The sequence below is a fragment of the Cornus florida genome, unplaced genomic scaffold (assembly GCF_030987335.1).
Source record: "Cornus florida cultivar Cherokee Brave unplaced genomic scaffold, ASM3098733v1 CherokeeBrave_3.0.0_Hap2_Chr01, whole genome shotgun sequence".
NCBI lineage: Eukaryota > Viridiplantae > Streptophyta > Magnoliopsida > Cornales > Cornaceae > Cornus > Cornus florida.
The window spans coordinates 56,172,019-56,241,069 of NW_026775571.1; the positions used below are offsets into that span (position 1 = coordinate 56,172,019).

The 69,051-nt window shown below is 35.1% G+C and overlaps 3 protein-coding genes, 1 long non-coding RNA gene and 1 pseudogene across 5 annotated transcripts in view; 3 read left to right on the forward strand and 2 right to left on the reverse strand.

The window, feature by feature from the left end:
* LOC132272676 (F-box protein CPR1-like) overlaps positions 1-1,198 on the forward strand; it is a 1,230-nt gene extending 32 nt beyond the window's left edge. The window contains exon 1 of the mRNA XM_059773778.1: positions 1-1,198. This exon is cut by the window's left edge and continues 32 nt beyond it. Coding sequence (XP_059629761.1) covers positions 1-1,198 — 1,198 coding nt within the window.
* A 6,406-nt stretch (positions 1,199-7,604) lies between these two features.
* LOC132272682 (F-box protein At3g07870-like) lies at positions 7,605-9,683 on the forward strand. Its single transcript, XM_059773785.1, has 3 exons — positions 7,605-8,066; positions 8,104-8,911; positions 9,577-9,683. The coding sequence occupies exons 1-3, from the start codon at positions 7,827-7,829 to the stop codon at positions 9,681-9,683; spliced, it is 1,155 nt and encodes a 384-aa protein (XP_059629768.1). The 5' UTR covers positions 7,605-7,826.
* Positions 9,684-18,775: 9,092 nt separating this feature from the next.
* Positions 18,776-40,918, reverse strand: LOC132297688 (uncharacterized). Of its 2 annotated transcripts, none has more exons than XR_009479364.1 (4): positions 40,419-40,916; positions 40,234-40,305; positions 39,079-39,144; positions 18,776-19,115 (listed from the first exon to the last, which is right to left on the reverse strand). It is a non-coding gene; the product is annotated as an uncharacterized LOC132297688 (long non-coding RNA). The 2 variants fall into 2 exon arrangements; XR_009479368.1 differs by lacking the exon at positions 18,776-19,115 and adding an exon at positions 30,617-36,982 and having other exon boundaries at positions 40,419-40,918.
* Positions 40,919-59,051: 18,133 nt separating this feature from the next.
* Positions 59,052-60,392, reverse strand: LOC132272690 (uncharacterized). The gene has a single exon (XM_059773791.1). It carries the CDS (start codon positions 60,390-60,392, stop codon positions 59,052-59,054), a length of 1,341 nt encoding a protein of 446 aa, XP_059629774.1.
* An 8,494-nt stretch (positions 60,393-68,886) lies between these two features.
* The window catches only part of LOC132272697 (mitochondrial inner membrane protease ATP23-like), a 1,518-nt pseudogene continuing 1,353 nt past the window's right edge, over positions 68,887-69,051 (forward strand).

Consider the following 69,051-nt stretch of genomic DNA (forward strand, 5'->3'; position numbering starts at 1 on the left):
CGACGTCCTCACTAGACTACCTATCAAAACCCTCATCCGGTGCGCTTGTGTCTGCAAGTCATGGTACTCTTTGGTCACAAACCCTAGTTTCATCACCACACACCTCAATGTGAGCAGCAACAACAGCAACGACCTTGTTTTAATTCGAAGCGTCTATGGTGATGATGCCAATCAAGTGAATTACTCACTACTTCGTTGCGAAAACGAAGTGTTGTGTGATTATGCAAAGCTTGAGCTTCCACTGAAGACAGACAACAACCACTATTTGAGGATAATGGGTAGCTGCAATGGGCTCGTGTGCCTTTCCCATGATTATGTGCTTTATCTATGGAATCCATCGATTAGGAAGACAATTGCCCTTCCACCATTACGGGTCAATTTTCAATCACACGGAGCTTTTGTGCATACCATTGGGATCGGCTACAATGCCCAGACTGATGACTACAAGGTTATCAGGATTGTGTATCTCCACAAAACCAATAATTTTCAACCTCCGGCAGAGATTGATATTTTCAGTCTGAGCACAGGCACATGGCGGAACATCAGCCATTTGGGTCCTCCACATATTATCAACCAGTGGGCTCTACCGGTTTATCTGAACGGAGCCGCACATTGGATCTCTTATGGTAAGAGAGGAGAAAATTTCTTCCGTTTGATCGTGTCATTCCACATGGTTGATGAGATATTTGGCGAGATCATGTTGCCTGGTAGCATTTCTGGTAGTAACCACTCAGGGTTGAGTGTTCTTGTTGCTAAGTTTCAAGAATCACTCTCTCTGATTGATTGTCATTGGCGCAATGATACTTGGTGCATATGGGTGATGAAGGAGTATGGCATATCAGATTCTTGGACACAACTTTTCAATATTCATGCTAGCGTTGGACTCCGTAGTGTAGTCGGCTTCACAAAGAAAGGCGAAGTTGTGTTGAGGTTCTATTCCAGTACTGAACGAAAAGGCGAAGTTCTGTTGAGTTTATATTCCAATACCGAACGAAAAATGTATCTTAGTATTAGTGGAACTACATTTTATGCAGATGCTTATACTGAGAGCCTGGTTTTATTTGGAACAAAATTTGGTAATACCGGGACCTGTACAGATTCACCTATTTTGGACGGAGAAGGGAATGGAGCTAGGAAATCCCTGAAAAGAAGAGCAAACTCAGCTCACTCTTTTATGCCAAAACATTTGGAATCTTAATTTTGCTTATACTCTTCAAAAAGAAGAAGAGAAAAACCAAAGAAGAAAAGAAAGAAGAGGCAAGATGCATGATTTTATTTAACAAAAAAAAAAGATGCATGATTTTACTTACTTTTACATCTTATATTTGTTATTGCTACATGCGAATATAAATACTTAACCTAACATTTAAGTAACCTCCATCTCTTCACTCCCCTTGTAGATTACATAAACTTAAATGTTTTTGGTCAATTAAAGTTTCATATTCATATCATTGAGGAGTTACAATTATTATAAATAATCATTCTGTTTGTGTGGAACTTTTTTTCAGGGCTGTAGAAAATTAAAATGAAGAAGCCAGAGAAGGTCGAACTGCTGAACGACTAGGAGTGGCATAGTGAACTCTTTCCCTGTTTTATGTTGCTTATACTTTGCCTTGATGTAGTTGAAAACTTTCTTTCGGAAACATTTAACTCACCGATGATGTTTTTGAACTCTTGGAGCATTTAGGCTAATATGGCTTTAGATGTTATGCTGAAGTGTGTATACATATATGTGTGTGTGTGTATGCATTCGCGCGCATTTTGGTAAGGTTTATTCTGAAAGTATTTGTTATCTTTGATTCCATTTTATCTTCTAAATTATGTTTTGGGGTATGAGCCACATTTTATTATATGAATTAAGTTTTCAAGAGATCTTCTTTATTTTCAGTTGTTGGATATCGTGACAAGCGTTTGAAAGTCACTAGTTGGTGATATTTTATAGGAAATAAAAGCTAGTTTTTCTTTCGGATCAGATAATGCTAGCCAAGGTTAGGGTTGGCTTGTTTTGCTTGCTAGCCAATGTGAAGTTCAAACTTATTCACCGGTTTTAACAGTCTACCCTTTATTATCTACATGAGTCAAGCAAGGTTTCTTCATGTTTGGCTTGCTTACTTAATGAGGTCGAAAATGTTGATTAAATTATGCAGGTGTACCTGATAACATGGATAGATCATTTATATAGTTCAACCTGAGCTGTTGGTCACTGGGTTGACCCCTACTTATGAGCCATGTGCCACTGCATAGTAGGATTAGAACCTCTAATTGATGAAAAAAGTATCCTCATAGTAAATTATTGGGTGAACTGCATTAAATCCCTTTTTTCTATTTGCATTTTGCACTAAACCACCATTTTCACACTTTTTTTTTTTTTTTTTTTTTTTTTTTTTTATGTGTCAAAAAAAAACCCCTCAACATTTGAGAGGGTGACTTAACTGACTAATGTTAGATGAAAATGCCCCTATACCGTACTGCATTACAACTCTTAGATGCATATCCTGATATCCTCCACCATTGCAGCAAACGTATTCTTCTTCTTGCTCAGCTTATTTTGTTCACTCATGACACACACACACACACACACACACACACACACACACATATTATATCATTATAATATATATCATTAAATATTAGTTACAGTCTATTTGTATTTCCAACCAACCTTCAGAGTTCTAACCCATGTGAATCTGGGTCTTTTCTAGAAATTTATGTGATTTATTTATTTATTTGAGAATTATATTGTGTATTCATTTATTTGGTTTTATTGATTTTCATTTTATCTTCTACCACTACGGGAAATAATGCCAAAAAGTTTTTCCATTTTCTTATGCCTACATGTTTTTTTAATCAAAATAGTTCTTTCCTATAAGAAATTTATTCCTTTGTTGTGACCGATGTAAAATTGATGAGCATCATGACATTATTCTCGAACTATTTAGCCCATGCTTTTAAAGAACTGTTTAGTCTATGCTTTTAAAGACAAATTTTATTTATTTATATATATTAAATAAAAGACTGCATTTTATTATTATTTTTAATCTCCTCAACAGTCTAGTAAACTCTTAAAATATTAAGAAAAAATAATAGAATTGTTAATTTCTATGAACAACCTTGTTTAGGATATTTAACAATAAATGGGTATTTTAGTCAATTTCAATTCCTTTTAGTTAACATCAGTTTGTTAAGTCACTCCTTAACTTATATTGTTGAGGGATGTTTTTTGGTAAATAAAAAAACTAAAAAGGAGGGTTTAATGTAATTCACCCTAAATTATTTAACTTGAACGATATTTGAAGAGCAGTGATGTTCACCCCTCAGTGTTTTGCTCTTCCTTAGACTTGATGGGATGAGACTGCAACACAAACAATGCATGACCTTCATGCCACTTATAACCGTATTTTAAGTTTCAACCATTTCTCTTCGATGTGCAAGACAAACATGAAAATTCTAGTCAACCAGAAAGGAATCTTGCTGTTATAAATTTACCATGAATTTTATTTATTTTATTTTTTTAAGTACACCATGAATTTGTTCTATTCTCTTTGGAGTGGTTCTCTTCTATTTGGAGAAATAGAGACAGAATTTTATTTTAAATTCATGAAAAAACATATATATTCTCAGAGCAGCAAGATATGCTTGGTTGGTATTTGCCAACTTATCCAGGAAGTAACATTTAATTATTTGCCATGACAGGTTCTTTTTTGTTGTGACGATTTGTTAATATCCTTTATTGTCTTCATAAAACTTTGTTTGATAATATCATTGAACCATCTCATTTTCGCAAATAAAAATAAACTAGTTAATGATCCATGGTTTATAATGTAAAAAATCATGGGAACTATTGAAACTCATGAATTGTGGCTCAGGTTGGATAACATGGATTTGAAAAATTGAGAGCCTTTGTTTTTTCCGTTTATTTATTTTATTTTATTTTTGTGTTGGTGTTGTTTTCCTAATCACCCCAACTCTGCTTAAAACATATTTTTTTTGGAGCAAATTAACCGTTAAGTTTCTATTTGTTGGGGATTTTGTGTGTTCTTAAATATAAATTTAATCTGACAATCATATCATAATAGTTTAACAAAAACACTTGTACATTCATATCACAATGTAATCAAAGCATAATATATATAGTATAAATAAAACAATATAAAAGTCTTTACAGCCTTTACATAGCCTCCCTATGTGCAGGTTATGGCGACTATAAAAGTCTTCAAGATACAACTCCAATGTCTTCCATAAGCACGTTCTCAGAGAGACATTTGAATATATATATAATATAGTATTTGGTTGAAGAATGAAGGAATGTGTTTTAAAAAAGAAACTGAAGAAGAGAAGTAAGAACTCGTTTATTTGTTGAAATACTCTTACTATTTATAGGCTACTACATGTCTGTTCACGAAAGAACATGTCTTTTCTCAAAAGACTTTTCACTATTAACTTTTCATACCCATTCAAACATTTTACGATTAAAGAAGTTTTAAAAATTTTATTGTAAAAAACCTAACAATCCCCACAAGTTTTAAAACTTTTTACAAAATCATATAGAGATTTAAATTTAAATATAAGTATATAAGAAATAAAATAATTAGGGTAACTGAATACTATGCAATAGGTGCAAGACTTGCACTTAGTGTTATTATCTCCATATGAGGAACCCGAGAGACTAGATCTTGAGCTCGGCTCCTTTAATTAGACTTCAACATGTAGCACATATAGTATTGACTTAAGACTTGGTTAGTGGTATAGCGCTATTAATAGCCATGCGCTGGTATCTTGATTCTCATGAGAGTTACTAGAGAACAACCCAATTCTCATAATCATAGCCTCACGACATCTCTCACTTAGGTGAGTCCTCCAAAGATACATGTGACCTATACCTCGAAAGAGTTTGCTGCCTTGGGCTCATTCAGGGCAAAGCCCTTCCTAACATCACATTAAACAACACTGGTGCCATAGGGATGGGTAGGAGTGGATCTCCATGAGAAACCTCCTAATGATAAAGTACTCTAAATAAGTCACGCAATATGGATTGTTTATACCCGTTGAATCTAATTCATGGGATCTCCAATCACAAAGGACAGATTACTTCTGGAGGTGAATTCTATGTATCATCTTATCTTTTCATTTCGGGCTAAAAAACATGAAAACGCATGCAATACCAATCAATGGCATGAATAAATAGACATTTCTGTTTAAAGAGAAAATATAAAGGTTTTAGACTATTGGGGATTTTGTGTTCTTATATATAAATTTAATCTGACAATCATATATCATAATAGTTTAACAAATAACACTTGTATATTTATACCACAATGTAGTCAAAGCATAATATATATAGTATAAAGAAAATAATATAATAAAGTAATAGATCGGTAAAATTATATAAAATCAATAAGAGAAGAGTAAATAAATTTCTGGCCTGTATAATGGAGAGACATGCAATTTGCGCTGTCCTAAAGCCTTTACAGCCTCCTTACGTGCAGGTTATGATGACTATAAAAGGCTCCAAGAAACAAGATGCAACTCCAATATCCTCCATAAGCACTTTCACAGAGAGACGAATCACCAAGTCTTTGTGTCATGTTGCTCATAAACTCAGATATATAATATAGTATTTGGTTGAAGAACGAAGGAATGAGTTTTAAAAAAGAAACTGAAGAAGAGCAGTAAGAACTCGTTTATTTGTTGGAATACTCTTACTATTTATACACAACTACATGCCTATTCACAAAAGGACATGTCTTTTCTCAAAAGACTTTTCACTATTAACTTTTCATATCCATTCAAACATTTTACTATTAAAGGAGTTTTAAAAATTTTATTGTAAAAAACCTAACCCTATTTGGGTACTCTGTTTTTATGGAACAGAATGGTGGTGATATCAATTAAGCAAAAAATGAACTCTAATTAACATTAAATTTGCCTTAAAAGACTCTTGGATCTACGTGTGCTATATGAAATTGTTTCTCCAAAGAAATTTGATATCTTACCCTGAAATGCATGTGGAATAGTTATTGTGATTGAGTACTTACAATTGTGTGATTTTATTATTATTTTAAAAAAAAAAAAAAAAATTCTTAGTGTTTTAAAATAAAGAAATCAAGAATTTTTTGTTCGGTCCCGGATTAGGATTCTACAGGACAGACTTAGACCGAATCATTATAATATGTATATATATATATATGTGTGTTATTATATATATATATATATATATATATATATATATATATATATATATATATAGCTATACCTATATACTACTCTTAACATTCCAAGGAATTTTGGCACAACAATCAAATGTAAGCCAATATTCATCACTATTTAATATTTTTTATTTACTTTTTCTCCTCCCATATATTGTTTAGATTTTTGGGTCTGTAGAAACATTCCTTCACTATCTGTTGTTTTTTTTTCTTTGCTCACGCCGCCTCATTCAGTTCTTAGTTCTCTCGCTGCAGTATCCAATTGTTAATAAATCTCTCTCTCGCAACCTTGGAAGTTCGATCAGTCATCGCCGTTGATATTTTATAGCTGCGTCGGTGACATCTTTTATCACACTCTCTCCCTTTCTCTCTCACTTTCAGTTCATAGATCTCTAAGTCCCACGATGTGTTTGCGCCTCAAGCATAACCAATATCGACAATGAAACAAGTTTCTTAGTTTTCAACCACGAATTTGTCATCCTTTTCAGTTTCAGCAAGATTTAACTTTATTTTAATTTCTAGTATTTAGCTTTTGGGTCTATTTCATCCACTTTCCCCTTTCTTAATTTTCTGTCTCTATTTTAGTCTTGGATTCTGGAATGTGAATGTTTTTATTGTTAGTTTTGTTGCATATACAATTCAAGGGAAAAAATTAGGGAAATAAAATTCAATTAGAACGGTGGAACCGAACCAAACCGAACCAAACCCTTTTTTCACGGTTTGGGTTGGTTTGGTTCCAAGGCTTAAATGGCCTGGTTCGGTTTCAGATTTTTTGGAACCGTAGGGAGCGATTTGGTTCCAAAAATCCTCAAAACTGAATCAAATCATACCATGTGCACTCCTATAATTAATTGGTTTAGCAATCCACGGTATGTTATAGTCTAGGAAGTATATATGGATACTTCTGGGAGGGCAACGTACTCGTATCGGATTCTGATACTCCACGAATACGTGTTCAATACTTCTTAAATGTATATACAATTTAAAAATATAATTTTTAATTTCTAACGTACTTTTTATGATACTTAGGTATTTCGATTGTATATCCGATATTTCATACTTCATAACACATTTTTAACAAGTTTGAACAATAATAACATAATATAATTGTTATAAAAAAAAAAACAAAATATTATTACCTGGTGACTTAGAGTTGCTTATTTTATGCCTTATTAATGATTGCATTTAGATTTATAAAATTTTAAAAAAATTGATCAAAAATTATTTTATATATATATATATATATATATATAATATTAATTAACTTTATTTTATTGTTGTATCCTGCCATTTCTGTTTTTATTTTTTTTATTTTTTTAAAGATTGGCGGCTCCAATCCGTATCTGTGTTTCATAAGTTATAGTAGAGGTGGACCGTGTATGACACTAAATCCCTAGCAGGGTTGCCAAGCGATTGACCGATGCACCTCTCGTCTATACATACAGATTCCATTTTCTAGGCAACTGGGAAAGGAAGAAGATTATAGCGATCGATTGCTTGCTCTGCTCTCTGAAGAAGTTATTAGGGTTTTGTTTGTTCAAATTCATCTCTGTTTTATTAGGGTTTTGTTTGTTCAAATCAATCTATCTCTGTTTCTTTCAAGCAAAGAATTGGAAAAAGATGTCAGGTTCCCCACCTCACGATGTGTTGATCGACGTCCTCACTAGACTACCTAACAAAACCCTCATCCGGTGCGCTTGTGTCTGCAAGTCATGGTACTCTTTGGTCACAAACCCTAGTTTCATCAACACACACCTCAATGCGAACAGCAACAACAACAACCACCACCTTCTTCTAACTCGAAGCCTCTCTGCTGATGATGCCAATCGAGTGAATTACTCACTACATTGGAAAAACGATGTTCTTTGATTATGCAGAGCTTGAGCTTCCACTGAAGAGACACAACTACCCTTATTTGAGGATAATCGGTAGCTGCAATGGGCTCGTGTGCCTTTCCGATGATTTACACGGTTACCGGGAGGTACTTTATCTATGGAATCCATCCATTCGGAAGACAATTGCCCTTCCGCCATTACGGGTCAAGTTTCAATCACACGGTCTTTTTAAGCATAGCATTGGGATCGGCTTCGATGCCCTGAATGATGACTACAAAGTTATCAGGATTGTGTATCTCTACAAACCCAATAATTTTCGACCTCTGGCAGAGATTGACATTTTCAGTCTGAACACAGGCACATGGCGGAACATCAGCCATTTGAGTCTTCCTTATACCACTGTCGAGTGGGCTCCACAGGCTTATCTGAATGGGGCTGCACATTGGCTTGCTTATGATGGGAGAAGGAAAGATTTCTACTGCTTGATCGTGTCATTCCACATGGGTGATGAGAGATTTGGCGAGATCATGGTCCCTGGTAGCTTTTCTCGGGAAAATGTTGGTGTTGCTAAGTTTCAAGAATCACTCTCTGTGATTCAAGATCTTTGGAGCAAATATACTAGTTGCATATGGGTGATGAAGGAGTATGGAGTATCAGATTCTTGGACCAAAGTATTCAATATTGATATGAGTGTAGGATTCGGTAGTGTTGTTGGCTTCACAAGGAAAGGCGAAGTTCTGTTACGGTTATATACTGGGTATCTGGTAGCTTATGATCCCTATACGGAACAAAAAATGCATCTTATTCGTGGATCTACATTTTATGCAAATGATTATACTGAGAGCCTGGTTTTATTTAGAGCAAAATTTGGTAATACCATCACCTGTTTTGCACGGAGAAGGAATTGGAGCTTAGGAATTCCGGAAAAGAAGAGCAAACTCAGCTCACTCTTTTATCCTAAAACATTTGGAATCTGTTATACTTGTCAAAAAAATAAAAATAAAAAAAAAGAGATTCCAAATCATATCAAAGAAGAAAAGAAAGAAAAGGCAAGATGCTAGATTTTATTATTAATCTATATATCTTTTTGTGTGGAATGTTTTATCAGAGAGGAAAATCAAAATGAAGAAGGCAGAGAAGGTGGAGACCTGTTGAAAGAGTAGGAGTGGCATAGTGAACTCAGTAAACCAGCCATATTCACCGGTCTTAACGAGTCTAGTCATTATCATCTGTATGAGTCAAGCAAGGTTTCTTCATGTTTGGCTTGCTTACTTAATGAGATCGAAAACGGTGATTAAATTATGCAAGTGTACTTGCTACCTAACATGGATAGATCTTTTAAGTAGTTCAGCCTGAGCTGTTCATGATTTGATCACTTGTTTGACCCCTACTTATGAACAATGTGCCACTACATAGTAGGATTAACACCTCTAATTGACGAAAAGACTATTCTTTGGTTCTCTTACATGATAGTAATTTAAAGAGTTTTATGTCGTGTTATTTGAGTTGATAATATCTTTAATATGAACTAACAGCTATATTCACCGGTCTTAATGAGTCTACTCATGATCATCTATATGAGTCAAGTAAGGTTTCTTCAAGTTTGGCTTGCTTACTTAATGAGGTTGAAAACGTTGATTAAATTATGCAGGTGTACTTGCTTCCTAACATGGATAGATCTTTTTAGTATCTCAGCTGTTCATGAATTGGTCACTTGTTTGACCCCTACTTATGAACCATGTGCCACTGCATAATAGGATTAGCAAATCTCATTGGCGAAAAGACTGTCTTCTAGATCTCTGACATGATAGCAATTTAAAGAGTTTTATGTGAGTCAATAATATCTTTGATATGATTTGTTTCTTGATGGTATTCTCAAGTGCTAGCCCTTATTTGCTTTCGGTACAATTATTTAAATGGTTTACAATGTAAAAATTCATGGCAACTATTTAGCAGAAAATGAAGTCTAATTAGCATTAATTTTCTCTAAAAGACTCTTGGATCTACGTGTGCTATATGAAATTGTTTCTCCTAAGAAATTTGATATTTTCCAGAAATACTTTTGGAATAGTTATTGTGATTGAGTACTTACAATTATGTGGTTTTTTTTTTTTTTTTTAAAAAAAAAAAAAAAATTATATGAAAATTTAATTAAGACACACTGGTCAGTATGCCTCTTTCCCAAACTCGATTTATCTTGGTGTGTATAATTGTGTGTATTTAAAAATGTGGTTGATCTATGTTGATGCTGCTTTGTTTTGTAAATAATTGTGTATATTTAAATATATATATATATTAATCCAAGATTGTGGCTATTGTTTCCGTGTCATTGAACAAATGGGATAAGATGAGATCTTTTGTCAGCAGGTTCTCATGGTTTGCATAGAAGTGGGGGTGGGTAAGGAAAGAGGGTAGCAACTAACGAGGTTTTCCCATTTGTTGGAGTAAAATAATAATAATAATAATAATAATAATAATAAAATAGTTACCAAACAAACCCTATATATTTTTTTTTTTTGTTTTTTTGTTTTTTTGTTTTGTTTTATTTTTTATTTTTCGTTTTCTATATTATATGATAATTTTTTTAAAAAATTTCTTTATAAAGATTGGACAACCAATGAAACCTTATCCTATTAAAACTAGCACAAACACAAATTGCAGGTAGATTTTTCCAACCCAAACATGACCCAAGTTCAAAATTTTGAGTGTAAGTTAAGCTCGAGTTGAAAAGCTCAAGATGAAGGTTGTTTGAGTTGTGTTTGGGTTTTTACGTTGGCTCAAGATGAAGCTTTTTGAGTTGTGTTCGGGTTAAAAAGTTTACATATTTTATGTTGGCTTGAATTGAAAAGTTCAACATGAAGACTGAGTTGTGTTCTGGTTAAAGGTCTAAATAGATTTTAGGGTTAATTACAATAACACCCTCTGAGGTTTGCCATAATGACAACCAATTACAAGTTGGACCTTTTTTGGACAATGACACCCGTGACAAAATTTTGATCTAAACAAACCCTTAAAAGGTTTGAAAAGACAAAATTGCCCATCAATATTTAACTAATTTTAATAGTAAAATATCATAATTTTAAAAGGACATTTTTGCCCTTCTACCAATTTCACCTAACCCATTCAACTATTGAACTAGTGTTTAATTTCTCTCTCCGTCTTCTGCATCAAGTCCGGCTCGCCGTTGATAGTGCAACGCTTAAATTCAAAGCTCCAATCACAATCGCCACCACCATCACCCACAAGCAAGACAACCTTCCCCAAAAGAAAACAGATAACCTCCCCCACCATCGCCCAGAATAGTCACCATCACCCACCTTCATCACTGTCCACACCTCATTTCCCCCTCTCTCCACTCACCACCACAACCACCACCCACCAATTATTAGGGTTTTTTTTTTCTCTTCTAACCTGGCGATCCCACTCATTCTCTCTCTCCACCCACCGCCACCATCTCCTCAACCATAACCACCACCTCTTCTCCCCAACCACACCAACCACCACCATCTCCTCAACCACACCAGCCGCCATCTCTCCTCAACCACAACGTACCTGCTCCATCATCTCCATCCTTATACTGCCACCACTTCTCCTCAACTATAGCCGTCGCCACCACTTTTCCACAACCACAGCCACCACCACCACTTTTCCTCAACCACAACCACCGCCACCGTCTCTCTCCACACATCGGTGATTGCACAATATATCACATCTCTCTTATCAACACCACTATGTTTGATCTGTGCAGTATAACAAAGAAGTAACTGTAATACCCCTAATTTTCAAAAGGATAGAATTGGAAATTTTATTTTATTTTTCCTTGATTAATTGATTTAGTTATGTGACTTAGTTGTTTTGTTTTCTTAAGTGATTAATTGTGGTTGCTTAATTGATTTAATTAATATTTGTGTGTATTTAATTTACATGCTAATTGAGATTGTTTTAATGATATATTACTTGATTAATTTTTAATACTGATTTAATTATTTTATTTAATTAATGTACTGTATTTTCTTTATGGTAACTTAGGGTTTTATTTTACACGGATGTCGCCGACATATTAGGGAATGAATGTTAGGGTTTTGTTTTCCTGTTTGTAAATGAATTAAAATTAGTTTAAGATTTTGGTTCTATAAATATATAGTTATGTGGGTTTAGGGTTTTAGAGAATACACAAGGTTCTTCTCACGTACCTAAGAAACAAAGAGAAAATACAGAGTGCAATAGAGAGGAATTTTAGGAAAAACAGAGAGTAAACATTGAGAGTTTAATAGAGAGGTCCAAGGGGAAAGGAACGGGGTTGCTTCTGGGTTTAACCAAGAGTAGCAGAGGCATGGAACGACAGTTTAGAAGGTGGTCAGAAAACCTCAGAGACGGTGGTTTACAGTTTCAAACTCTAAAATTGCAGGCAAGTTCTGTTCTATTCTTTCCCATTAATTCGTGTTTGTGCATGCTTAGGAAGACTCCAGGTCTATTATGCATGTTTAAACTGATAATTAACTTCGTTGCATGGAACTATTACACCAAAATTCTTTAGGTTTCTGTTAGTTGGTTTCTCTTGTAACATGTTTATTTTCTTGTTTAATTGAGATCAACAATTCATATGGTTGCCTAGTAATTAATCTAAGACTGAGTTTGAACTCTAGAATAGGTGCTTAGAACAGTATTTAATTGCATCAAATTAATCTGAATTAAATCTGTCGCAGCTTGCTTAAAATTGGTTAACAGAGGTGTTGTAATTGTTGCTTTAATACTTGTGTTCCTACACATGTTAGGATTGGATCTTAGTGGTTTGAACTTATTTAGGACTAAGATTGAACCTAGAATAAGAATTAGAACATACCACAGAGGCTCTGTAATCACCGGAGTTGGAGAAGACGAAGCTTGAACGGGCAACGGCTGCAAAGGAGAAGGAGCAGGCTCTAAAATTACCTTAGAGCCGGCTCAAAGATGATGGAGCCGGCTCTATTAGGGACTTGGAGCTGGCTCAATGTTGAAGGAGCCGGCTCTAAGTCAAAAGTGGAGCAGGCTCAATGTTTTTGTTGAGCTTGCTCTTTCTTGCATCGCACAGTAATGAGCTTTAGGGGCTGTTTGGGCTGTGCAGTGTTTTCTAAAACTGTTTAAATGCTATGGTAAGGTGTAATTAAATTTTAGGGACTTAATTAAATATTGAAAACCTTTAGTACAATAATGGATTAAGGAAAGGAGTAATTAATAGCTCAAAGAAACGTCCATATGTTGCATTGTTTGGCTAAGGAATTTAATTACCGGAACTTAGCAAATTGTTGGTATATGAGTTAATTATATTTAATCATATTTTCCACCATGTAATGAACGTAGTGAATTATCTGTAAGTTCAACTATGAGTGGTTTGGAATGAATTTGGTACTTAAAGGCTGTTAAAAGGTATCAGTTTATGCACTGTATGTAGAATTTAAATACTATGAAATATTTTAGCTATTTAAATTATTGGAGTATAATAATTAGGTTCTGAAGTGAATACCTAATGTTGATATATATGTATGAATTCATATTGGTGCATAGTTTTGAGGATGACAATTAATTATATAGTGTTGTTTTAATAGCTATGTTATGTTGGAGGATTTGCTAGTTTTAGATATTGGAGCATAACAAGGTTGTTAATTATGATTTGAATATATATAATAAATCATATGTCCATAGTATTGTAAGTATAGTGAATTAACTAAATTTATCTATGCTTGGCTTGGGTGAAATTGATACTTAAAATATTTATTCACTATATCAATTCGTGGACTATGGTGGAGTATGTGAATGCTTGAATTTATTGTAGCACTTTACATTATTGGAATTAGATTTTAGACCCGTAATGAATGCCTAATATTTATGTATATGCATTAAATTTATCTTATGGATATTCTGGAGTGTGGTTGATGACTACTTAATATTGTATGGTCAACTATGTTAACTGGAGGATTGTATGTACCGGTATGGGACGGTGACATACTAGGTATGAATTATTTCAAACATTAAATTCTACCTAATTTGGAATGAGTTAGATAAACCAAAAAAAAAAAAAGGTTAAGTCCTACTTATATGGACGTATATATATGAACCGGTATGGGACGGTGTCATATTGGGGATGGCTTAACTCAAAATACTAAGACCTACCTAAATTGGATTAAGGTATGGATTAACCATAAAGGTTAAGTCCATCATCTGCATGTGTCATATCAATTGTGAATTGAAAGACTTACTACGGTTTCAAGATGGAGTGTTTACATACATCAGACCACTACAAAGATGGCTGATATTTTGTATTGGGAGTACGGACTTTATATATATATTTTATGTGCCATGGTATGAGCTTGAGTCTCAGGACCATGGTTAGGGCGCGTATATCACCTAGGATGGATAACTGGACATAGGTGTTGTTCCCTGGTAGGTCTAGGTACTCATGCCCACCTTAGGGTGCGTATTTGCATGTTGCCTTCTATTCAGGCTGAGACAGACCTACTGGACTAGCGAGCGTCCTATAGTGTGTACTATACATACATATATGGACTACTCTAGATATTAATGAGTCTTTCTAGGATGTATCTGCGTATCGGATTACTGTTTGGATCGTAGTAGATCATGACTTGCATGTGGGCCTAACCTACTCTATTAATTTTCAGGTGTTCGATAGTACCAGGCGTAGAGCTTGATCATGTTGGTGCAGATACAGACACTCACTCTTCTGGTTATATAGGATTTCTTTTATATTATAATTTTTGGGTTTTAATTCTGTAAATTTATTCATGGATTTGGGATTAGGGGTCCACTAGGTGGATTCCCGAGTTGTACGGTTTTAAATTATACTAATTTATTATTTCAAGTTTGAGGATTCTTATTTTAGATTTCTTTCAGCATATTATTAATTTGTTCTTAGTTCAGTTTTTATTTCTGCTTGTTTACATATTGATTGTTTGGTATCCCTCGGATCTGTGCTCGGACTTGATCACCCGTGGCTCTAGAATCGAGGGGTATCACAGTAACCCACATATTCAATCCAGTCCATTTGCAACATCAGACCGTGGTCGGAGGTTACAACGGAGGTGGTGGTGGCATCACCTGAATTAACTGAATCGGATTCGTAGATTGATTTGATTCCTTTGCGCGATCTGAAATCTCGCTTGAATCTACTCTGGGAAGCAAAAGGACAAGATTATTGGACGGTGATGATGTCGTTTCGAACAGTGGCGGCCAAACACAATCCACATATCATTATATATGAGTCGATATATATATATATATATATATATATATATTGCTGATTCTAGGGCTTCGGTGATTCTAGCGTAGAGCTCCGGCGACCACCCACCGGCACGTTGGAGAACCATGGAACGTGCATTTGTGTATATATACAAGCAATTTCAACCCAGGGCATCAGCAATCCCACTGATACATTAGATCTATGGAATGCATATGTGATATGTGTGTGTGTGTATATATATATATATACAATATTTGTATATAAAAAGATGTGTGAGAGGTTATTTTGGACATTTTAAATTTATTATAATGGGTAACTTAGTAATATTGCTATTTAAAAGTCATTTCATAAGTCAGTGGGCACTTAAGTCATTTTACCACATGTCAACCCCTCAATGGGTGTCTTTGTTAAAAGCAGCAAAGGTGAGGGGGTATCGTTGTTCAAAAGTGAGTTAACTTGTATATGACTGTCAATAGGGCAAACCTCAGGGGGCGTCATTGTAATTAACCCTAGATTTTATGTTAGCTTGAGTATAAAAGTTTAGGGTTAATTGCACTGACACCCCATGAGTTATTGGTCAATGCGGCAATGCTTCTCAAGGGCTGGTTAACATTTTTTTTGGGTATATTGACACCCCCTTCTCATTTGAAATGCCATAAATACCCTCTAAATTTTTAATTCAATTTTATTCACATAACACCAGCAATGTGAACAAAATTGACAACCAGAAAATAATTTTTTCCCCCTCATACACTAGAGAAGATGATGAGAAAGAAAGAGAGTTCAACTCTTTAGAAAGGGGTGTCGCCGCCACCAACCACCATCGCCCCTACCAACCACCATTGCCACCTCCACCACCGGCGGCCCCTTTCTCTCTCCACTTACAAAAGTAACATCCATCTAATAAACATCACCCACCATCGCCGACCTGTTCTCACCACCACCAACCGCCATTACTTACCCCACCACCGTCAGCCCCTTTCTTTCTCTCTCCACACACCACCGTCACATCCACCCCACAACCACCACCCACTATTGCCACCTCAACCACTGCATAAAAAGCCCTAGCAATTGAGAACCAAAAACAAGTTATGGCAGCACGACCACCAGCATCGCCACCACTACAAGAAAAAAGGCATTCTACGAGGAGCCAAAAGCGCCGTGAACACTTATTCACGGTGCATTATAGGCCATCGTGTATAAGGGTTCCGTAAATACTTAAATTTTTTTACGGGAACAAATCTATCTCGTAAAAAAATAATAAACTCGCCGTAGAAAACAATTTTGTTTATATATTTAATTTATTTACAGCATGGATATTTTCCTGTTAATAATTAATTTACGAGGCACCGACGCATGCCGTAGAAAAGTTTTCTACGGCGAATTGTAACTACCCGTAAATAATTTCGCGAGGCACCAACGTATAGTGTAGAAAAGTTTTCTACGGCGAATTGTAACTACCCGTAAATAATTTCGCGAGGCACCAACGTATAGTGTAGAAAAGTTTTCTACGGCGAATTGTAACTACCTGTAAATAATCTCACGAGGCACCAACGTATGTCGTAGAAACGTTTTCTACGACAAATATTAATTACCCGTAAATAATCTCACGAGACACTTACATATGCCGTAGAAAAGTTTTCTACGGCGAATATTAACTACGCGTAAAAAATAGGGTAAAGTCCATTAAACCCCCCTCAACTATACCTCAAGTGCAACTAACCCCCCTCAACTACAAACAACCCCCTCCAACTATGAAATTGGTTAAGTTTTAGGACAGAGAAGGTTTTCCGGCGGACTGGCGTTGACGAAAAGTTAGAAAGACTCTTTTACCCCTCACCAAAATGAGGTCGTTTTAGAACCAACTCACTCAAGTAATGAGGTGGCAGATAGCAATCTCAAAGACCAATCAAAACCCACATCACAGCCACCTCATCCACATGCTCAGCAGACATTTATCAAAGGGTTCAACTGAGCAACCTTTATCACATGCATCAACTTTATTTTATTTATTTTTTCTTTTCAAAACCAACATTACAAATGTATATATTCTTTTTTCTTCTTTTTCTGCCCTAATGTCCACCATGGACGACCAACACCACCATCTCTCTACACCACAATCTCAACCGCCATCTAAGCATTTATCATAACCATGTGTATATATACAAGTGCCATAGTTACAAATTCCAATGGCGACGGTAAAAATCAGTTGGGTAGCGACAACTACAAAAGGCTCAACCATTGACGATAAAGGCCTAATTATAGACGATGGTTATCAGAATGTCGTATTGGTGTTTCGACTGCGAGACCCACAGCAATGGTGGTGAAAAATCCTTGGACGCTTTCTCTGATCTTTTCAATCTTGATTTTGTCATTGAACTCTGCTAAATTCCAATTTCTTGTTTTGGTATTATATTGGGTTCTTGAAATTTAATTCTTAGGTGTCATATGATTAAAATTATCATCTTGATTTTTTGTAAAATTTCTCAAAAACCAACTGGAGCATTACCCTACGCTCAACAGTTCTCCTTCCTAGGTTTGGCCATGGAGAATTTTGTGATGGATTTGCTTGCTGATTATGAAAAAATATTCACGAGGTTTTGCGATTGGGTACGCTTTTTATTGGATTTTGCAAATCAATTCTTGTGATTGGGTTTGGTGAGGGGTTGAGAATTTTGTGATTTGGTTTGCTTGTGATTGGGGTTGAGAATTCCGCCACCTGTATCACTGATTCCCGAAATTGGAGCTGCCGCAGTAGAGCCATGGCGGTCGATGGTGCTTGTGGATTCGCAGGAGACCGAATTCTGACTTGTCCACAGCTTGATGGCCTGGGCTAGGGCGGTCCAAGAAGATAAGCTCAAGCTCACCGACGCGTTGGTGAAGCACATAGGGTTGTTAGTAATGTCGCAAACCGCTGCGATAAGAAAGCTCGCGAACTACTTTGCTCAAGCCTAGCTCAGAGAATCTACAAAATTTACCCTCATCATAGCATCAACGCCTTCGCCGGAATCGCGTCATCATTCTGGATCGTCAGTTTCTCGTCACAAAGCATAACGATACATGTTTTATGAGTGTATATATATAGACAAAAGGGTGTTATAGTCTTTTAACTCTCATAAGGGCTTTCTTGTCATTTAATGAAAAGTAATCCATCACGTGACATGCAGGGGTTTAAAATTCAATCTCCGATTGTCGGATTGGGTAAACTTTAACTAAATAACATAGTTTGAGGAGGTTTTCTGCTAGTTAAAAATTCAAGGGGGTTTTGTGCTCATTTGGGTATAGTTGAAGGGGGTTTATTGCACTTTACCCTAACAAATATAAACCATTCTCACGAGGTGCCATGTATGTCGTAGAAAAGTTATTTACGGGGATTTTCACTAATATACGACCTTTTATTTACGGGGTTTCAAGCTCCCTGTAAATAAAATATATATATATATTTATAAATAAAGTACCCTTAATTAATGCCGGTTAATCAATCATCCACAACCTGTAATTCACATCACTTTCAGCTATAATTCAATTCAAAAAACATATCCTATTAAACATATCAAAAGAGTTAAAACATTTTTATAATTCATCATTTATCAATGTGCCAAATCAATTCAACATTTATCAATGTTCCAAAATAGGAAGTAAATCCATTTGTCAAGAAAATCATCAATTTCCTAACACTTCTGTTGAAAAATTGATAAACCTTCTAGCACTTGAGTTTCAGTTTGCACTTGTTAAAAAACCACTTCACTGTACAAAATCCAAGGAAGTAGTTGCAAAATTCACTGTACAAAATTCACGGAAGTAGTTACAAAATTCATGGTACAAAATCCAAGGAAGTAGCTGCATCACACAAGTCTCAAATTCAGAATGCTTATAAAAAAGGGAAAGAACAAGATTATCATTTATGAATCAAACACAAACATATTGCTAAGAATTTCTTCCTTATATCAGCCAAAAATATTTCAAGTAGATAATATTCCTTAATTGAATACTAGATTTTTGCAAGGATGTATGAGAACATACAATATCATAATCTCTTTATATTCATGAGATAAAGAGAATACATATTCTAGCTGACTCGAACCATAAATTTAGGATTGTATTACACTCAGTGATCAGGGGTCCATAGCATTTTTGAATCACTTGACTAATTACACTCAGTGTACAAGTTTTATGTATTAATAATATATTCTTTGTTTTCTTTTACTATAAATTACCCACAGTACAAATAATGAAGCTCCACCTAACTAGGTTGATAATGGTCTATATAGTCTAAAAACACTAACCACATGCAAAAAAAACCCTCAAGAAATCAAGTGCAGTAGATTGTGTTGATTTGCTCTCAGCTGCAAATCCTGCCATGATTGGATTGTGTTTTCAACAGAGAATCACATAGCAGAACAATCCAAAAATAAGCATATGATCCATTGATTTTGACAAAAACCAAGAAGCTAAACCCACAGGATATGTGCACAAAAGGCTATCAGGAGTTATATCACTGGCCTATAACAACCTCTCTTCCTTGAAGTTGCTTCTAAACTCATCATAATTCTCATTTATAAAATATACATGGAGCTTTTGGATTTATCAGCAAAAAGAAAATCTTCCCATTGTTTATGTAATATAAATGATTTCGTAGCTGTTACATGTATGAACTATGAACTAATTTTGTTTCCACGGAAATCAAATGCCCTAGCATAGAAATTCTTGCTAATTTCCTGAATTATTGATGGTTAGATTCAATCAACTACACAAATAAATTATCATCAAGTCATCTAATTTGTTAACTAAAGCACATAGCAGAAATTTTAATAGCAGAAAGTGAGATTTTGAACAATTCACTCCAATACCAAAATTACATCTAAGATGTAAAATCCACCACCTGCATAAAAATAGTACTAGGGTTCCTTAGTTGATTTGAAATTAAATTATGTGATGGAATTTAATGTATCATGATTATGTGCAATTGTAATTTTACAAACCAAGTAGACCCTCAATTACTTCCAAATATAGTATTATATTAATTCAATAAAGAAAAAAAGTTAAAAATTCACTAATATTCCCCCATGTTTAACAAAGTGCAAGAACTTTTTTTGTCAAACAGATTTGTAAAATGATGTTTACAAGAAAAAAATCTAGAATTATATACCAATCTCCATTGGTAAGCTTTAAGAGCACTAAGATTGATGATAAATTAAACATAGACAGAGATTGATGATAAATTAAACACTACTGTGATTACTTACCAAAATTACTTATAACCATAGAGATTCTTCCTTCCGTTTAAGGATTCCCTTCACTGAAAATTGAAGAATTACTCCCAGATCAACTTACTCTTCCTCATCGATCTTCAAGTTTTACTTTCTTTATATTAGGTTCATAATATAATCCTAGTAAGTTTTACTTTTAATATAATGAAAGAGGAAGTGACAAGCTTATAGAAATCCAGGTTCTGATCCCAACTCAAATTCTAATATTCATTTACAGTAGAAGAACTAAATGCTCTGCAATGACCTCGACATTTACAATTCAGCCTATTACTACTTTAGTCCAATATATTTCAGAAGGATTTTCAAGAACTTGTCATTTTGGATTGTAAATACAATGTATGTGTGTGTTAAAAATACAATGTGTGTGTGTATATATATATATTGTTTGTACTCTATATATTTAATTATATATGCCAGATTACAAGATGAGGAAATTGTGAAATGGTGGAATGACTACAAAGTAAGGGTAGGAGGCTAATTGTAGGTGCAAAATTTCTCTTTATTTAAAAGAAATAAAAAGAAAAATACAACACACTCAGAACAAGCAATTATAATACTCAGAGACAAGTGTAAATTGCTTAATGGCTTTATTGGAGGTCTAGGCCTCTATTTATATGAAAAAAGGTGGTAGAATTATGATAGGACTCGCCTTACTTGTCCTTTAATTCATTCCATACACAACATTCTTTACAATTAGAGTTCTTTTCTTATTACAATTCTTTCCATGCAAAACTTTCCTTTCATAGAACTTGCCTTCTTTATTAAATCCTTTACCTAACAGGAGTGGTCCATCCTTAATAAAGCTGGGCTGAATGCAGCTTGGTCCAGACGACTCGGCCAATGGGCCAAAAATTCAACAACCGTGACCATAGGCTCTTGACGTCTTTACTGGGCTTGAACAGAGCGGGATTCTTGTGGCCCATTAATGAAAATAAAAACAGAGCTTCTATTGTGGCCACGTGGGTGACTTTCATCGGAGGGGGATTTTTCCCTCCACACTTTGCCCTCAATTCCCTCTTTAATTGGACTACGGCTTCTAATTAAAAAGGAATTGAATTTACACGGTTGCCACTTTTGCAAAAGACGGTTTCCAGGAGTGTCTATTGGTATTCTGACTTACGAGCTTCCTCAAGACTTGTCTTTACCTTCGCTGCGCTTATTTCGTTCACTGCATTCTTCATCTCGTCATATCACCAGGTTAGTTCCTCATCTTTTTTCTAATCTTGCAACATGAGCACTTCAATTACTCACGACCTCATAGAAGTTGTAGATTCTAAATCCACACCTTCATCCTCCCCTACTCTCACTAGGGTTCCTCCCCCTAGGGTTTCTAATCCTCTAGAACCTGTGAATGATTTAGCCAATCAGTTAGATGATTCCTTGATTCAAGCCGAGACCTCTACCTCTGGGTCGAATGACATCTTTTCTAAGGAAGAGAAAGAGACAATTTTGTCTGTACATCATATTAAGTTCACCATTATTTCAGTAATGGAGGAATTTGAAATCCCTGAGGGAGTGGAGATTGTTAAGTACCCGTGGACGGCTGACTTCAGTTCAGGTGAGGGTGTCGGAGAGAATAAGTTACTTCTCTCAGTTGGGCATCTTAACGCCCTTCGATTTCCTTTTCACCCCTTCTATCATTTGGTTTTCAACAAGTTAGGTCTAGGCCCCTTCAAGTAAACCATAACTTTTTTCGGATACTCTCGGCACACTTGGTTCGCCAAAGGCTTGAGAGTCGTGATTTGACTCTTACCGATCTATTAATTACTTACACCATATCCAGGCATGGGACCGAGCTTGGTCGTTTTTATTTTACATCTAACCTTTAGTAAAGGATATGCACGAACCTCCCTTCCTCCGAGAAGAAATGGAAAGAGAGGATGATTGTAGTTAAAGGGAAATGGTTTATGCCTTAATCGAATGCACTCCCAATCCCTCGCAAGTTCGGGAAATTAGGTATAGAATGCTTACCCTCCCTTCATAACAAGTGCTCTAGCTGTTTCCCTTGTAAAGTCTTAATGTTTCGTCATACTTATGAGTTTCTTGGTGTTTTTTCAGCAACATTCCCCTCTTTTGTAGCTAAGAATAGGCTCTCCTTTCTTTAGGAACAAGTGTGGAACGAACCCTATCTGTTAAGGAGTTGCTCACTTCGTCCAATCTCCAAGAAATTGCTTTTAGTGCCTCAGCTGCAGACCTGATGGATTTGGCGCTTCCATCCTTTGACAACTTCCCATTAACTGAGGAAGAGAAATAGAGAGCTGAAGCTATGAATAAGAAAGCTGCTGAAATGCAGCCTTTGGCAGTCATCAGATCCACTGAGCATGAACAGGAGGTTGACGAACCTCCTCTAAAAAAGACAAGGTCAAATCCTTCTTCTACCAACAAGGGTAAAAGTTTCCCCAAAAGCAGGGGGAAAAAGATTGGGGAGATTGACCCAGAAGAAGAGGTTCGAGCTTATGTCCAAGCTGAATCTGGAGAACCTTGGAGACCTGTCTTCTCAAGGGCTGACAAGTCAATTCTCCATTCTGGGGATTCAATAGTCTCTGATCCTTCTGTTGCTTTGGCAGTTGTTAGGGGGATGTAGCTTCCCAAGGATGAAGATATCATTGGGAACATGGGGTTGGACCAGTTACTACTGTCTACCCCAGTTGATGTTGTGAAGGTCTATTCTTTTTCCTTTTACAGTTAATTCTTCAGATTTCTTTTCATTCAATATTCACTGATAGTGTCATTGTTGACTATGTAGAGTTTGTACCAAACAATGGCGCTATACGCCACTACTGAGGCTTAGTCTCTTTTTATCAAGAAACTAGAAAGAGACCTTAGCAATGCTGAAAAGAAGGCCTCGGGTTTTGCTTTGAATGCCAAGATTACTTCTGAAGCGAGGGATATCTATAAGAATCGTCTGGCCGCTTCTGAAGCTAAAGTGGAGACGTTGGAGGCTGAGGTCTAGCGTTTGACAGACGCGATCGGCACCTATGTCATCGCTGGAAAACAGATACAAGGACGTTACACCATTTTGGTGCACTTATCTAGTGCGAAAGCCTTCAGGTACGGCTTCAACCAAGGCTCTGGAGACAAAGCAAATGATGTAATACCCCTAGTTTTAAAAGGGATATAATTGGAATTTTACTATTTATTTTATTGTTTTCATTATTTATTTTAGTATTATTAGGTGGTTACGTGGCTAGGTGTTTTGGTGGTTTCCTCTTTTATGTGAAATTAAATTACATGTTGTGTGAACTGGAGGTTTATTAATTAAATTTATTTGTTAATTGATTTTTGAGTGATTTATGTGTTTAATTGTATTGATATTTTTTTGTAATTGAATTAAATTCATTTTTTTATGAGTTAATTAGGTATAAATTATTAGTGTATTAAATTGTAATGTGATTAGGGTTCTAGGCAGTTTTATCTCACGCCGACTAAGACTAAGACTCATTTAGGTTTCCATGATGGATTAGGATTGGGCTTAGGGTTTTATTGGGTGCCTATATATATATTGTTATAGGTTTTCCAAAGGGTTTAGAACCCTATACACGTACAGTATAATATAGAGAGAACAAAAAGGGAAAACAGAGGAGGAAGAATTAGAGTTTCAGCCAAGAACCAAGGCTGAACGAAGGAGGGAAAAAAGAGGTGTGATCAGGGGGGGAACCTAGGGCAACAAAGGAGTGGACGATAATCGAGAGGTCGCTAGAAAGTCTGGATAGAGGCTGGTTAAAGGTTTCAAACGAAAACTACAGAGGCAAGTTCTATTCTATCTCTCTCCCTTTGGCTTGTGATCTGTGCATTCTTAGATGTTCTCTAGGATTTTAAACAGATATTAAACAGATCATGCATGCTTTGTATAGGTTAAATTAACTATCTGTATGTTCTGAAATTTAAACTGAAATTGTTTGTACAAGTTTGGTTTCACCTGTAGATGTTTGAGCATGTTGAATCGGTAATGGTTTTAATTATTTTGTTAATGCAAATTGTGGTAAACAAAGGACTTACATGATAACTGGATGTAAGTTAAGACGCTTAGGGTAAATTTTAATAAGGAACAGAGGAGGTGGAAGTGGCCAAAGAAGAAGAAGAAGGCCGTGGAAGTTGCAGAAGGGCAGCAGGCTCTCAAAGGAGTAAGAGTCGGCTCTCCAAAGGAGAGAGCCGGCTTCCCTTGTGGGAGAGCCGGCTCTGGACTAGGGAAAGCCGGCTCCCTCTTGTGGGGGAGCTTACTCTATGAAAAAATTACACAGTATGTGTAGTTCTGTGATTTTTTTTGAGGTTCAGGGGCTGTGGTGTGATTCTGAAAGTGTAATGGGCTTCTAAGCAATTTTAATTAATATATTATAGTCCCAGGATGGTTAGTCTCTGCAGTTAAACTTAACTAACTTTGGAAAATTTAATGGTTAAATTGTATGTTGTCCATGGGAGGGAATGATTTGACGGTGTGTTGCTGTTCTAGCAAGTAGTAGGGGTCGGTATAATTATACTTTAAAGGTAATTTGATATGATATACTCTGTTGGTTATCTGACTTGTAATATATCAGTAACTAGATTTTTGGTTATTTAATCATAGACCGTAAACGGATAGGGAATGTTTAACTACATGTTGTAATGCTAGCAAGTTAAAAGAATTTGTATGGTTATTCTTAAATATAATTGAATGTGATATGCTCTGTGGGTTTCCGGAATGATATTAAATCATTCTTTGACATAATTGACACTTTACTAATTGCTAATGTTGTCAACTGCTGGACTGTGTTTTAAGTCACTTGAAATTTAAGTTAAATAAATTAAGTTATCAACTTCATAGATGGATTCTGGATTTTAACTAGATGAAGTATTAAACTTTGTCTCGTTAATTACATGGATAGATTCTGGATTTTAACTTGATGAAACATTAAACTTTGTCTCGTTAATTACATGGATGGATTCTGGATTTTAACTTGATGAAACATTAAACTTTATCTCGTTAATTACATGGACGGATTCTGGATTTTAACTTGACGAATTAGTAAACTTTGTCTTGTTTAATTACGTGGATGGATTCTGGATTTTTAGTTGATGACTTGTTTAAATTTTGTGTTTATCAACTATATGGATACTGTGGACTTATTTGATGTACTGCTTATAATGTTGCATCATTAACGGATCATTTGCATGTATGCACCGGTATGGGACGGTGTCACACAGAGGGATGGATTAGGTCACAACGCTAATCCCTACCCATTTATACATATGGAACGGATTAACTAAAACAGTTAAATCCTACATGGTTTCATGTCCTGTCAACTAAAACAATTGAATGACATACTGGATGATTGTTTATATTTCTGTATTAGGAAGGATAGGGTTTTAACTAAAACGTTTAAATCCTGATTACATGTTATGTCTTGAGCAATGAACTGTTGACCGGCACAACATTGTATTTGGAAGGAACTCATATATAGAAATGGGATAGGGATTTAATTAAAACATTTAAATCCTAATTTTATGTCATGTCATGGAAACGACAGTTGAGCGCACTACATTGGTTTGGATGGGAATTTATATATATAAATTATGGTACCGCGATCTGAGCTTGAGTCTCATAGTCGACGGTTAGGGTGCGTATATGCAGTAGGATGCGTAGTTAGCTATGTTGGTTGAGGTATACCTTGTTAAGCTTAGGTAGTCATGCCCACTCAGGTGCGTATTGCATGTTGCCTTCTATTCAGGTTGAGACCCTCAGCATAGTTTAGTGAGAGTCCTGTAGTGTGGATATATATTTATCTATTTTGGACTATATAGATATGGTTGAGACATCTAGGATGTATTTGCGTATCGGGTCTCTGTTTGGATTCTAGTTAGGGTAGAACTTGTTTGTGGGCCTGACCCACTATTATTTTTTCAGGTAAAGGACGGTTCCAGGTCTTAGATCTTATTTGTCCTAAGCAGAGACGGCTTCTCATTCTTCCGACGACGTAGGAGCTTCTTCATGATTTAGCAGTGGAGTTCTTCAGTTGATGATTTCAGTGTTAGAGTTTTTAAGGGTCCACCAGATGGACTCCCGAGTTCTATTAGAAATGGAGAATTTGGATGTATCAGAATAATTCTTTATTAATTTAATTTTATTCTGAGGTTTCAGTATTTAGATTATTATTCTAGTTTCTTTTCTAGCAAATTTTTATTTATTCCTGTTTTCTTAATTGTATTCTGTGTTCGTTTATTGCTAATTGGTTTGATATCCTCTGGTAATAGGGCGTGGGCCTGGCCAACCCGCATCCGAAAATCCGGGGGGTATCACAAAGGATCCTGACGCCTTTGATACTGATATGGAATTGTCTTTTCCTTATGCTGAGGGTCCACCAACCCAAGAAGCTGAGGTGCTATTTGTCGAGATAGTGAAATCTTATCAGAAGGACCTTCCAGCTCCAAGTTCTTCTCGTCTGCCAGCTTCAAAGCCTCTACTCCCTTCAGAAACCACTTCGAACCCGAATGTGGTTAATGTCTTCGACTTTACTCCTTTTGATCCGAAAAGGAAGTAGGGTCGTGTAATTCATAATTTTGAACTGATGACTGTTTAAAACAACATATTTTTGTTCCTGGTACTGTAATGATAAAATTTATTTTTAAGGTGATTTTTATGTCTGTGAATGCTTCTGAGTTTCACATTATCACCGAGTAGTAAATTTTCCTATCTTTGAGGAAGTTTTGTTACTTGAAGGCTTCGTACCCCTTGTGGTCTGAAGCAAAAACAGGGAAAATGATAAGAAGGGACCCTTTGACAGTTTAATTAATATCCGAGGATGGTTTTCTCCATCTAATGATCTAACCGTCAAGGGAACCCTTCTTTCCATTAATTTGCATAGGATAGATATATCAATACTCGTTTTCCTTGTATTATTTCAATGTGGGACAAGTTAATCACTTGCCTTAATAATTGTCTTAGCCAGACTTGTTGATCCTAGGGATAAAATGTCAACGGATACAGCAACATCTGCTTAGATTTTTACTGATTCATTTGGGTTTTTTCCCAATTCCTTGTACTCAGATTCTTTGTGTCTGAGACACGGAGTCTCTTGTCTTGGAAGAATATGCTCTAAGGGTTTCAACCTTTCAATGCAGTATTCGTATCATGTGATATGAAGATTTTGAAAAGGATTGGCTCAAGAAAGAAGGTCCCCTGATATGTTAATTTTCGTTTAAAGATCTATTTATCAAGGGGCACCTTTTTTGGCGAAGTATGAGTGCGGGATTGTACTATATACTGCACTCATGTTTTCTATTTACTTTTAATATGGGATAAAATTTTCCAAAGGTAGCTTGTTATTGGCCAAGTATAAGGGCCTAAAGGTATGGCAGCCATATAGAATTTTTGCCCCCACCTAGGCTCAAAAACCCTATCGATGTAGCCTCAGACCTGAGTTGTCCGAGGCGATACACTTTTTGGCTACGAGTTTAAGAGAGTATTGCACCGGACTCTTGAGGTCCGAAGTGATGTGTTCCTCGGCTATGAGCCCGAAAGGAACGGGATTGTGCTGGACTCTTGAGGTCCGAAGTGATATATTCCTCAGCTATAAGCCTATGAGGAACTGAATTGTGCCAGACTCTTGAGGTCCAAAGCGATATGTTCCTCAACTATGAGCCTGAGAGGAACTAGATTGCGCCGGACTCTTGAGGTCCGAAGCGATATGTTCCTCAACTATGAGCCTAAGAGGAATTGGATTGTGCCGGAATCTTGAGGTCCTAAGCGATATGTTCCTCGGCTATGAGCCTAAGAGGAACTGTATTTTGCCGGACTCTTGAGGTCCGAGGCTGAATCTGGAAAACTTACCAAGTATGCAAAACTGGCCAAAGATTCAAAAATGACATGAGGCCAAGAAAGAGAGTAACGTACCTGAGAAGTCTCCCGTACATTTGTTCAGGAGACTTTCTTCCACAGAGACTCTTCGTGGCAACCGAATGTGGTGTGATAACTCTATATTAACTATACACCTCTTGTATTCCTATTCGATGTAGGACAAAGAATAAAACTCAATATGGGCCAAAAACTTGATGTGTTTGAAAAAAGAATTATTACAAAGAATGCCCACTGGTACCAAGGCTTTTGAACATAATTTAGGCTGGGCCGTTACTGTTACCGGTGGGCCTTCTTTGCAATGCACTCAAATACTTTAATATTTCCCTATATAAATGAATGTATAGAGGTATTCTTTTTTCCGATGTAGGACCACAATATGATATGAGTTCTGAGCTACATACATTTGCGGTTTATGTCCCAGAAACGAGAAGAAATATTACAAAAAAAACCTTTGGGTCTACGATTTAAGTAAAGCCTGAATGTCCAATAGGCATTCGTTTGCAATAAACAATGCACTCTAAAGTACGTTTTCCATGTAAAAAGACTTGCAAGTACAATCAATAAGCAAAAAATATAGCTTTGCTTTGCTTGTGATAATATCTTTCTTCTGTCGTAATATCAACAGTAGGGTATATGTATTGCCCCCTATGACGAAAAAGAAAGTAGCAACAAATAATATCCCATACTACTAAAGTAAAAGGAGTAAAGATGTGTAGTACTCAAAAAAAATTTATTAAGTGGGCCTAGAAACAGCCATGTTTGTAGAAAAAATAGATTATACTGTTTGTAAAAGAAAAATAAATAAACCATATTGTCTAATGATAGTACCTTTTTAGGTGTATTGCATTCCATGGACATGTAGTTGGACGTCCATCAGCTTCAGCCAACCAGTAAGCTCCTTTCCCTACTACTTCTGTGACTCTCTAAGGTCCAATCCAATTGGGTTGTAACTTTTTAGCATGGGCTATGTCTTGCTTCAGCACCCAATCACCTTCCACAAAACTTCTGAACCGGACTCGCTTTTTGTAACTGTTATGCAACTATTGTTGGTATGAAACGAGTCTAATTGCTGCAACATCTCTTTTTTTTTCCTAGCGATCGAGGCTATGCTCGAGCTGCTGATCATTGTTCCCTTCGAGCACCAGATGGGTCCAAAGAATAGGAACTACTGACTTCGTGGGGATGACAGCTTCAGACCCGTAGGCCATAGCAAAAGGGCTTTTGCCCATTGGCCTTCGCGGGGTAGTTCGATATGCCCACAGTACCTGAGGCAGATTCTCGTACCACTTTGACTTGAGCTTCTCTAAATTTTTCTTTAGACAACTGAAAATGGTTTGATTAGTTATTTTAGCCTGCCCGTTCCCCTGCAGATGGCTAACTGCAGCTAACTTCTGCCTGATCCTATGCTCGGTAAAGAATTTTCTGGTACTTTTGTTGTCCAAGTTTAGACCATTATCCATTATGATAACCTTTGGTACTCCAAAACGATAGATTATGTTGTTCCATAGGAAACTCTTTACTTGCTCGTGGGTCTTACTTGAATAAGCCTCTACCTCCACCCATTTTGTGAAGTAATCCATGGTTAGCAATACGTATTCTTTCTGCTCACAGTTTTGGGTAATAGTCCAACCATGTCAATCCCCCATTGTGCGAATGGCCATGGATTCGCCATTGTATGCAAGTCTTCTACAGGCTGGTGTTTCATTGGACCATGTCGCTGGCATTTGTCGCATCTTCGAGCGTACTTTTCGGCATTCCGAGCCAAGTACGGCCAGAAATAACCTTGAGTAAGGACCTTATGTGCTAAAGATCTACCCCCGGAATGGTTGCCATAGTCCCCATCTTGGATTTGCTTCAGAATCATGAGGGCCTCAGTGGGACTTAAACACTTGAGGTAAGGACCTGAGAATGACTTTTGATACAATTGATTATTGATGATAGAGTATGTGACTACGGTGAGCTTAAGTTTCCGCGCTTCATCTTTCTGATTTAGGAGTGTTCCGTGCTAGAGGAAAGCTTCCAGCGGATCCATCCAGCATGGTTCTCATGGAATTTCTGGGATCACCATTATTTCCTACCGAGGGCTTATGCTATGTTCTTCCAAGACGTCAATTGGTACTATCCGGACCAAATCTTCATCTGAAGAAGATGCTGTGGTAGCCAATTGATCTACTTCAGAGTTCTCATCACGAGGCACTTGATGGAATTTAATTTGATTAAATCCTCGTGTAGCACCCTCCACAGCCTCCTTGTATGCTTTTATTCTTTCTTCTTTGGGTTGATATTTGCCTGTCACCTGATTCACAACAAGTTGGGAATCACTAAAAACCTTTAGACACCTTCCTGGAGCTGGTTTGCTAACCAAAGCCTAGCGAGTAAGGCCTCATACTCGACTTCGTTGTTAGAAGCGGGAAAAGTCAGACGGATTGACTGCTACAGCCTAATGCCTTTAAGGGTTATGATAATGACTCCAGCCCCGGTGTTAGCTAGGTTTGAGGAACCATCTACCCGAAGCTCCCATTATGGTTCAGGGGGGTCTGGCTCTTCAGGCTTATCTTCATACTCAAGAAGGAAGTCGGCTAATGCCTATCCCTTGTGTGACACTTTCGGCTCATAAGATATATCAAAGGAACTGAGTTCGATTGCCCATTTAGTTATTCTTCCGGATAAGTCTGGCTTGGAAGGAATAACTCGCATAGGGTAGCTGGTCAAGACTATGATGATATGTGATTCAAAATAGTGTCGAAGCTTCCTCTTTGCATACACTAGTGCTAGTATGATCTTCTCAGCCTTGTTGTATCGTATTTCAGCATCTGTCATTGTTTTACTTGTGTAGAAGACTAGATACTGATTCTTCCCCTCTTCTCTGATCAGTACTGCACTTGTGGCTATGCAGAAGATTGCTAAATACATAATAAGAGTCTCGCCAGGCTTCGGAGCTGATAGAATTGGAGGTTCAGCCATGTAACATTTCAATTGGTTAAGAGCAGTTTGCTGTTGAGGTCCCCATATATCTTTGTTCTTGGATCTTATTGTATCAAAGAACAATTTGCATTTGTTTGATAATCGAGAGATGAAGCGGCTAAGAGTTGCAATTCGGCTAGTCAGAACCTGTACTTCCCTGTGAGTTTTTGGTTCCTGATTTTGCATTAGGGCCTGAGCCTAAGCCGGACTTACCATGATTCCCTTTTTATTGACAATATAGCAGAGGAACTGCCCTAAAGAAACTGTAAAAGAGCACTTCGAAGGGTTCAGCTTCATGTTATACTTTCTCAAAGTGTTAAAGACTTCTTGAAGGTGCTTAGGATGTTCTTCCTTCTTCACACTTTTAACTACCATGTCATCAATGTAGGCCTCGACCGTCTTTCCCAATATCTTATCAAAGATCTTATTAACAAGGCATTGGTAAGATGCCCCAACATTCTTGAGTCTGAAAGGCATGACTCTGTAGCAGTAGGTGCCTTTCTCTGTTATGAAGGAGTTTTCTCTTCATCTTCTGGATGCATAGGGATTTGGTTATAGCTGGAATATGCATCGAGGAATGTGAGTCTCTCAAAACCGGTTGTAGCGTCAACTATTTGATCTATTTTGGGTAGTGGAAAGCTATCTTTGGGGTAAACTTTGTTGAGATTGGTAAAATCTATGCACACCCTCCATTTTCCATTCTTCTTCTGAACCATTACGACGTTAGAGAACCATTGTGGATAGTGCACTTCTCGGATGAAACCTGCCTGAAGCAACTTGTTTACTTCTTCAGCAATAATTTGATTGCACTCAGGAGCGAACTTTCTGTGTCTTTGCTTGACTGGCTTGAATGCCGGATCCACCTTCAGGTTATGGCACGAGACTGAAGGATCGATACCTACCATATCTGAATGATCCCAAGCAAATGCATCTGCGTTTCGTCGAATGACATCAATTAATGCTTCATTTTCTTCGGCTGTGGAGGAAGAGCCTATATAGGTGATTGCCGAGGATTACTTCAACAGCTTTGCGAGATTCCTCGGTAGGCTTTGTAGCTTTAGCTTCATCCTCCGCTTTCAAATACTTGGGCAGAGGATTCTGTAATTGCTATTTGGACATGCTTCCGAGAGTTGCAACTGGTTGGAACTACTTGACTACCTTCTTTGCCTTATTCTGTGTCAACATATAGCATTCTTTGGCAGTGACTTGATCTCCCCAAAGATTAATAACTTCCTTACCGTCCGGAGACATGCATCGCATCACTTGATGAAGGGTAGACGGGACCCCGTTCATTCGGTGGATCCAACCTCTTCCCATAATGAGATTATAAGAAGGATGTATCTCTGTTAGAACAAATTTCTCTTTCAATATTCTTTTCGCCATAGTGACAAATAGATCAATAACCCCAAAGGGGTCTACCTTCGTTCCATCCAACCCCATTAAGGGACTGGAGGTGGACCGGATTGATGATGACGGGATCTCTAGCTGCTCAAAGACCACCTTTGTGATAATATTGGCACTGCTACCCGGGTCTATCAGAACCCTTTTGATCAAGCAGTTTGCCACCAGAAGGCTGATGACTAGCGGATCCTCGTGAGGGAGTTGAACCCTGGATAAATCCGTATCGCCGAACCCAATACTGATGCTGCCCGAGGTGATAGTGTTCGCCAAGGATAACTTTCTTAGCTTGTGGGCTATTTTTAGCCTGGATCTATATACTTCTTCTGATTCTTGGTCGTCTTCTAATCTCCCATGTATTGCATGGATGACCTTTACTTGATTACCTTCTATTCTCCGAGGGTTGGCCTCCCGAGGCTTCACGTACTCCTTTGTTATGAGGTAGTTTGTCAGCTCACCTCTGATTATCATATTCTCCACTTGCCGCCTAAGGGATCTGCAATCATTAGTTGTATGCCCGTAATCTCCATGGTAGGCGCAGTGCTTAATCTTATCCCTTTGCTCCAAGGGTTGCTTCATGGGCTAAGGGGTTATGAATTTCATCTTATTTTCTTGGAACAGCCAAGCCAAGGTGGTGTAAAAAGGTGTGAACCTTTCCTCTATCCTTTACTTCTTCTCGGGTACCTGAATGGCCGGTGCTAAGGCGTGCTGGCTTTTCTGACTTTTTAAATTTGGCGCCCTTTCCTATGGCTTATTCTCTACTGTAACGAGGGTGTCATACTGCACTCAGTGGGCTACATTCTCCTCAAGTTGGATGTAGATCTATGCCTTAGCATTGAGAGTTTGCATATTCGGAGGGGAATATTTAACTAAGGAAGTGTGGAACTTGGTTCCCTGAATCATTGCAAGCTTGAATGTTTCTATTGCAGTCGCAAGATGGCAATCTGCTATTTTCGAGGCCTCCATGTTAAATTTGGATAAGAAATCTTGCAACGTTTCTCCTTTCTCTTGCCTTATGGTAAAAAGGCTAGCGATACTCTTCTTTTGCTTCTTGTTTCCGTAGTACTATGCTAGGAACATAGTGCAAAGAGTTTCGTAGTCCGGGATAGACTTGTGTGGCCTGTTTCTGAACCACTCCAACACAGCTCCTGTCAGGCTGGTCGGAAAAACCTTACACATGAACGGATCGTTGTGATCATCTAGAGCCATCTTTTGTGCGTAATGATCGAGGTGACGAGAAGGATCCCTATGCCATCAAATTGGGTAAAGGAAGGCATAGAGAACTTCTTCGGTCTTTTGACAATATATATATCATCAGTGAATGGAGTCTTCACTAACGAGTTCTTATGCTCTCTGGCCATCTAGGCGGGTGTCTGAATCCTCAGGAGTCTTCTTTCGTCAAAGGCCTCCTATACGCTTGAGCTATCTGGAATGCCATTGGACTATACCATAAGCTTACGGCTGGACTCGGCTTGTTCATCCTGTGTGCGATGAGGAAGATTATCCGAAGCAACTGCCTCGGACCTTGTCCTCTGCTCTTGCGGAACTTCGTTGGGCCGAGCCTCATTAGGCTATGTGCCATTGACCTGAGGGTTGATAATTGGAGGAGCCTTTTGGTTTGTGGGGGTTACGGTCACATCAACTGGTGGCGGCTGTGATTTCAACTGAGCCATTGTTGTTTGAAGGGTATCGTTTTGTTGTTGAAGCAATGCAATCTGAGCTACACTGGCTTCGTTCACCTGACGAAGCGTTTCAAACTGATGCAAGAATTACTCTCACATCTTTTGCATCAACTCCAACCGCTATTACAGATTCTCCGTTTGACGTCCTTGATCGTAGTAATAGAAACCATTTGAAACAAAAGTGAGAGTATATTTCTATACATTTCCCACAGACGGCGCCAAAGTGTAGGTGCAAAATTTCTCTCTATTTAAAAGAAATAAAAAGAAAAATACAGCTCACTGAGAACAAGCAATAATAATACTCAGAGACAAGTGTAAATTGCTCGATGGCTTTATTGGAGGTTTAGGCCTCTATTTATATGGAAAAAGGTGGTAGAATTATTGTAGGACTCGCCTTGCTTGTCCTTCAATTCATTCCATACACAACATTCTTTACAATTAGAGTTCTTTCCTTATTACAATTCTTTCCATGCAAAATTTTCCTTTCATAGAACTTGCCTTCTTTGTTGAATCATTTGCCTAACAGGAGTTGTCCATCCTTAATGAAGCTGGGCTGAATGCAGCTTGGTCCAGACGACTCGGCCAATGGCCGAAAATTCAACAACAGTGACCATGGGCTCTTGACATCTTTACTGGGCTTGAACAGAGCAAGATTCTTGTGGCCCATTAATGAAAATAAAAACAGAGCTTCTATTGTGGCCACGTGGGTGACTTTCATTGGAGGGCGATTTTTCCCTCCACACTAATGAATTGGAAAAATGTGTGACGCAATTTATTATCTTGGAAGTATATATGAAACTTCTAAGAACAGTTGAACTAAGTATTGAGATCTTGAATACTATTTTAACTTATCAACCCATAGAACATATCTTGGTAATTGCAAATTGAAGTCTATTTTGTCCATTTCCTGCAAGTGCCAATAAAATAATTCCAAGTTTCATCCAAAACAACCAAACTGCCCATCCACAAGACCTATATTATAATTAAAATTGACTACTTATCCAAGGTTGAACCATAATTTTGTAGAGAGCACAGGCAATTTGAAAAAGCAACCCCTATATATAGCCATCACTAGTGATACCACTTAGCATCAAGAATTACCACACAATCACACAGAGACAGATCATGAAGAACTTCAGCTTAGGAGCACCTGTTCTCATATTGCTCATTGTCCTTGTTTTTGTGTCTTTCCCCATCCTCCTTTTTTTTTTTTTTCCTCTGATAGATATTTTCATTGTATCAGTTCATTGTGGTATGAAATCCTAAATTATGTACCTTATATTGTATGTATTCTTGGTGTTTTAAAAGACAATGTTGTAAAATTTCAGATATTATGAAACACGAACAAAAACTTTTGGATATAAGTTTACAATACTTGACAGCTCAGTTTCCGAGCTGCTCCTAAATTGCCTACCAAACTTATTTTTTTCCAATGTGATTAACAGTTTTATCTTCTTCTTCTTTCTTTTTTACTAGATTTAAGAGCATTGCATTTTCTTTTTCTTTCGAATGGTAGAGAATATGTATTTTCTTGTTGATTATGCAATATGAAGAATCTTAAGGTGTCAAAGTAAAATAATGATTGCTTCATTCTACAACCCATATCAGCTTGTCCCTTGGAACTACCTAGTTTGGATCACAACATCAATCCCTCCATATATTTATGCACAGTAATAATAAATAAAATGGTCACTTAAGGCACGTGACCCCCAATACACCGTAGTAAGCAATGAATGAAAACCAAACTCCATCCGCAACAATTTCCCAACCTCAATTTATGCACAATAATAATAATAATTGGCCACTTAAGGCACGTGACCATCTAAAATAATTAACTTTTTAAGCATATAATGTATTTCCATGGTGATAATGAAAATGAAGAAGCATAGTATTTGACCTTTGTTGTGGAATAGAATCATAGAAATTCTGCTCCTAATGAACTGGTGATAATCAATCTTGTCAGAAAAAATATTTCAAAAATGAAATGCCAACAAATATATAAAAAATCAGATCGTATGACTAATTTAAAAAATAATAATAATAAGTTAGTGAATGACTAATTGACCTTTATAATTTTCACATATTTCTTAAGCCATACAACTGAGCTTGTGTTAGCATCATGAAGATAAAAATTTCCATTTAGGCTTGCTCGGTACAAAGGACACTCGCTGACCAATATATCATCAATCCATACTTTCCAACAATCTGGACCAATTGGAAAATGATCTTTTAATGCATTGGGATCCGTTGTTGCAATCTCAGCCTTGGCAACAACTACACCTGACCCTTTCCAATGTAACAACTCACATTGTAAACCTTGTAGTTCTTCTATAAAAGCTGTTTTTCTTCCTTCTTTAGTGTATGTGGTGCTGGTGGCAAGAAATGTTTCCCTTTTGAATCTTGTGGGTGCAAATCCCCCCTGATGCCCATTTCCTCCAAATCCATACGAGACTTGAGTCCATCCTTTGATTTTCCTTTTATGTTCAATAAGGTGCCAATAATACTCTTACAAACATTTTTCTCAATATGCATAACATCTAAGTTATGGCGAACGAGTAATACCTAAAACACAAATAATGGAATAATAATATTTTTAAAACATATTATATACTTAAATAAATAATTTTTTTTATTTTTTATTTTATATATATAAAAAAAATAACTTTCTATTATAAATACTTAACTCCCAGTATGGTAATTCAAAAAATATGGATTTTTTCTTCGACGCCATAGTTTCCTGCTTTTTTGCCTTTTGTTTTCTCTTTCCAATTTTTGGTTTGATATGTAATTTTCTCTTCCCTTTTTTACCCCAATCATTTTTAATATTTTTCACAGCATGAAGAATTTCAGTCCCAGACAATATTTTAGGCCTCCACCTATGTTTTTCACTCCCATCAAACCAACTCTTCTTTTTTCGAAATGGGTGAGTAGGAGATAGCCATCGACGGTGACCCTAGTAAACAGTCTTGGTGCTACAATTCAACCTCCTTGAACATGTGTCATCACTACATGTTGGACAAGCTTTTTTACCCTTTGTTACATGATCAAAGAGGTTACTAAAAGCTGGAAAGTCACTAATTGTCCACATCAAGATTACTTTCAAATTAAATATGGACTTTTCAAATGCATCATAAATTTCCACGTCTTTCTCCCATAACTCTTTCAAATCATCTATAAGTGGCTCCAAATACACATATATATCATTCCCCGATTGCTTCGGCCCTGGGATTAGTAATGTCAACATCATATTTTCTTTAGACATGAATTCAAATGGCGAAAGATTATATACCACCAATGTTACTGGCCAGCAACTATATGCCGAACTAAGGTCACCGAATGGATTAAACCCATTAGTTGAAAGGCCAAGTCTTAAATTTCGTGAATTTGATGCAAAAGAAGGCCATTTTTTATCCATCGTATGCCATGCAGGCGTGTCAACTAGATGTCTCATCTTTCTATCCCCACTTCTATGAGTTGAATGCCACGTTAGTTATTTTGCTATTTCAGGGGATCGAAACATTCTTCTAAACCTTGGTACTATTGGAAAGTACCATAACACCTTAGCTGGGACACCATTTTGAACCTTCTTAGTACGCTCATTCTCTTTCCACCGCGAAGCACCACATTTTGGGCATTTAGTCATGTGCTTATTCTCTTTTCTAAACAGACAATAGTCATTCTTACAAGCATCTATTTTCTCATATCCTAAATCAAATTTCTTTTAAAAAAAAATTTGTTTCATAATAGCTCTTAGGAAGTTTGTCATTTTCTAGAAGCATATCCCCAAACATTTGAAGAAGTCCATCAAAACCAGTGTCAAATAAATTATTTATTGTTTTGTGCTTGTATAAGGCAACAATTGTAGACATAATATATCGTGTACTTTGTGCATTCTGGAAATAAAGGGGTCTCAGCATATTCCAACTCCTTTTTAAACTCAGCCTCTCTTATTTCATAGTTTGGATCTGAAGCATCATCATCATTACCATCAAAGAAAATATCTCTATACATCTGATACGTCTTTGGCATTTCAACATCATTTACATCACTTCCATGTTGGGGAGATTCACTCAGATTTTCCCCGTGAAAGTACTAGATCGTGTATGATTGATCCATTCCATTTTCCAATAAATGCCTAAACATTATGTCGAAGTGTTTGTGCTTTGCATTTAGACAACAATTACAAGGGCATAAAATCTTTTTTGGATAGCCCGCATTCGCTTGTTCCTCATCAGTAAACCTCTGTGCTCCTTCTAAATACTTTGGATCAACTCTATAAAATTAAAGCTTTAACATTTAATTAAATTAGTGTAGACAATATTAACTTTTTATAAGCACACTCCACTACATATAATAACCTATAAGTCATGTGCATCCATTCTTTATCCATCACTATTAGGTTAATTATTTTGTCTAGTAACCTATCACAAAAGATAAAAAAAAAATTTGTCAAATTGCAAGGCAGATTTTTATTATTAAACATATACTCTAGTCCATATAATTCTATGAAAGAAAATTTTAAATCCTTTTCATGGTCATTGGCCAACTGCAAACATAATTAAAAGACAAGGGCTATAATAACAGAGGAAAAGGAGGAACCAAAAGCAAATCCAGGAAAATAACTTAATTTCTTTTAGCAACAATGATATGATACAGACCTTGTAGCACCAGGGAGTAAGTTCCTGCAAAGACTTTCTTCCTTCTGCTATCTTTTCTCTAAATCACTGTGAAATAGAAAGAAAAATGTCAATGCGAAACAATAGTAAAAAAACAACGATGTGCAAAGATAAAGGCCTGAAAATAATTGCAAAACAAGATTTTAGCAAGGTAGTTGAAGCTCTCCCCTCATTGTTCACCAAAATAAACACATCTAGTTATAAGATCACATTTACTGACTTATTAATATATTTTCAAATCTCCTTAACACGCTTGTCCTTTTTTGTCTTAACTCTTTCAACTACATCACATGTTATATAATTCATAGGTATAAAGTTTTTGTACACAATTACAAAAATTTAGTTCATCTCACAAAGTTAGAGTTGTGCAAAAAATAACAAATCATTATTCTACCACCAAATGCATGCATGATTAATGAAAGATGAATTAGTGATGCACAAAAATCTCAAAGCATTTTGTAACGAAATCTAATAAATACTTGCCAAAGAAATTGAATTAAGATCACAAAATTCTAAAATAAAAATAAAAAATAAAAATAAAATTGTGTTCACAAAGACCTACTTCACTTACAAAGGGTGGAAATGAGAGCAAGTAAACGAAGTCACTTCAGTTGAGTTAAGATAAAGAACAAAAACTTCAGTATTTGATATCAATGAACACAACATCCATCAACTACAAACCAGAAATTCAGTGGCACTGTGAGGTGCAATCATCATGATTTTATAGTGTAACAAGAAATATTGCTCAAACTATTTAGCTTGTACTTAACTTAACTCATTATTTATTAAACAGGCATCCATTATGCAAAATTATATATTAGGGTTGACATGTGGCGAGCTCAAGGGTGAAAAGACATGATTTTTATACATAAATATGCTGAATAAAAATCAGTTTGTGTGTATAGTCAAATGTTTAATATGCTCGTTTTGGGATCTTTATATTTTCTCCCTAATATGATGCAATAATTTTGAATGCTTTCCCCAATTGAAAAATAAATAAAAATATTAATTTATCAAATTATATTTTTCCAATGAATAATTCAAATCAAGCACTAAGATAAGACTTCAACAATTCCAATTCAAAAAATTCAAACGAAAGATAATAATAATAAAAAATAAAAATAAAAAAGGACATACCAGTTCTTAGCCCGGAGCGGTTTGAAATGCACAGTCAAGCAAATCTTCCTTCCTCTAGACATCTAACAAAATCTGCAAAAACCCAAATCAAATTACATCATTCCCACACACACAAACACACAGATAAACAAATTGACAAACAAAATTTGATTAAAAAAAAAAAAAAAAATTAAACCTAATCGAACCTTGTGGGTCTTGCCATCCAGTTGGGGCAATTCAAGTTCGGGGGCAGTGGAAGGGTAGGTGATGGGGATGTCGAATTGGAGATCGAACTCGTACTTGAGGAGGTTGTGGACGTACCAGCACTTGTCGGTCCACCCCCTCGGGGTTTAGCTTATGGTTAGCACAAAATAGAAAGGATGAGAGGCAACTGTAACAAGGTACGTACCGTCGTCCATGGTGGCTCGATTCAACTTCAATTTTTGGTCGCTGGTTGAAAACCCTAACCTCTTCGCTGGTCGTTTACGGAATGATCGACACCATCGGGAGTCCAATCTGAGAAAGATGAGTTTAGGAAACCAAGCTTTCTTTCCTCAAATTACTACCATCAACACGGTTCATCCAAAGAAATTGATAGATGAGAGATTCGGGTCTCTCTCTTTCCACACTCATTGAAGCTTCTTTTGGGAAGAAATTGATATAAGTTGGGTTTTTTCTTTTTTTTCTTTTCTTTTTGTCCAGTATATATATTTAAGCAGATTATATATATTAACTGTGCCCGGCCACCCATTTACTTTGGCAATTTGGCGGGGGAGTGAAAATGTCTTGGTGGGAACTTTTATTACTTATGTACGTGGCCAAAAAGGAGCCTTAAATGTGAAATTTATTCACCTTTAATACACCGTAAAAGAACGTAATTCATTCTTTTCTTTATATATTTTTTAAGTAATTTTATTAATCGTGCCTGGCCACCTGTTTACTTTGGCAATTTGGCGGGGGAGTGAAAATTACTTGATGGGAAACTTTTATTGCTTATTTACGGGGCAAAAAAGGCGCCTTGGATGTGAAATTTATCCACGAGTTCTTCAATATACCGTAAAAGAACTTAAGTTCATTTTTTAATTATTTCCCGTATATATTTTTTAAGTTATTTTATTAATCGTGCCTATTCAATTGGGCGGGCAAGTTTTATTGCTTATTTACGGGGAAAAAAAGGCCTTAAATGTGAAATTTTAGTGCTTTATCAACGAGAAACATTTATCCTGTTAAAGGTGTACAAATATGCCGTAAATATATCTAAATATTCACGGGCTCTTTAATACGCCGTAAAAATATTTTTCTACAACGATTCTATACAATCCTCGTGAAAGCATGTCTTGTAACATAACAATTACGAGGATTCTTTTAAAAACTCCGTAAATGGTGGTAATCACGAGGCAAAATAAAGAAGCCCCATAAATACTATGTCGTAAAAGCCCACTTTTCTTATAGTGCACCTTTGAGCATCTGCTACTCTGCCACCTCGCGAAGGCCAAGATCGAGTTCGCTGCCACCACCCACCACGTGAAACGCCAAATCGAACCTAGCTAATTTGTATACCACCAATCTGAAACCCCACACATATATATATACCCCCTCCCTCCACTTCTACCACCATCATCTCAACTTATAACGAACATAATCGAATCATGAGGAACCTCAAATTAAAACCAAATTCACATACATATACATATATATATATATATATATATATATATATATATATATATATATATGTATAAACATAGACACATGGTTCGCTCTTTGTATTATAATCCATGACGATGGATTTGGTAGAGAATTTGTGACGGTGAAAGGTAAGGCAGGCCAGGTTGTCGTTGATACACGCGCGTGCGAACACACATATCCAACTGAATAGCCACCAGTAAGACTTGCTTGATACTGATGATGGATGATAGGACGAAGCGGTGAAAATAGAAAGGGTGGATATTTTAATGCAATTGTCCAAATAATGGGTCAATTTGGTCGATTAAAATTAGTTAAAAAGGGCATTCAGGTCATTTCATAATTAAAAAGTAATTGTTGACTAATCAAAGGGCATTTAGGTCTTTTTATAATCGAGACAGTGTGGATGAAGGTTTTAAAACCTCCGAAGGTGTTATTGTCCAAAAAATGTTGATAAGCCGTTGAGTGTATTGACCAATACCTCAAACGGTGTCAATGAAACTAACCCAAAAGTTTAAGATAACGATTATTTGAGTTGTGTTTGGGTTAAAGGTTTAATACATTTTATGTCAGCTCGAGTTAAAAAGCTCAAGATGAAGATTGTTTTGAGTTGTGTTTGGATTAAAAGTTTAATACATTTTATGTTAAATATATCTTGATAACTTTTCAGACTCAACCTATCCAAAACGTTTGCAAAAGGGGTGAGTTGAATACAAATCTAATCTAATTATTTTAAATTTCATTTCATAATTAAAATCCCGAGCTTGCCATAATGTACCAAGCATCTAATTATAAATTATTAAGATAATATTTATTTGGAGATGAAGACTATAAAATACGGACATACAACTATACAAGTACACTGGTTATAAAATCATACAAAATTAATTTATTGTTAACGTGGTTATATGCAATTCTAATAAGATGTGCTTAGGGATTTTTATACATAAAAGACACAATAAGCGAGCCTATTCTTAAGTATACTTGCATTGAAAAAAATTTGAGAAAATTTTGACGAAATACAGAGTCCTCACCTAATTAAGGACAATGTTTAGCTACTCACCGATGAGTAACCTCACTCTACTCACCCCTTACGTGTTCTAATAACAAAATAACAGATCAGCTTTAATAACAAAATCAACAAAATAATAATAAAAAAAAGGCCATGTACGTTTATTCAATGATTGATCTAAGAAAGCAGAGGAGGGCGTGAATTATCTTATTATTAAAGCTGATGTGTTATTTTGTTATTGGAGCACATAAGGGATGAATAGGGTAAAGCTACTCACCGGTGAGTAGCTAAACACTATCCCCTAATTAATGATCATGTTTTTATGATGTGGACTAGAAAATAGATATTCTTAAAATGTGACAAAACATAATCAATAAAAATTGTGCATTAATACCACAATGTTACATAGCAATGCTACCCAAATTCAATTTTGGTATAAAACAATTAGGCTCTGAGAGGGGCATAAAAATGGTTTTCTCATAAGCAAAATGGATTTTAAAATCCATGGGAAAATGCAATAAATAGTTTAAATTCAAAAAAAAAAAAAAAAAAAAGGTCCAAAAAAGGAATTTTGGCAATATTTTGGGTATGTGAACGTGAAGATGATATATACACACATATTTTTCTTTTTAAAATTTTTTAATGACCTTGAAATTACCAATTATTATGGAAAAACATGACCCAAAACATCTAAACTAGGTCAAAATGGTGACATTGCAACAATTAGGTCAAAATACGGAATAGACCTATAATAGAAGGGATTTTTTGGGATGATAAAAAGATGTTTTTCAAATTGAAAAGGTGCTTAAAATTTGATTAAAATGTTGCCTTTTAGAATTTAAAAAATCACAATTTTAACAGTTTTTGATATTTTGGAAAAAGTTTTGAAATAATTTGTGGGTCTCCAAGTGAAATTAATTATTATTATTTTTATTTTTTTATTATTATTATTTTTTTACGGTTAAAGCCAAGTACGATGACTCATACATTCAATGAATTGACATAGTTACAATATTTTTTTGAAGAATTTTGTTTGGAAGTTTAAACTTCTTTTCCGTTGTTTTGTAATAATCTAGCAATTATCAATATGGTCTGTAATTCAGTGTTCCACGAGAGGATTAAGCACACTAAAGTTGACGATCACGAGACAAAATATTAGGGAGAAACATCTCTATTCTATTTGTGAAGTATGAAAATCAATTACTCCATTATAATATTGACTAGGCTCTTGGTCATAATTAAAGCATAAAGCGGAGAGTTAGAATAAAATGTTGAAGTGAGGTGAGATTAGTTTTTCACATTCACACAAAATTCCTGAAACAATGTTTACATCTTCTTTTTGTAAGAATATTCTAACATAAATAGAAACATGGTTCCAATGCATAAATTTGATAAAGAAGACATACGCGATATGAAAATCTATTTAAAGGAATTATAGCGCAAACATTATTTATATCATATAGGAGACGACTTTCAACCCTCTTATCTTTCATTGCATACAGGATGATGGATTTCAGACTTCTACGCATATATATAGATGAGGGTTAGGACCGTTCCAGTAAACATTAAGAGGTGTGTTGGTTCTATCAAGCAACACAACTCTTCATATGTTACTTTTCTTCAATTAAAGATAGATTTAGGAAATTATACAATGTAATGCACCTCAATTAAATAGGGTGCAACCTTTTAATCTAAGTCTAATAAAATTATTAATATCAAAATAATTATTGTTAGATTATTATTTTGCTTATATTCTCCCACTTAGTCTGACAATAATTAATTCTCACTTTTAGATCAAAATAACAAACAAGTGCACTCCAAACCTTAATTTATATATTTATAAGAAACACCTCTATTGTCCAATTTGGAGTCCTTTCGAGTCTACTAATATTGGATATATCAAGGGCGTCATTATTTCATTAGTGATATAAGACACCAATGATCACTGATACTAATAAACCCAACTCCAAAGTCACATATATACCGCATGTGCATATATTCAACGCAATATTTATGCCATGCATCGGTCCTACCGCGACTTAATAAGGACACACCGTGTCTCAAAATAGGACACTTGAATCACAATTTTCCATACAGATGTGCAGTAATATGGAAAATCTAGTAAATGAGGATAATAACTATGATCACAAAATAAAATTGTCTTTACAATGAGCCAAATACAACCTCCCACTAAGTAAATTAATACTGTCAAAAAGAAATATGTATGCTTACTGTACAACATTAGTGGCAAACCCTTAGTCATGGGATCAACAATATTTTGTTGTGTATTATATGCTCAATCAGACACTAGTTGGGTCTGATTCCTTTATTTCACAACAAGATATTAACAGTTATATTTTAGACTTCCTTGAACTCTTGTTGTTTCTTTAATACAATATTGTAGTAGAATTATTGACCTAAAATACAAAACTGATATTTTATAATGCATGAAACGTGGCCTTATAATATGCAAGTAAATCGCTTCTATTACTTATCATAATAGTAAAACAATACTTGAAGTGGATTTGTATATTGTCCTAACAACCAACAAAGTCAGTTTTCACCACTCCTATAAAGATATAGTTCTTAACTATTTGCAGATATCTTATAAATTTCTTTGCCGCTTACTATGGATCCAAACTAGGATCAATGTGATATCTGCCTACTATAGGCTATTTTATAATTAACCATATACAAAACCTGAACATACATTAGATTTCCAAAGGCATAGAAGATGCCTTTTACCTAATCATGCTCTAGATATTTTCTTGGTCCTTGGATTACCAAATTTCTCAACTTTTACAATGGGTACAATTCTACCTCTATAGTGTTATATGTCAAATACTTTCAAAACTTTATCAAAGTAGGTTCTTTAATTGTGACAATCCAAAATTTCACGAAATTTATTTAGGTGAAACTTAATGCCAATAAAAGGCTTCACCAACACTTTCATCTCAAATGTTTGAGAAGTTAAATTATTTAATCTCATATATAATAATGTCACTATCATCCACATTTAACACTAAGATGAATTTTACTCCCACTGACTTTGAGAATAACTAAAGCCACACATTTACAGTTTAATTTATAGGAATGTCAAATAAACTTGCCAGAGTTAATTAAAAAATGCCTCAAAACAATTAACTCTGAATGGGATCAACATAGTATATAATAATCTTTCTTTTGGGTCAAAATTATTATATGTTAGTCTCCCACTGGTGAAATAATTTTCACCTTTGAAACTAATTAATCATAGAAAACACAATAACAACTTATACTCCTTTTGTATAATAAGTCATCAATTATGTATTCCATATTAATTACCCCAATCCACTTAATTAGTTGGACAAAATCAATGACCCACCTTTGGGCTTGATCATTGCTTGCCTCTATTAAACGCCAACACAATCCTTTAACTTTAACAAAATAATAATTTTGTCACTAATTACAAATATCATTAAAATTTTCATTAGTGTGCCACTTTGGTGACTAAACACTCAATAAAATATAATGATTCTTGTGCTTAGAATTGCAAAATATGATTCAATTTTCCCGAATAAATCAAAACATATATATATATATACATATTATGCAACAATTTGTAATAATTTATAACATGAGGCACATGCATAATTATGTATATAATTTCAATAAAATGTATAATTTCATAAACTTATATGCTATGAAACTTTAAATTAGTTATTGACTACGCTATGTATATCATCAAAGATATAAAACATTGACTAGTGATGATAACTTAAGAAAAATGGCATATTTATAAAAATTATTAAAACACTAAATCAGATCTCATGCCTTAAAATTTATACATACTATACAATAAGAATTTTGGGACAACAAATGAATTATGAATTTTATGTCTGTCATGTAATTATTTCTAGTAAAATCGTGCACACTCTAATTAAGTTTGCTAAACACCTCTAGAATACCATACATATAAATTTTGATGCATATGCCACAAAGCTTACTTACATGTATATGTGCATGCAACACGCATGATTAGCAGTTGTAAAGACACACCTATTGGTTCAAATCTAAAAGATAAAAGACATGTCTGTTGATTTAAATTCAAAAGACATGTCTGTTAGTTTAGTCCCAAAAGACATGAGTATTAATTCTAACTCCACAAGACATGACTTTTGACTTAGTTTAATCCCAAAAGACATGACTATTAATTCTAACTCCATAATACATGACTTTTGACTATTAATTCCAACTCTATAAGACACGACTATTAATTCCAACTGCATAAGACATGACTTTTGACTGCAAACATGATATACATGTGTATATATATAACGAATCAACGTTAGTGACCCAAACTAAAACATGTAATGGTACATTGAAACATATAACCCTTCACACTCAACATGTTAACTGCATGTTGTTGTTATTCACACTTCAAAATGGCATTCACGTTCTTGTCCAACACATTCTTAAAATAGAGACATGAACACCCCAAAATAACATTCACATTGTTGTCCAACATTACATGTATGGACACCCAAACCAAAATTTTGTATAACATGATACGCATGAATATATTGCAAGTATGTTTCATTTACATCAAATATATACGTACGATAAAGCACCCACATATATAGTCTAAGTTTAGGATCTTTAAATAGTTGATGAATTATGTGTACAAACACATATCCGTCATATAAACACATATGAGACGTGGCATTGTTCCAATTTGGTAGTAATATATGCATACGATACTATGAAACAATCGTAATACAGAAAATGTCTTTCATACACACATTGTATTAGTGGATATATATAATTTTTTAATAACCAAATATAGTATCTTCACCATCGCAAAAGTAACTAAATCACAATATATTTTTTTGTTTGAAATAGATTAAATTTATGCAGTATAGTCCATGTTGGCTCTGATACCACATGTAAGAAAATTCTAACATAAATAGAAATACGGTTCCAATGCATAAATTTGATAAAGAAGACATACCTGATATGAAAATATATTTAAGAGAATTACAGCGGAAACATTACTTATATCATATTGAAGACGACCTTCAACCCTCTTATCTTTCATTGCATACAGGATAATGGATTCCAGACTTTTACGCATATATATAGATGAGGGTCGGGACCGTTCTAGTAGATGTTAAGAGGTGTGTTGGTTCCATCAATCAACACAACTCTTCATGTATTACTCTTCTTCAATTAAAGATACCTTTAGGAAATCATACAATGTAATGCGCGCAATAGGGTGCAACATTTTGATCAAGGTCTAATAAAATTATTAATATCAAAATAATTATTGTTAGATTATTATTTTGCTTACACTTTTGTCTTATATGAACCCTAATTCAATGCCAATGAATTTAATAGAAGCTCGAACATGTTTTAGGTATAATTAAATCGTTAGTTTTATGCTTTAGCTCTTTGAGTACCACGCATTAGGTTTAATCTTACGACAGTACCATTTTTCCGCTAATTTTTTTTATTTATTTTTATTTTTTATAAAACCTGAAAATTCATATTTTTGCATATTTTTCAAAATCACCTGTATAAAAAAGGGTTTCATAATATTTTTAAGGAAGATCTTTGGTTTCATAATATTTTTAAGATCTTTTATTTTTAATTTTTTTCATGACATATTTGCAAGCAAGATAACTGTTTACTTTTTACTCTTCCTGCAATTAGATTACCATTTAAGTTTTGTCTAAAGGAACTGCTATTGGCGCTCTAAAATGTCCTTCCCCTCCGAAGACCTAATTGACTAAGGGGACTGTTTATAAAAATAAATCTCAACATTTATCCTGAGTCTTTATATATATATATATACACACACACACACACACAAACGGAGTATATATATTTACAAATCATATCCTTTTTCTTTTTTAGTTTATGAATGAGCAAGCAGTTGTTTAAATACACCAAGCATCAAACTAATTTAATCTGATATTAAATTCAAAACAATAAATTGAAATTAAATCTAATATTTTAATTTCAAAAACAACAAATTGGTGTCATTAAATTATTTTGTTCTTATTATTCTCCACAGAGAAAAGTTAAGTGTACAAGAAGGAAGCAGGCAAAAGCTGTGAGGTTTCCACTTTTTCAATTTTTTTGGACATTTTTCACATTTTTGTGTGTTTATTTGTTTCATGGTCTCGAGTTATGTGTCATGCATGGTGTTGCGTGTCACGAGGGTTTTATGTTGATATGGAGTGTTCTATTGAGTTCGGGAAGCATAGATTCACATTTTTGGCCATTTTGACAGTTTTGAATTTTTGCGCGATCCGTGTGTGGATCTCACGCCGGGATTTATGGGCTCCGTATATTTTTGTTAGTTTAATCATTTTACGCATTATTTGTTATTTACGTGGGAGCGGGTTGGTCATTGGGCATTGAAACGGCATAATGGAGATTTTATATCATGGAGTGGTATTTTTGTCATTGCACCTAATCTTACCGTTGACTTGTTGTGTGAATGACACCTAACCACACACCTGGCATATCTTTTGGTTGCTCAGGCATCACATGTTCCACGCACACTCTTTAAGTTATGTTTGGTACGGTAAGTTTGAAGAAAAATGATAACATTGATTATAAGGAAAAGGGAAGGGAAGGATAATTTTATCTTCCTATAACGTTTGGTTGATTAATGAAAGAAAAGAAAGGGAATAATAATAATTATGTTTGGAGAAAGAAAGAAAATTATTTTAATAAATTGATTATTATACCTTTTTAATACTTTAAAATATATATAAAATTCTTGGACTAAACTATTCAATATTGATACTTGTTGCATATGGGTGATGATGGAGTATGGCATATCAAATTCTTGGACCAAACTATTCAATATTGATATGTGTGGAGAAAGTATAGCTGGGTTTACAAGGAATGGCCATCTTCTATTTGGGACAAAATTTGGGTATTTTGTAGCTTATGATATGGAAGCCAAACAAATAACACATCGTCGTACAATTCCAACTCTAATTCTACCTTACGACTCATTTTATGCAGATACTTATACTGAGAGCCTAGTCTTATTTAGATCAAAATTACATGATACAATCATTTGTGAGGGAGAAGCGAGTGGAGCTAAGAAAACCAAAGAAGAAAGGAAAGAAGAGGCAAGATGCATGATTTTACTTTCTTTTACTCTCATATTTGCTATTGCTATTGCTATTGGTGTTGCTAAGTTCTGTTACACTTTCATATTCATATCTTTGATGGGTTACAATTATTGTTATATTCAGGGCTGTGATCAGGGTGGAAATCAAAATGAGGAAGTCAGAGAAGGTGGAGAACTGGTCAAAGAGTAGAAGAGGCATAGTAAACTCTTTCCCTGTTTTTTGTTACCTTTACTTTGCCTACGGTTCATACATTGTGTGTTGTTGTAGTTGAAACTTTCTTTAGGCAATATATAAACTCACTCATGATGCTTTTGGAATCTTGGAGCATTTGGGCTTGATATGGCTTTAGATATTATGCTGAAAGTTTTTTTTTTTTTTTTTTTTTCCTTTGTTTTTTGGGTGAGATTTAGGTGAAGGCTGTTACAGAATATAGAAAATCCTAATCTACAATGTAATCTAATTGTATACGTTTGATAACTCATACAATAATATTATTGAGCCATAAATCAATTAGTTTTCAAGTCTGTGTGAAGCCCACGTCTAAAACTGCTCATACCTTTGGGGCCTTATACTACTAATTTGAGCTCAAAAACACGTGATGTATTTGATGAAAACAGTAATTTATCAGCTAAATATCTTCATTGATAGATGCAACAAGTGTTCTCCTTTTTCTTTTCCTTTTTCTTGTTTTTTCATGCTTCCTTTTTCCTTTTTCCCTTTCAATTTTTTTTTTTTTTGGAATTTAAAGCAAATTCATTGCAACAAGTGTTTCTGTTATTTGAGTTAACAATCTCTTTGAAATGATGTCGTTTTTGTTTCGGTACACTTGTTTAATTGATAGTGGAACCAACATCTATTTTGGTCATGACATGTGGATCTCATTTCAAGATCTGGTTTGCTGGTTTATCAATTTTAAAAATCATTATCAGCTGAAAGATAAGTTGACCAGGAGTATTTTTTTAATGCTATTTTGTGGCAGATTTTGAGGGAGAGTAATCTGAGATTGCATGAAGACAGAAGCAGAGATGAAGACAGGAGCAGAGATGTGGTAGCTATTGGTATTTTGTGGCAGATTTTCATGTAATGATATGATTGATTAGTAATTCATAAATACTTGTAGGTATGTTGTGTGTATGTGTGTGTTTTTCTTTTTTTTTTTTTTTTTTTTTTTTTGTAGCACGTACTCCGGTTTATCACTTTATCTTTATCTTAGGGTAGAAAGATGTGTATATTTAAAAAATTTGCGCATGGTTGATGCTTCTTGGCTTTGGAATCTCCAGGTTTTTACAGTGTCCACTTGGAATATTTTTGGTTCATCTGGTTTATTTTATTTATTTTTTTTTTTATTTTTGCTATTATAAAAATTTACTCCCAAAGAGCCAAAAGATTCCTTGTTCGTGGGACTTTTATGAAGTCTGTGTGGTAAAAAAATATTTGGAGTTTACGAAGTCTGGGCGAGAGAGAGAGAGAGAGAGAGACACTAGTGCCAATCGGGGCTTTCCCGTTAAGTAACAAGGAGGGTGAAAATAAATAAAAACCATAAACGTATATCAAGTGTAAAAGGCAACTTAAATTTTGTTCAATACGTGCCTACAATATTAAAAATTGTTCATACATATAAATGTCAGAATTTTTTTTTTTAATGTGGGACATCACAATCATACCGGGATCGAGCATCCTCGTTGGCTTGACTCGTATGGACTTCTGGACCGGGAATTGGTTCTGATACCATCCATCATAACCTGTTACAATTCGTGTAGATATTGTTCGTTTTGTACTCTCCTATCGATGCTCACAATTTTGTTCAAAACGCATCTATAAGATTAAGTTGTTTCAGGTGCCAAGAATTTGTCCCTTAGGCGACGTGGGACGTGACATCAATAGTCATTCATTCTTTTCTCTCTAAAGCGGTCAAATACACTACTTGAAGACTAAACCAGAGTTTTAAGAGATGAACCAAAAGAGGTAAAAGCGAGCAGGGGCGGAGCCTTTCGTGGGCTAACCTAGGCTGTAGCCCAGGTCCAAAAATATATATATTACTACTTCTATGTCATATCAGCTATAGTCCAGCACAAGTTCCCAATCCATGATAATTGGCCCAGCTCACTAGCCCAGCAAACCAAAGTTGTTCCATGAAAAAGATCACTATTCAGCGTAATTTCAAGCAAAATAAAAATCATATTTAAGTTTTTATTTACCAAAAAAAATCCCTTTTCAATTTTTAATCATTTTCTTTTTTCTTTAACAATGTTTTTTTTTCACTTTTTAACCTTAGTGGAGATTTAAAAAAAAATTAAAAATTAAAAATAAAAATAACTTCAACATTCTGTTTATAATGATATTTGGTAATTGGTTTTTTTTTTTTTTTTTTTTTTTTTTTTTTTTTTTTTTTGAATTATTGTCTGAAAATTTTGGAAATTGGTTTCTTTACTTTAGGTTAAATTTTGATTGTTTTGTGTTGAATCATATTGTTGAATCTGTGTTTCTTCATATTTGGATTTATCAAAAGAACTAATTAATTTTTTTTCGATAAATTATCGTCTCTGCTTGAATTTTTTATTTTTTTTCAATAAATTCTCTGCTTGAATTTTTTCTTTAGCCCCCTCCACTTTCAAATCCTAGCTCCCCCCTGAAAGGGAGGCTCTATTAATTCATTATCCTATCAAGAATAACATAATCATGGCATGGCCTTGCCTAGGATTTAATCCTTTTAAAGAGGATGTTAAGCATTTATACACACTTGATTAAATTAATCATCCAAAAATATGAGGATAATATATATCAACGTATTTACAAAACATGTTTATATATATCTATTCTACTTTTAAAATTGTTGGAAATTTCTATAATTTTTTTTTAAAAAAATCATTTACTCATTTTATTCACTCAAACATTTACAGCTCTTTTTATTCATTCAAAAGTTAAAAACTCTCTTGAGTTGCCCACTAATATAATGGTTATTGCTTTAAATATAATGGTTATTGCCTTCTGGCAATGGAGGGTCCCTGCGAAACTTATCCAGCTTTTCCTCATGCCCTTAAGAACACCCACAAACACCATATCTTCATCCTCACTTGGTTGCTTTCATGTTTGTTTCTCTCACTAAAACGCTATTTAAAATTATAATTAAAAAAGAATTTGAGAATACATTTGAATTCATCAAAAAAAAAATTCCGCGAAGGAATAACATCTCAAAGTAGTCTATGATCTACTAAATGCCATACACATGTACACATACACATAACCATAGTGATTGGTTTGATTTATTCTTCAATTATCTATACATCCATATACACATGTGCATTTTTGTAGTGTGAGCAATTTACACCGACACCTCTTTAGGTTAAGATCTTATTGCCTTTGACTTATGAATGACCGGTCAATTCACCCATTCGAATGTTAAATTACCCATTCAAACCTTATAACTATTTTTAATACACCAAACTAATATCTTCATCAGTGCACAAAATATATATATGTGTGTGTGTATATATATATATCATCTCCTTCTCTAATATACATACATATTTATATATATATATATAAGTATGGATCTGTGAAGGGCTCAGTGGGGACATCCGCCCCTACTAAAAATTTTTATTATTGTATTTTACACTCTTAAATTTATTCGTTTTTGTATTTATATCCATAAAAATTTAAAATTGCCCTCACTAAAGTTATAAAAAAATCTTTCTATATAAATTTGCCTCCCCCTCGTACGAATTCCTAAATCTGTCCCTGTATGTATATATATATATATATAGAGAGAGAGAGAGAGAGAAATGGGGAAAGAGGAGGGGAAGAAGAAGAGGGTGTTTACCACCGCGGCACAACACCACAACCACCAACCCCTACCTATCAATCAGTGATGCTACCGCCACCCACCATTGCCGCCTTAACCAATGCCTCTCTCACCACCACCACTTCCACCTTCAACAAGTTTGGGGGTTTAGGGTCTAGCCAAACAGGCCCTTAAGGCCCTTTTTTTTAAAAAATATATATATATATATGGCCGTTACGGTGTGATGCAGCCTTTTAAAAAATAAATAAATAAAATAAAATAAAATTAACCTGATTCTCGCACCCAGCAAACCAAAATAGCGACCAACTCCTCAATTCTTCCGAACTACACCTTGATACTTTAATCAATCTCCCTAATCAACGCATTGGGCTCGACCCTGCTTTTTCCAAACAAATACCCCTATCATTAATCACCTTCTATCCTCAAGCCGAACCTCAACTCCCTTATCAAAAAACCCTAACCCTTTCATCAAAAGGGGAAAGACCTTCTTTTCATCTCATAAATTGGCAACCCACTGGCACAGAATGGAACCAATGGGTTGACAGAGTATTGGCAGCAAAAGGCCTATTATGGCGCCAAATGGTATCTACAATTTGATTCAACTGAGCAAAATCACGCTTACACAAGACAAGCATCTCTGCTTATGATATTCACTGCTTATTACATGATATTGAAACTAACTTCTTTCTCCCAAAACAAGAGGCTCAAAACCCATATCAATTCCCATGGCCCCTTTATCAACAAAATAATGGGAAAACCTCACCAAGAAGTGGATGAACAAGAACACCTTGGCTTTCTGTTGTTATGGCTCTGCACCAACTTATTATGTATCCTGCCATTCAGATTACCTAAGACTTAACTCAGCTGGCCGTTGCGCTTTCTAAAGGTAAGCTTGTTGCTTTAGCGCCTTCTATACTTGCTCTAGTCTTTTTGTTGTATGATCTAACCTTGTGCAGTATATTTACATATGTTAACTTTAGGATTATATTGGCCTATAATAGAAGGTTAATTTTGTAATTTTACCACATAGTATAGGGCTAGTAATGTCTTTTTGAACATGGAAAAAGGTCGTGTAGTGGTATCGTACGTTAGGATTTTTGTTTGTTCAAATCCATCTCTGCAGGGTTTTGTTTGTTAAAACCCATCCCTGTTTCTTTCAAATTCAGGCGAAGAATAGGAAGAAGAAAATGTCAGATTTCCTACCTCATGATGTGTTCATCGACGCCCTCACTAGACTACCCATCAAAACCCTCGTCCGGTGCGCCTGTGTCTGCAAATCGTGGTACTCTTTGTTCACAAACCCTAGTTTTATCACCACACACCTCAGTCGATCATCCATTGTGAACAACAACAACAACAACTTTCTATTAGTTCGAAGCCGCTCTGTTGATGATTGGAAAGTAGTGCATTACTCACTACTACGGTCCGAAAATGGAATGTTGTGTGATAATGCAGAGCTTGAGCTTCCAGTGAAGTGCCATAGAAACCCTTTTTTGAGGATAATCGGTTGCTACAATGGCCTCGTGTGCCTTTCAAATGATTTGCACGGCTACCTGGAGGAGCTCTATCTATGGAATCCATCCATTCGGAAGACGATGGCCCTTCACCCATTACGGGTCAAGTTTCGATCACACGGTCCTTTTATGCATACCATTGGATTTGGCTTCGATTCAGCGACTGATGACTACAAGGTTATCAGGATTGTGTATTCCTGGCCGCCCAATGCTTTTAAACCTCCGGAAATTGACATTTTCAATCTGAGCACAGGCACATGGCGGAACATCAGCCATTTGGGTCTTCCACATATCATAGACGAGCGGGCTCCCCAGACTTATCTGAACGGGGCTGCACATTGGTTTGCTAATAATGTGTTTTCGCAGAAATCCGGCGGCTTGATCGTGTCATTCCACATGGGTGATGAGGTATTTGGTGAGATCAAGGTGCCCAGTAGCATTTTTGATGAATACGGGGTGGAAAGTGTTCGGGTTGATAAGTATCAAGAATCACTCTCTCTGATTACTGGTATTTGGGGCGAGCAAACTCGTTGCATATGGGTGATGAAGGAGTATGGCATGCCAGAGTCTTGGACTAAAGTATTCAATATTGATATGAGTGCAATATTATGCAGAAGTGTAGCTGGCTTCACGAGGAAAGGTGAAATTGTGCTTGGGACAAAAGATGGGTGTCTAGTAGCTTACGATCCCGAAAAGGGTCAATTAATGGATCTTCATATTCGTGGATCTACAGATCCATGCACTATGGACTCATTTTATGCAGATACTTATACTGACATTATACTGACAGCCTAGTTTTACTTGGAGCGACAGTCACCTTTGAGGAATCACCTGTTTTGCCGGGAGAAGTGAATGGAGCTAGGAAATCCCGGAAAAGAAGATCAAAATTTGGAATCAGTTGGTTATACTTATCAAAAAGAAGAAGAGCAAAACCAAAGAAGGAAAGAAGAGGCAAGATGGATGATTTTACTTGCTTTTACATCTTATTTTTGCTACTGCTATTGCTGAGTTATGTTATTGCTACGTGTGAATGTAAAAGCTCAACCTAGCATTTAAGGAACCTTTATGTCATCATTGCCCTAGTGGGTAGCATAAACTTATGTTTTTTGTTTGCCAATTACTATTTCATATTCGTCTTTGAGGAGTTACAATCTTTGTTGGTCTTGATATCTTTTTGTGCCTAATGTGCATTGAATGTTCTTTCAGGGCTGTGATCAGGGTGGAAAATCAAAATGAGGTAGCAAGAGAAGGTGAACTATATATTGAAAGAGTAGAAGTGGCATAGTGAACTCTTTCCCTGTTTTTCCTACTTTTACTTGGTAGTAAATAAATTGTGTACTGATGTAGTTAAAAACCTTTTTTGGGAAATTGATAACTCACTCATGATGCTTGTGAACTCTTAGAGCATTTGGGCTTGATATGGCTTTAGATGTTATGCTGAAAGTATATATATATATATTTTTGGTTTTTCGGCAAGGTTTATACTGAAAATATTGGTTATTTGATGCCATTGTATCTTTAGTCCACATTATATCATATGAGGTAAGTTGTCGAAAGTACCTTTGTTAGGTCGAGTTGCCAGATGCGTGCCAAGCATTTAGAAGTCACTAGTTGGTGATATTTTGTAGGAAATCATAGCTAGTTTTCCTTTTGGCTCGGATAATGATAGTCAATGTTAAGGTTATCTTGCTTTGCTTGCCAGTTCATAATAATACTATATGCTAAAGTAGTATTATAATAATACCGAACAAACAGCTTAATGGTCCTATTTATTTAAAATAAGAAGATTACTATAGGCTAAAATAGTTCATAATAATAATTAACAAAAGAAACACTTTAAACTTATTTTTATTTCATAAAAACATAAACACCAATTCAATTTAATGATTGCCCATACATAAAATACGATTTTGTTTATAATAATACTGAACAAGAGAAACACCTTAAACTTTATTTTATTTCATAAACACCAATTCAATTTAGTGATTGCATATTTCATAGAATACGATTTAAACAAAATCAAAGTTTTAACATTTTTTTTGTTTACCAGATTCTATAGCATCCAAGATTGTGGCATAAAAATCGGATGCGAAGTTGGACTATAACAAATACTTCCAAGTTAGATCCTTCCCTGTCAAGATGCATGATGTCACTTGCTTTTATATATTGCTAAGTTCTCTTATAGCTATATGTGAATGTAAAAGCTTAACCTAGCATTTAAGTAATCTGTGTCATCACCTATGTTACTCGGACTCGGGTACGGGTGTCGGACACAGGTACGTGTCTAGAGGTCAGATCCACCAATCTATTCAATTATAGGACACGGGGACACGGAATAAAAGTGTCCAAAATTCGGACACGGGTACTTGGACACGGCATACAAAATATTAAAAAATGAAAAATCATATTAGTGATAGTTTGATAGATTTAATCATATAGGCAACTAAGCATGGCATAAGGGGTAGCAACAAACAAGATAACTTAGATAAGTAAGAGATGATGTTAATTCACAATTGTTAAATAACTAAATAAGTACCTTATTGAATTGAGTCAATTGACTGAATTCTCACACTTGCACCACATAGATTCGGATTTCAGCCTTCACTCTTCAGTCACACAGCATACAAATACAACTCCATAGGTCCACAGTCAGACTCTGCACTTCAAAAGTTTGCACCTGAAAAGGCTGAAATATTATTTGAAATTTATGTTGTATTGACATTAACATATTGTTATGAACTATTGAACTTATGAAAAAATAGAAAAAAATAAACAAATACAAAATTGTTGAGTAGAACTGTATAAAGATTAAAGACAGAGATGTTAGAAACTTAGGAATCTTAGGACTTTAGAGTTTAGAATTTCATAATGAACTCAAAGACTTTAAACTTTAAACCATAAGGTCCACAATTATAATTTATATCATTCATATCATAAAGTCATACACTAACAGATTACCAATAGGCAATAGCAACAATACCAACTGCTAAGTGCCACCAACTACCAAGTAAGCAAGTACCAACAACTGAATAAGGCAACAACTTACAAGGCAACATTCCAAAAATTTAAAACAAAAGGCAAAAGTTATATCATAATTCATATAAAGAGATAAACATAAGAAAAACAAAAGCCAAAAGGTACGTATAGTTCATCTTTTGCTTCATTTCTTTAATCCATCATTCCTTGTTGGAATTCTGCAGTTGCTTCACTCCCTAAGGTAGTACTCTCTTCAAACTCTTCATCAAATGTCATAAGCTCTAACTCAGGCTCATTGATGGAAAGCTCCACAAGTTCCCCAAGAGTATTACCATTAATATCAAACTTATCACTACCTATTAAACAAAATAAATTAATAGTGATGTAAAAAAAAGCTAAAAATGTAGTAAAAGAATATCTATGAAAGTCCTGTTGGAGATATTTAAATTTAAAAGTAAGTTTATGAACTTACACAAGTCCCAATACTTTGTTGGCCCTTCCTTGTATTCTTTCTTTTTTCTTAACAAGAGACGGAGGTTGCAATGTACAAAGACCAAATCCTCAGCTCTACTTGTAGTCAATCTGTTTCTTTTGATGCTTTGAATAAGAGAGTATGTACTCCAATTTCTTTCGCAACAAGATGATGATGCGGGCTGTGAAAGCAACTTGAATGCTAAAGCTTGTAACATTGGTGTTGAAGCACCATGATTAGCCCACTATGAAATTGGTTCCTCATACAATTTTGCATCAATAACATGAGGCTCATTAAAGTAACCAGATCCACTTGAAAAAGCTCCATATTCGATATAAACTTTTCGAAGATCATCTTGATTGCTAAACAATCGTTTGAAACATTTGCTTCTATTTAAAGAGACCTCTTGATCTTCATGTGGTGAGAGCCGTGGAACTCTATCACTTCCACCTCCAATCCAAGCTTCAGTATAGTATTTAGGAACCAATGAATGAGCCATACAATGCAGTGGATTGTTGCTTTTATTCCATCGTGTCTCCAAAATATTGTGAATGACGTCAAAGAAATTAGATTGGCCAGTGAGCAGATCTTGTTTTTCATGTCCAAATATTCTAGATTTAACTTTCTCAATCATTGTGTCCCACATATCATAAATCAAATGGAGAATAGGTGCATCAGTGTCTGCTAACCTTAGAAATTCAACAATAGGCTCAGTAAAATCCAAGAGATATTCCAAATCAGCCCACCAACTATCACTCACAATGGAAATTTTAACTTCCCTAGCCTTGATTTCAATTGCTGATTTTCCATCCCATTTTAGATGCATTCTCCAACTTGGATCCATCACCATCTTCTCAAGTGCATCCTTCACTTCCATCATGCGTTTTGCCATAATAATGCTTGATGCAAATCTTGTTTCCGCCACTCTTAGCAAACCCAATTCCGAGTAATTGTTGAAAATTGAAAGTACCATGCCATGGTTAACAATGAAATTTCTTATATTTTGCACACTACTCACCAAATCAGTAATCCATTTACATTCAGCAAATTGAGGTGAATTTTCAGATGGTTCACAAATACTTTTTAAAGCTAAATTTAGGCACTGCACAACACATGGAGTCCAAAATATGTGAGGATATATACCTTCAATTATGGCCCCAGCAGCTTTGAAGTTACTTTCATTATCAGTAATCACTTGAACAACATTTTGTGAACCTACTTCTTGGATCACGGGTTTGAACAAATTTGCTACATAATCAGCATCCTTTATGTTGCCACTTGCATCAACTGCCTTTAAGAACATTGCACCACCTACTGATGCAGCCATTATGTTTATCAGTGGCCTTCGTTGTCTATCCGACCACCCATCAGAACAAAGGGACATGGCTTTCTTTTTCCAAGTATCTTTTATCGGTTGGAGCTTGCGATTCACATGTGCTTTCTCTTGGGCTAGCAATGTTGTTCGTAATCTATCGAATGTTGGAGGAGTATAGCCAGATAACTTGTTGTTGGCTAATGTGAGTGAATATTTTCTGAAGTGAGGGCACCTTGCCACGTTGAAGGATAAACCAGACGCATAGAACATGCGAGCAGCTTGCTTATCTGCCACATCTCTTTGTGCTACATTAAATACATTTTCCAGCACTCCTGGAGCTGATGCCCTTCTTTTTTGCATTGCAACAAATCTGATCCTTCAGGCAAGGACAAATAATCTTCCTTCTTTCTAACATTCAATTCTTCTTGAGCTTTTTTGCTTTCAGAATGGCCATGTTCCTTCTTTAATGCTTGAAATACATCATTATTGATAGACTTGCAAGCTTCAACCCCTTGATTAGGAATCTTCAATAAATGACCCTTCACTTTTGAATAGGATCCAGTAACCTTTTTGTTGCAGTAATTGCAAGACCAGGTTCTGTTTCCACCTCCACGTACTGGTAAGCTAAGAACCTTTACATGATTCCATAATGGTTTTTCATCAAATTCTGACCCCAGAGCTTTTGATGGTCGTAGGTTTGTCTTTCCTTTCCCTTTGATAGATTGTTGAGATGGAGAGGACATTGTATCCTAACTCTAAAGCACAAGTGTATATATAAATGCATGATATATTTAATGAACATAATCAAACTTAAAAGAATAAATTATCAAAAAAAATTCTCAAAACTTAAAAGAATAAATTTATTCCAGTATCAGTTGTATCAATTAATTCAATTGTATAATCAATGAATGCATAAAGGAAATAGTACGTACGGTTACTATATTCTTGGCAGAGATAATTGATTCTAACTGGCGCCTTCCCAAGTTACTAAAAGGTGGCTTTCGGTTTTCTGACTTCTGGCAGACAATTGATTCTGACTTCTTCCTCTTCTTTTCTGTCTTACTAATTCTGCCATAAGAGAGAGAGAGAGAGAGAGAGAGAAATTATATATACCTATTGTTATAAATTATAATGAACATAATAAAATTTAAAAGAATAAAATTATCAAAAAATATTCTGAAAACTTAAAAGAATTAAAATTATTTATTGGAGGTGCATAAAATAAGATTATACAAGTATGGGTTGATACAGTTGTATAATCATACGAAGAGAGAGAGGGAGAGAAGATATATATACCTGTTCAAGGGTTGTTTGTGTTGCAGTCTTGGAGATTAGAGACGGAGCAACATGGCGCAGGTGCAAGAAGAACAAAGAGTGAAGATGAAAATGGCGCAGGTGTAGGAAGAAGAGACAGAGAAGATGAAAATGGCGCAGGTGACGTGTAAGAATGGTGCATTGCTTTGAGCCACAAAACGCCACAGTAGCATTTAATGACTGACTAAGCCATCACCCCCAGCCTTTTGATTGATATAAAATCTAATATTATATATTAAGTTAAAAATTTTATACTTCTTGCTTACTGTAAAGGCATGTGTTTTGGAGGCGTGGTATTTCCAAGGCTGACATAAGAACTTAAAAATTAAAAAAATTCCGTACCTGTTGAAACTGTGATGATGTGAAGTCAAAATTAATGTATAGAATTAGCAACATTAATTTAATAATTAATATTTTAATTCTTTAGCTATAAATAATGTAAGCTATTCTTAATTAATGTGAAGTCAAAATTAATGTATAGAATTGGCAACATTAATTTAATAATAAATATTTTAATTCTTTACCTATAGATAATGTAAGCTATTCTTAATTAAATGATGATGTGAAGTCACAAAATTAGTGTATAAAATTAGCAACAATAATTTAGTAAAAAATATTTTATTTCTTTACCTATAATGTAAGCAATTATTCTCATAAGTTCAATTTTTATATACTTATCTATTCATTACTATAGTCTCAATAGTAAAATAATGATTATTATAGTCTCGTGAGTTCAATTATTATACTGTTATCAATTGATCAGTGATCACTATAGTCTCGTTAGTTAACTTTTAATTCCATGTGTTTAATTATATAGTTATATAGGATCACTATATTAGTATAGCCTCCTTAATTCAATGTGTTTGATTGTATAGTTATATATAAATAACTATACTAGTGTGTGATTTTTAATTCCATGTCTTTAATTATATAGTCATATAGGATTACTATACTATTTTAGCCTCCTTAATTCAATGTGTTTAACCATATAGTTATATATGGATCACTAAACTAATGTGAGATTTTTAATTCCATATGTTTAATTATATAGTTAAATAGGATCACTATACTAGTATAGTCTCCTTAATTTCATGTATTTAATTATATAGTCGTGTAGGATTACTATACTATTATAGCCTCCTTAATTCAATGTGTTTAATTAGAACAAATATAATTCAATGTGTTGAATTATATAGTTAAATGTTTAAATATAAGCTTCTTTTTTTTTTTTTTAAGTTAAATACTTAATTTTATTCTAATATTTTTGTAAATAAAATAAATAATTTAATGTGTAATTATTTATATTATTATCTTACTAATAATTGGGTATGTGAGATTTAAATAGAAAAAAAACTTAAGTGATATAGATATATATATATTTTTTTTTGTAGGATATTTACACCCTTAAACATGATTAATGAGTAATAAGAAAATTATATAGTAATAAGTGAGTGTGTAAGCTACCAAGCTTTAAATATGGGATAAAAAGTTAATTAATTTAAATATAATGTATATAATATTTTTTAGAATATTTATAAACCTCAAAATATGATTAGTAATTAATGTGAAATTAGTTTACTCTCAATATTTTTTATATGGAAGTTATATAAAAAAGGCATAAGTATCTATTTACCTTTTTTAATGGATTTGTGAGATTTAATTATGGAAAAAACCTTTTATTGTTTTAGACAATATTAGTTTTAGATTTCTTAATTCAATGTGTTTAATTAGGACAAATATAATTCAATGTGTTTAATTACTAAGTGTAACCTTCTTAATTCCATGTGTTGAATTATATAGTTAAATGTTTAAATATAAGTTTTTTTTTTTTAGTTAAATACTTAATTTTATTCTAATGTTTTTGTAAATAAAATAAATAATTTAATGTGTAATTATTTATATAATTATCTTACTAATAATTGGGTATGTGAGATTTAAATAGAAAAGAAACTTAAGTAATATAAATTTAATTTTTTTTTTTTTTGTAGGATATTTATACCCTTAAACATGATTAATGAGTAATAAGAAAATTATATAGTAATAAGTGAGTATGTCAGCTACTGAGCTTTAAATATGGGATAAAAAGTTAATTAATTTAAATATAATGTATATAATATTTTTTAGAATATTTATAAACCTCAAACATGATTAGTAATTAATATGAAATTAGTTTGCTTTCAATATTTTTTATATGGAAGTTATATAAAAAAGCATAAGTATTTATTTACCTTTTTTAATGGATTTATGAGATTTAATTATGGGAAAAAATCTTTTATTATTTTAGACAATATTATTTGTCCACTTTAAAAAGTCAAAGCAAATAAGTCTTTATCTTTTGATCATTGTCATTTATATTTTTAAAAAACAAGAATTAATATTAATAAATAAATATACATGTAAAGTTATAAACTATTGTGTATTTTATTGTAACAGATTTGTATATATTTTGTTATATTGATGATGGTAAAATAATGTACAAAGCCTAATGCCCAAAAATAACCTTGTCTAAATTATTATTTTAATGGACAAAAAGTGGCCCACAGTGTTTCCTGGGCGATATTAGAGTGTTTCTGGCTGGCAATATAAACTCTGAAAAAAACAGAGAGGGAAAAATAAAAAATAAAATAAAATAAAACTGAAGAAAATATTTTCTATGAATACAAAAATACATAATTGTTTTAACTTATAAACGAAGAGTAATAAATAGGTTTTTTTTTTGGAAGGTAAATGTATTTTATTAAAAGAAAGAATTTACAGCAGGCCAAAGCCTCAACCAATGGGCCAACCCATAAATTAAACAGCCCATAAGGCCTTACAGATGGATCAAGACGTATTCAGTCTAGGGTTTCCTAAATTGAAGAAGTCTAAGCCAAAGTCTCAAAGATCATCCGATTCCAAGCGGCGACGCAGTAGCCGCACCGTGGTATCAGTCTGGAGGCTCTGTCGGCGGCCGTATGAAGGAATTAGGTAGATCCCACGTGATTATCATTCTCCTAGCACAACCAAAGTCTTTAACCACCATAGATGATAGTCTCTGCCTTATCAATAATAAATAAGGTTATTCTTGTCAAAAACCCCACACACACCCATATATATATATACACACACACACACACATATATATACACACACACACAAGAGGGAAGAAAGAAAAGAACACTCAGATCTTTTGGAGGGGCAAAAACGCAACACACACGAGAGAAGAAAGAAAAGAACAGTCAGATTGTTTTTAGGGGCAAAAACACAACGCAACGCAACAAATGGTTTAATTATAAGGTTAAAATTGTAAATTTACACCTATTTAATTAGGTTAAAATGGTCAACATAATTGTTGTGAGTGGGTTACAGCGGGTAACCCACTAACCACAATTTTAATTATTATTATTATTATTATATATATATATATATATATATATATATATATATATATATATATACACACGTTTCTCAATGACAGGCAGTGTCGATCGAAATTTGTTTACGCGTTAGAACGTGAAAAAGACGCGCCAAATAGGGTAACTTTCTATGCAAAACCAACGCGTGAAGAACCCTCGTCTTCTCCAAAACGTCTTTCCTGAAAATCACGGCGAAACTAGTGAAACTAGTAATTTCCGACCACTGAAACCAAGGTTTTCTTCAACGGCCGTGTCCGATCTTGACCGTACAAGGTCGGACGCATATCCCGAGTCCGTGTCCGCGTCGTGTCGTGTCGACACGGACACCCTCGCCGGAAAGGACGAGTCCAGGTAACACAGGTCATCACTGCCCTAGTTGGTTGCATAAGCTTAGATAATTTTTGGGGAGTTGCAGTTATTGTTAATCTTTATATCTTTTTGTGCCTGATGTGCAAGGAATGTTTTTTCAGGGCTGTGATCATGGTGGAAAATCAAAATAAGGAAGCCAGAGAAGGTGAAGAAACATTGAAAGAGTAGAAGTGGCGCACTGAATACTTTCCCTGTTTTTTGTTACTTTTACCTTGTGTGCGGTACATAAATTCTATGTTGATGTAGTTAAAAATTATCTTTGGGCAATATATAAACTCACTGATGATGCTTTTGAAATCTTGGAGCATTTGGGCTTGATATGGCTTTAGATGCTATGCTGAAAGTTTTTTTCTTTTTCCTTTCTGGGTAAGATTTATGTTGAAAGTATTTGTTATCCGTTATTGCTTATCTTTTGATGCCATTTTATCTTCAAAACTTAATTTTGGGGCGCGGGCCACATTATATTATATAAATTAAGTTGCCAAGAGCCACTTCTTTAGTTCGAGTTGCTGGATGACGTACCAGGCATTAGAAATCACTAGTTGGTGATATTTTGTAGGAAATCATAGCAAGTTTTTCTTTTGGCAATGCTAGCCAAGGTTAAGGCTGGCTTGTTTCGCTTGCTAGCCAATGTCAAGTTCAAATTTGAGCTCAATAAATGAGCCATATTGACCGGTTTTTACGATTCTGCTCATGATTATATGTTTTTCACGACGTTCGTGAGTTTAATGAGTTAAACAAGGTTTCTTCAAGTGTGGCTCGATTACTTTAGGTGAAAAATGACGATTAAACTTTGCTGGTGTACTTGCTAGCTAAAACAGATAAATATTGACCATGCCTAGCTATTCATGTCAGATAACTCATTGGACCATGTGCCACTGCAGAGTAGGATTAGCACCTCTAATTGGTGAAAAGACTCTTATAGACATCTGGTATGATACTAAATTAGTTAACCTGAATGGTATTCCAAAAGCAGTGTTTTTCATCCCTCATTATTCTGTTCTTACTTTGAATTGATGGAACAAGACTACAACAAAATGTGTGTGTGTCTGGTTTTACTAACCCCCTCAACTATGGTTAAAACATTTTTTTTTTGGTAGCAAAGTAGCTGTTAAGGTCCTATTTGGATGCTCTGCTATTATGGAGCAGAATGGTGATATCGATTAAGCAGAAAATGTAGTTTAATTAGCATTAATTTTCTTACAAAGACTGCTAAATCCGTCTGTGCTACATGAAATTGTTTCTCTTGTGAAATTTGATGTTTTTTCTGAAGTGTTTGTGGAATAGTTGTTGTGATTTGGGACTTACATTTGTGTGATAGATAAATGTGGGTGTATCTCTTGCCCAAACTTGGTTTTCGCTTGGGGATGGATAAATGTGTTTATTTTAAAATTTTCTTGATCTCTGCTTTGCTTTGGAATCTCCAGGTTTTGACTGTTCACTTTGGAGTATTTTAGCTGATCTTTATTTTGTCTTTTATTGTTGTTATTATATATATATATATATATAGATAGATTAATTGTTAGGGTTATGGTCGAGGTGGATATTCATGGTTCTTCCCAGAGATTATCAGCCTTTGTATGTTCATGGGGTTGATTGTAAGGTGAAGGGCAGATTTTTTTTAAAAAATCTATGAATGGTGTTTGTTGGAGCAAAATTACTTGGACTAGATTGGAAATTTGGAGCAAAATTACTATAACAGCCAGCGAAGGAAAGATGCTAGACTTGGGCGTTCTGGTTTTATCAACACTATCTTTGCTGCCAAGAACATATATATATAGAATGTTTTATATATATATATATTATATATATATATATATATATATATAATATATATATAAAACATTCTAACAATTTTAACGCTTCCGAATGTTCTTGGCAGCAAAGATAGTAAGTGTTGGGCCGTTATGTAATTACAGAAAGTTGATAAGGGCCCTTGTGTAGTTAAGTAATATATATATATATATATATAATATATATATAAAACATTCTAACAATTTTAACGCTTCCGAATGTTCTTGGCAGCAAAGATAGTAAGTGTTGGGCCGTTATGTAATTACAGAAAGTTGATAAGGGCCCTTGTGTAGTTAAGTAAGACTTGTACTCTTTATATAAGCCTTGTACACTTTATTAGGTTTGAGGATGATGAATATATACAAGTCTGAAACTTCTCTCTCTCTCACATATATATAACTTTGAATATGGTATCAGAGCCAGGTTTCGATCCTGGGACCTGTGGGTTATGGGCCCACCACGCTTCCGCTGCGCTCTTATAAAGGTTATCGCTACTATAGTCCTGTTTCTCAACGGTACTTTATTAGCGCAGATGTAACGTTTTCTGAGTCCATCCCATATTTTTCAGATACTGATTCACTTCTTGATATCACTCTTGAGTCACCTCCTTCTGTCGTTCCTCTTCCCTCACTCTCTCTTCAACCTCGATCTCTTGTTCCTTCATCTGTCCCGTTACAGGTGTACACTCAAAGACCAAAGCCATCTGTTGTCGTGCCTCCTCTATCGTCTTCAGAGTCTTTGGATCCGGCGCCTTCCACTGTGTCTGATTCCTTACCTATTGCACTTCGTAAAGCTCATCACTCATGTGTTACTAACCATCCCATTGCTCATTATGTCTCTTATAATTTCTTATCGCCATCATTCTCCTGTTTTTCCTCTAAGTTGTCTACTACATTCGTACCTAAGACTGTGCACGATGCGTTATCTGATTTGGGCCGGAGGAAAGCAATGCAAGATGAAATGGATGCTTTGCATAAGAGTGGCATGTGGGATCTTGTTCCATTACCTCCGGATGTCAAACCTGTTGGTTGTCGCTGGGTATATACTATGAAGTATCTTCCAGATGGGTCTATTGAGCGTTTAAAAGCACGTCTTGTTACCAAAGGTTATATCCAAACTTATGGTATTGACTATGACGAGACATTTTCTCCCGTTGCTAAGGGCCTGTTTGAAGGCCCATATCTGTTATTGTTTTCATGTTTTGGTTTCATTTTTGGGCCAATATCATGTTTGGAGTGAGCTGATGTGATATTAAACAATGTAAAAACATTATGAGATTTGGGCCAAAACCCATATCAAAGAATTGTTGATATTGGGTGATATGGTATACTGTAGCGGCCATATCAACCCTCGTTTAACTGTAGCGGTGATATCAAGTATAAAAAATCACATATCAGAAAACTTACCATTTTTCATCGTCATTTTCTCTCTCATCACGCAGCTCCTTTGCAGGCGATTTCATGGGCGACAAGTATTCGACATCCTTTTTCTTACACCTTCGTAGCTAGTTAGATCTATCTCAACCTTCCTTACATCGTCGTTGCTAGGATACAGATCGATCAACCCTCCCGTACTTGGTTTTCAGCTCAATCCTCTCTCTGTTATGTATTTCTGTGACCCGAATCTGAAACCCTAGAGTTGTTCGCAACCACAGATCGACGCTCTTTCAGGTGCTCTTTCCCTCTGTCTCTCTCTCTCTCTATATATACACAGTAGCAAAATCCAGATTCTCGATTCTCAGATCTATGTCTGTTGTATGATTTGTCTCTGTTTTCGTGCATCTCTTTGATGCGATTTTGGGGTTTCAACTTCAACCCTTCTCAGTTCATCAGTCGTTGTGCGAGGTAGTTCGAGGCTTTTGTATACTCTTATATCGATGTACACATTTTTGTATGCGATTTTGGGGTTTCAAATTATTGAAGGAACATTTGGAGAAATCTGGATGCAGTATTAGGGATAAGTTCATCAAGGCCGTTCATTGTGACAAGCAAATCAGTGGCGGTTACGTCCGGGCTGAGGGGGTAATAATTCTCTCTGTTATACTCTTATATCGATGT

Excerpts from the sequence above, each read along its gene's own strand:
- LOC132272682 (XM_059773785.1), top strand. The coding sequence starts at position 7,827 with ATGTCAGGTTCCCCACCTCACGATGTGTTGATCGACGTCCTCACTAGA. Across the intron at positions 8,067-8,103 it reads CACTACATTGGAAAAACGAT|AGACACAACTACCCTTATTT; the intron begins GTTCTTTGATTA and ends CTTCCACTGAAG. Across the intron at positions 8,912-9,576 it reads TTTATTTAGAGCAAAATTTG|CTATATTCACCGGTCTTAAT; the intron begins GTAATACCATCA and ends ATGAACTAACAG.
- LOC132272690 (XM_059773791.1), bottom strand. The coding sequence starts at position 60,392 with ATGTTCTATGCGTCTGGTTTATCCTTCAACGTGGCAAGGTGCCCTCAC.